Source organism: Humulus lupulus, chromosome 1 (assembly GCF_963169125.1).
Source record: "Humulus lupulus chromosome 1, drHumLupu1.1, whole genome shotgun sequence".
In the NCBI taxonomy this organism is placed as follows: domain Eukaryota; kingdom Viridiplantae; phylum Streptophyta; class Magnoliopsida; order Rosales; family Cannabaceae; genus Humulus; species Humulus lupulus.
This window is the reverse complement of record NC_084793.1, coordinates 24712283-24784371: the sequence shown is the minus strand read 5'-3', so window position 1 is coordinate 24784371 and position 72089 is coordinate 24712283. Positions and strand designations below refer to the sequence as shown.

The following is a 72089-nucleotide window of genomic DNA, read 5'->3' as shown; positions in this document are numbered from 1 at the left end:
CTATTTCTTAGTGGTCCCAATGATAGGAGGCATCTTTTATATACTGAAATTACAAAACTAAATATTTAAAACAAAGAAAGAAAATAATAATTAAAGCAAGTACTTACGACACAGTGATGTGAGATTTTCGCATCTTTAGCATGTATGCGGAGGGTCCTTGGAAACATGAACGACCGTCTCTGATACCATTTGTAAGAGTGCCTTAATCTATTACTTTATAAAAGCGTCGCTCAACTCATATTTATTAGAAAATACTATTTTAGAGAAAAAGATCAGTGGGGCTTTGATAAATCATACAATTTTGGCCCATCAATTTGAAAATAAAAAAATATTGTGTCTTTAGAAAATAAAATAAAATAATAAGTCCCACTGACAAAATTTAAAACATAAACCATAACATAAGTTCTTAATTATTTATTGGTGTTCATCTTGATTGTTAATTGCTCATAGGACACCCCGCGTCATACATGCCTAGACGTCGAAACCTCCCACATCACTAGGCATCACTACTACAAAAATTACACGATAAGTCGGTTAAAAACCGACTTATGAATGTTCATAAGTCGGTTGGGAACTGACTTCCCATGCAGTGACTTATGATGTAAAAACATGGTAGGTCGGTTGGCGACAAATCGACCTCTAGTGTAAGACATGGTAGGTCGGTTGGAAACCGACCTCTGGTGGAAGACATGGTAGATCGGTTGCACACCGACCTCTGGTGTAAGACATAGTAGGTCGGTTGCAAACTGACCTCTGGTGTAAGACATGGTAGGTCGGTTGCACACCGACCTCTGGTGTAAGACATGGTAGGTCGGTTGCAAACCGACCTACCATGTCTTACACCAGAGGTCGGTTTGGCGCCAACTGACCTCTGGTGTAAATCATGGTAGGTCGGTTGCACACCGACCTCTGGTGTAAAACATGATAAGTCAGGTCACAACCGACTTATGGTGTAGACATCTATTGTTAGTTTTAGTAGAATCGACTTATGGTGTTTTTTTTATTAAAAAGTGTATTATGCCAAAAAAAAAATTCATGCTTTTTTATACAAACAAACTGAACAAAACAAAACAGATATCACAGTGATATAAAATACTAGAATTTGAACTAAGTATCCAAAATAACGAGTCTTAAGTTAATTACAAAATGACTCATATAAGCATTGTAAACTTAGACAACAAAAGTGTGTATATCTTCAAGAAAGTCTAGGTTAACATTGTAAGTATATCTCATTAAAAGTCTAAGTTAACAAAAGTGAGTGGACCTATGTAGTACTCATCAAATCCATGACGCATTGTGCACATTCTTCTGATGAGTCTGTTTTTAGCATAGTTTTTAACATGTGTTTAGGGTAAGTTTGAGTCATTTTGGTGGAGTGTTATGCGGTATTATGCTTGTTTTGGTATGTTTGCAGGAAATAGGAGAAGAAAACGTGAAGTTTGGTAAATGACTGAAAAATCAGCTGATCTTGGGAAATTTATGCTAAAAGTTGATAAGAAGAAAGTTGAAGATTCATTTGCGGAGAAAATTGTTCGTTTTGGAGTTCGGGAACAAGTTTTTGGAAAAATTAAAGGGGCCGCGGCGCTTGAATGAAGAGCTGCGGCGCAAGGAAAAAGCAGAGAAGGCTAATTTTCTAGAGTTTTTAAGGGTCGCGGCGCATGAGGGAAGCGCCGCGGCGCTCGCTGAAGTCAGAGAGGAGGATGTGCATGTCCATAGAGGCGCGCCGCGGCGCGTGTGTCTGTACGTGGCCTGCAGAAGGGGCATAATTGTTAGATATTTTAGGGTTCTTTTTAAATACGTTTTAAGAGTTAATTAGGGTATTCTATTCATTATTAGAGGTGTAGAGAAGTCATTAGAGACAGAGGAGAACATTGAAGACCTAGAGTTTGATTTCTTATTTTCTTCTGTATTCTCTTTTATGGAGTTTATGTTTATATTTAATTTGATTGATTTCATTATGTCTACTTTGAACTAATCTTGTTATTAGGGTTTTAGTGGATTCTTCTTGAAACTTTTGATCTCTTAATGAAATTTTCTTGAATTTCTTTCTTCTGCTGTGGATTATTTGTCGTATGCTTAATGCTTGTGAATGCTTGATCATCATTTATATGTTTATATGATTTTAACCTATACTCTGAAAAGAGAAGGATAATTATGTTATAGGTAAATAATCACAATTTTATATTAGACGAAAGTACTTTTATAAATTGTGTAGTTTAGGGATTATGTGTTTAAAGCCTGCAATATATTGATTTACCACACAGATGTAGGAAATAGTATATTGTAGAGAATTATAGATCTTAACAAGACTATAATATATAATTGTAATCTGCTACCACAATAGAATTAAGAAATATTGAGAATTGGTTAGAAATCATAAGTGGATGGTTGATGAAACTAAAGCCCTAACTTTTACATCTTTTGAATTAAATCAAATTTCATCTCTGCGTTTCTTTAAGTGCTTAATAGCTTTCTTAATTTTTAGTAATAATTATTTTATTTATAAATCTGAAATTATTAATTAAATCAATTAGAATTAGAGGTTAATTATTGGTAATTAATAGTAGTCTTCGTGGGATCGACACTCTATTTATCATCTATATTACTTGAATCGATTGCGTGCACTTGCGTATCATATTTTCACGATCAAGTTTTTGGCGCCGTTGCCGGGGGACAATGTTTAGGTTAAGTTTGGGGGAATAGATTTATTGTTGTTTGTCGTGTCTGTGTTGTTTTGTTTTGGTTTTAGTTGTGTTTTGTTTAGTGTGTTAGTTGAATCAAGTTACCAATGATTAGCCAATGATAATATGATTGAGTGATGAACTGTGTAAGTTGAATGGGAATAAAACTAAAAAAAAATAAAAAATCGTGTGCTTGGTTGAATATTTTGTTCTATTTTTCTTAAACACTTAAATAATTGAGAGCTTAATCATGATTTTGATAAATTTTATGTGATGGAATAAAATTTATGCTTGCTAAGTTTGAAATAGGAAGGGAAGATTGGATTGGTTTATCCTAGAACTTGTTTGCTTGCTTTTTGAGGCGAAATCTTAGATCATGCATGCTTAGAAAAATGATTTAGGCAATTTTTTTTTTGGACCGTTTGAGCCTTTCAAGCCAACCTTGATATGTTTAATCCTTAGTTACCCATTGTTGAGCCTAAATTGACCCTTTTATTGATTGACATTTGCTTTGAGCTAATAACTTGAAAACCTAACTATTATTTTGTCTTTCCCTTGCGTGTACCATGAACATATGAATGATAATTGAGATTGATTTGTAATAGGGGGGTTATGTATGACAAGTTGTGTCAACAATGGAAAAAAATACATTTTGAGAGAAAGAAGAGCAAAGTAGAAAAAGAAAACAAGAAAAAGAAAGAAAAAAAAAATTCAATGATAAGATAACATTACACTCCAAATTGTATTATCAAGGAATAAGTTTGGGGGAGTGTAATGTTATATATGAAAAGAAAGAAAAAAAAAGAAAATTTTTGTTTATGCAATTTCTCTCGGAATGATAAGATATTGGGAACAGTGGGATTGTACTTGTGATTTGTATTCAATGTAGAGTTGGTTGGTTAGTGTTCATGGTATATGTTGAGCTTAAATGACTTTCTCATCCACCTTTGCCTAAGCCATTTAGTTATAAGCTTGAAAAGACCTATTGATTTCTGAGCATGTTTTGTCTACATTAGTGGAGATTAGCAAGTGTAGCAAGCTTATGGGATATTATTTGGTTGTTGGATTGAAATGGAAACTTAGTAAGCATAAAGGAATTCAATTACATATTATTTGTTAATCATGATTTTGAGAGCTGTTATTTTTCTCGTTTAATTGAATGGAATGAATGTTTCAACTGAAATTCTGGATTGCAAGTTGAGTTCCTTGAAGATTATATAAGTGAGTTATTTGTCATAGCTTGAGGCTTAGTATTGTTGTTGGCTTGATTCAAAATGTGTGTGTGTGTTTTTGTTATTCGTTGAGTTGTTTGTTTTGGTTTACTCGAGGACAAGTAAAAGTCAAGTTTGGGGGAATTTGATGAGTTTGTTTTTAGCATAGTTTTTAACATGTGTTTAGGGTAAGTTTGAGTCATTTTGGTGGAGTGTTATGCGGTATTATGCTTGTTTTGGTATGTTTGCAGGAAATAGGAGAAGAAAACGTGAAGTTTGGTAAATGACTGAAAAATCAGCTGATATTGGGAAATTTATGCTAAAAGTTGATAAGAAGAAAGTTGAAGATTCATTTGCGGAGATAATTGTTCGTTTTGGAGTTCAGGAACAAGTTTTTGGAAAAATTAAAAGGGCTGCGGTGCTTGAATGTAGAGCTGCGGCGCAAGGAAAAAGCAGAGAAGGCTAATTTTCTGGAGTTTTTAAGGGCCGCGGCGCATGAGGGAAGCGCTGCGGCGCTCGCTGAAGTCAGAGAGGAGGTTGTGCATGTCCATAGAGGCGCGCCGCGGCGCTTGAATGTTAGGGCCGCGGCGCGTGTGTCTATACGTGGCCTGCAGAAGGGGCATAATTGTTAGATATTTTAGGGTTCTTTTTAAATACGTTTTAAGAGTTAATTAGGGTATTCTATTCATTATTAGAGGTGTAGAGAAGTCATTAGAGACAGAGGAGAACATTGAAGACCTAGAGTTTGATTTCTTATTTTCTTCTGTATTCTCTTTTATGGAGTTTATGTTTATATTTAATTTGATTGATTTCATTATGTCTACTTTGAACTAATCTTGTTATTAGGGTTTTAGTGGATTCTTCTTGAAACTTTTGATCTCTTAATGAAATTTTATTGAATTTCTTTCTTCTGCTGTGGATTATTTGTCGTATGCTTAATGCTTGTGAATGCTTGATCATCATTTATATGTTTATATGATTTTAACCTATACTCTGAAAAGAGAAGGATAATTATGTTATAGGTAAATAATCACAATTTTATATTAGACGAAAGTACTTTTATAAATTGTGTAGTTTAGGGATTATGTGTTTAAAGCCTGCAATATATTGATTTACCACACAGATGTAGGAAATAGTATATTGTAGAGAATTATAGATCCTAACAAGACTATAATATATAATTGTAATCTGCTACCACAATAGAATTAAGAAATATTGAGAATTTGTTAGAAATCATAAGTGGATGGTTGATGAAACTAAAGCCCTAACTTTTACATCTTTTGAATTAAATCAAATTTCATCTATGCGTTTCTTTAAGTGCTTAATAGCTTTCTTAATTTTTAGTAATAATTAATTTATTTATAAATCTGAAATTATTAATTAAATCGATTAGAATTAGAGGTTAATTATTGGTAATTAATAGTAGTCTTCGTGGGATCGACACTCTATTTATCATCTATATTACTTGAATCGATTGCGTGCACTTGCGTATCATATTTTCACAATCATCTTCACGTACTTCATTGATCTCATCCTTTGTGTAAGAGTTCTTCCCGCCACACTAAAACAACATTCATTGCATGAGTTGAATTAATATACTTAATATTAAGGTAAAGGTAGAACTTTAATAATGAATATTTTCACTTACGTTACTAGTTAGCCATCGCATTGAAAACTCATTTGTCACGAAATCTTTCATCATCCTCATAACATAGAATCCACATTGTACTGATTGTAATGGTTGACAAGGACACTTAACAGTTCTCCACGCGACATCCTTAGTTTTCGCATTATTTGTGCGTAAATGTTGAAAGACACTAAACATTTAGATGTTGTTAATTTTTAAATGAATTTAAGAGTATGTAGTTAATTGGTTAGATTTTTACCGAGAAATGAGAGATTTGATTTCATCTGGTGGAAAATTGTGAAGAGAATCCAGGAAATAGCACAATTGGTGATCAAAATCAATTATTATAATCCAATGCTTTCTAACAAAAACACAAAAACAAATCATTATTAATATTATATATATTCACTAACAAAATACTAAAAGTAAAAAACTTACCCCTTATGATATGGCAACAACCACATCTGACCCGGATTTGAATCAATCATACGCTTTGATACCCATTCAACTCGTTCTTCTTCAGTGGATCCAACATTTGATAACCAAATTGGCTCAACAAAACGAAAAAAGTGACTGATATCTCTTTTCACTAATTGGAAGTATAAAATTCTACATAAAAAAAATATATATCTTTGTTAAATTTATAAAATACGTCATCTACAAACTTATGATTATTTTAAAAATATTTGATACCTGATATATAACGATACACATGATGCTCCAATCTCTTCCATTAAGCCAACGTGGACTATATCTTCTTGTGAGATGTATAAATCATTTTCATGGCCTAATATCTCGAAATCCATCGGAACTTTGACCATGAAACTTGACTCCACATACTTCACGGTAGTTAATAGACACTTAATAAATCGAGGAACCCCACTAGGAATCTTGAAGAGTATCGGGGCACTAGCTTTACTTGACACTACTTCATTTTGACTAGGATGTCTTTGGGAAGGATGAGACTTCTCTTGTGTCGTTGGGGCATTAGGTATTGGTGAACTATTCCTTTTTTGCTTCTTTGACTTCTTAGGTAGCTTCAACATGAAAGTAACACATGTTAGTCATGAAAAATAATTTAATCACTAAATATAGTTGTTTCTCAATATCTTACCAAATCTGAATCGTAAGGAATGATCATATGAGATGGCCACTCAACATAGTGGCCAACAACTTGACGTCCTAAAGAAATCGCATCCCTAATAGGAAACATAAGTTTAGCATCTTCATTACAACACTCATCCACTTGCACACGATAGTTACCCTTTCTTAATTCAACACAATGAATTTTTCCGCTCGTTGCCATTATTCGTCCAATAGCAACAGTATCACCATTTTCTGACAATAATCTAGACTTCTGATTATCCTACAGGTTCAAGATGAGGACAAAATAATATTTATGTTATAATAGATATTTTCTTCAATATTAATATGAATAGGTGAAGAATAAAATACCTTTGAAGAAACTAAAGACTCATTTACCACCTCCATTGGCGTAGGGATCACACTTGTTGGTGAAACTATCATAGGCAAACTCACTTCACTTCCTTTTAATGATGAAATTTGGTTTGCTAATTCTGTAAACTTTGTCAAAAACAACTCTCGTTCTTGTTCTCGTTCTTCTCTTTCTCGTCTTCGTTCTACTTCAAAATGTTCAGCTTGACTACGTATTCTTTGCTCAAAGGATTGCTCTAACTTTTTAAAGTCATCTAAGTATTTTTGAGTTTGGTGTTGTTGAAATTGAAATTGATATTGTTGAAGTCCACTAAAACCTCCTGCTGGCTTCAAAAAGTAGTCTCTTTGTGTAACGCCACGACTTTGGCCTCTTACTCTACCAGGATGCTCCTTTTTTCTTAACACTTGTGTCAATATATCGTTTGTCCCAACTTCTACAAGTGTTCCCTCATTTATCTTATCTAGAAGGTCATCCTGCAATATTTAATTTCATAAATTTAGTAATGAAATATAATTAAGGATAAAAAAAATCCAAGTTAGTTTACAACATACAATGGCATCTCCTATAAGCTTGTCACACTCATTTACATAATTTCCTGATGCATCTTTCCTTGCCTCCTTCCAAAGTATAGATCGATCTATTGGCTCATCTGTGCCTAATTTAGTTTGCTACAACAAAATAAAACTCAATTAGTTATTTATTAAACCATTACAAAAATTAAAATCAATAGTAAAAGCTCACTTACAAGGTCAATTTCTATTTCTTTATAACTGATGGACCCAAAACGGGTATGTTTAAAAATTTATAAATCGCAAGCGCACGAATCGTTCATATAGAATAATGATCGTGTAAGCAAGGATGTCGAACCCAAAGGAGTTGTCTAAAATCGAAAATAAAACTATTTTAAACTAAAATTAATAAATTCTAACCTAGTTCCAAAGATTGATGAGATTTTTGTATAATAAAAATAAAATAAAAGATAATAATAAAGAAATTAAAGACAATATATATAACTAAATTAATAGAAATCAAGATGGTAAAATAAAATTATTAAGGATTAGAATCCACAAAATATAAGTTTAATAATATTTATAAGTACTCTCAAATTTTAGTAATAGTAGAAATTAATCAAACCATCACTTATCCAAACTAGATATTCTATTTAAGCACAAATTTTTATAAAAATATAGGATTTATCTTCACTTTTTAAAATTATAATTTCAAAGCATTTAGTGTAAATCAATCTAATGAAATAACAAATAAATCAATGAACATTATTTATAAGGCAAAACATAATATTTTTGTTCTAAGCATGGATGTATACAATTTAATGACACATCTTACACAAAGAATATTATGTTTTTGCACTAATGAAGAACAAAGTTTAAATATGTGCTAACAATCCAAAATACATGATATTTAAGATGAAAGAAGATATTTGAAGAAAAAAATTCCATAAAATTTGTTGCACAAAATGGGAAATCAACATACAAAATAAACACTATCTAATTACAAATTGTTTCATCATCACCTTAATAATCTTAAAAAGATTAGAAACTCATAACTAGAATAGCAAATACACACTAAAAATTACAAACATAAATAGGAAAATTTGGAGGAGAAACCCCCAAATTTTTCCTCTAAAAATACATAGAAAGTAACCAAAAAGAAGAAGAAGATGAAGAGAATTGAGAGGTTTTGAATGTGTAGAAATTATGGTATAGTAACCTCCCTTAAAATGGACCCCAAACTCCCTTATTTATAGCCAAAAAATGGGAATTAAAATAATCAATTTAAAATAATTAAATTAATTATAATATGGCAAATATGGGTAAATTATAGGGTGTAATAATAATGTTTTGGGGTAAAATATGTAGAAAATGTGGTAAAAATGTGGTATTTTTAGACAAATGGACAAAGTTGAAATTGTTGGGCTCCATGAGAGAAAAGGCTGCTGGGCGTGGGTATGGTTGATGTTGAGCTGGCAGGTGGCATTTGGAGAAATGGCAGGGGAGTAGGCGTTTGTGGCTGAATGTTGTGTTGATGGCATGAGCTTGGGTGACTTTGGGCCCAAATGAGGTGAAGGGGTTGGCTGGAGAATGCTTTGGAAAGCAGCAGGCATGGGCAGCTGAAATGAGCTTCAGTTGGGAGGAGAATGGGCCTGATCCGTGGGCCTGGAGTGCACGGGCTGAGCTGGAGCATGGGCTTGTTATGGCATTTTAAAAATGCCATTTTTCTTTCTTTTTTTTTCAGCTTTAAATCTTTTCTTTTCTTTTCTTTTCAAAGCCCAAAAATACAATAAATTCCCTACAAAATAAACATAAAATAAATCATAATAAAATATTTTCCACTATAAAATAAATCAATTTAATTCTTTGAAAATATTAATTATAACTTAATTTATATTTAACATTTAATTTCAATAATACAACATTTTTGTTTTACCACAAACTAAACAACAACAATTAAAATAATTAACTACAATAGTTTACAACAAAATAACTATAAAAACACACAAAAATCTATAAAATTAAAATAAACCTAATAAATTCAAAATTACATAAAAACTTAATAAATCAATTGAAAACTCGAGAATTAAGCAACAATTAACACATAAAAAGTGGTAAAATAACTATATTTTGTAGAGTTATCAATAATTGCGTCGTGATGAACGATGAGGATACTCCAAAGCAGCACGCCTCTCTTTTTGTTTTTTACTAAATTCCTAATTCAATTGGTATAATTTAACTTTTCAATAAATTAATATATGAATAAAAAAAATTGAAACTTGGTATTGTACACTTACTTGAAATTCTTTACTTTTTCTTTTGGTGACGAAGTTTTTCCATTCCTCCTCAGGAATGCTATATCTTTTTGGAGGCACATCTAATGCAGTGGGATTTGCTTCCAATAAATCTAGGTTGTTAAGGTAAGGAGCTACAAATCTTCTGGTCAAAAATGTTTTGAATGCCCTCCACTTGATGCCTACTGAACTTAACACTTCCTTTCTCATTCCCTCATTAAGATGAAAAGCTAGCTACAAAGTTTAACAATACAAGTTAGTGTAAATAATAATATACAAGTTTAAAAGATTACCTTCAGTCTATGAACCTTACATTTACATCTTTCCAAACATTCTCCAAAGTTGCAGCAGGAACATCATGCCAATTATCATATGTAATTGACACCATTGACTTTGCTTGCATCCCCAAATAGCATTGTAACGCTCTCTCCGGAGTTCCAATTGATTGCCCTCTCTTGTTAAACCTTAAATTTATCTTTATTCCTTTGATTTTGGCAGCAATTATTTTTGCCAATCGCACTATCCCCTTAGTTTGCCTACTTTTCTTCTTCTTTGTTGTAGGGTCTTCATTACCAGCCTCTTCTACATCGATACCTTCGTCTGCATTGTCTTCAAGTACCTCTTCGAGATGCTCTTCAGGATGGTCCATGATCCTATTAAGAAAAAACAAGTATAAAGATTAGTAAACAAACTAAACAAATGATAAGAATATTTTAAATACAAAGCCACTATGTTTGGTCTAGTGGTTATGGAGGTTGGGAAGGGTGAGACCTAGGTTCGAAGGTTCGAACCTAGGATCTTGATAACTCTACAAAATAGAGTTATTTTACCACTTTTTATGTGCTAATTGTTGCTTAATTCTTGAGTTTTTAATTGATTTATTAAGTTTTTAAGTAATTTTGAATTTATTATGTTTATTTTAATTTTATAGATTTTTGTGTATTTTTATAGTTATATTATTGTAAAATGTTATAGTTTAATTATTTAAAATTAATATTGTTAAGTTAGGAGTAAAAAGATGCAATGTTGAGCTTAAATGTTAGGTAAATTAAGTTTTAATTAATATTTTCATGAAACTTTTATTGTATAATTTATTATTGAAAATATTTGATTTTAATTTAATTTATGTTTATGTTTATTTTGTAGGGAAATTTATGGCACTTTTGCTCTTGAAAAGAAAGAAAAATAAAGGAAAAGAAATGGCATTTTCAAGGAAAGAAATGAAAAAATGGGATAGCAGCCACCAGCCCACTTGCCAGGCCCATTCCGAAACCTGCCACTTCAGCCCGCCTGCTACAGCCCAACACAGAAGACTCCTAACAGCCTTCCTGCGCCAGCTGCCTCCCAAAGCCACTCCCTGCCCACCGAAGCAATCCCCAGCCGCGGGACTTCCATCATCCACCTGTTCCCTTGCCTCCATCTGCTGCAAACAAATGCTCCTCTCCAGCCATTTGCCATCAGCCGTGACCCAAGAATCAGCCCAGGCCCGTGCTCCACTCAGCCCTCCAGCAGCTTCTCCTCACCGTGGGCCTGCTTGCTTCCGGCCCATCACCCCATCACGCCTCCAGCACCCATTTCCTCCCAGCTCACCAACGCCAGGCCTGCCAGCCACCAGCCCCCTTGCACCCCAAGTGCCACAAAGCTGCCATTTTCCCATTTTTGAGCCCAACAAAAGCCTAAATGTCCCCTATGTCCAAAAATACCAATTTTTACCCAAACTTTTCTACACATTTTTACCCCAAAACATCATCATTACACCCTATAATTTACCCATATTTGACATATTATAATTAATTAAATTAATTTAATCAATTTAATTAATTTAAATTGATTATTTTAATATCTCATTTTGGCTATAAATATGGAGTTTTGAAGACCATTTAGGGGGTCCAATTGGAGAGAAGAGGTTACTATACCATAATTTCTACACATTTCAAAACCTCTCCATTCTCTTCATCTTCTTCTTCTTTTTGGTTATTTTTCTATGTATTTTTAGAGGAACAATTTGGGGGTTTCTCCTCCAAATTTTCCTATCTATGTTTGTAATTTTTTTGTTTGTATTTTCTATTCTAGTTATGAGTTTCTAATCTTTTTAAGATTATTAAGGTGATGATGAAACAATTTGTAACTAGATAGTATTTATTTTGTATGTTGATTTCCCATTTTGTGCAACAAAGTTTATAGAATTTTCTTCTTCAAATATCTTCTTTCATCTTAAATATCATGTATTTTGGATTGTTAGCACATATTTACACTTTGTTCTTCATTAGTGCAAAAATATAATACTATTTGTGTAAGATGTGTCATTAAATTGTACACATCCATGCTTAGAACAAAAATATTATGTTTTGCCTTATAAATAATGTTCATTGATTTATTTGTTATTTCATTAGATTGATTTACACTAAATGCTTTGAAATTATAATTTTGAAAAATGAAGAAAAATCTTATCTTTTTAGAAGTAATTTGTGCTTAAAATTATAAATCTATTTGGAAAATGATAGTTTGATTTATTTTAACTATTACTAAAACTTGGGAATCAATGTACTTATAAATATTATTGAACTTATATTTTGTGGATTCTAATATTTAATAATCTTATTTTACTATCTTGATTTCTACTTTTAATTTAGTTATATATAGTCTTTAATTTCTTTATTATTATCTTTTATTTTATTTTTATTATACAAAAATCACATCAATCTTTGGAACTAAGTTAGAATTTATTAATTTTGGTTTAAAATAGTTTTCTTTTCGATTTTAGACAACTTCTTTGGGTTCGACCTCGTGCTTACATGAACACTATTCTATAAATACAATTCATGCGCTTGCGAGTATAAATATTTAAAACATACCCGTTTTGGGTCCATCAGATCTCTTGTTATTGAAGTTTTTAGTCTCAATTAGGCACCAAGTGTGCCAACGATAAAAGAAAATATATTTTAAATACCAACTTACAATCCAAATTCCATCACAATCTCTTCGAACATATGGTTCAACTATTGATTCGATTCCCTCAAATTCATTGATATCTCCAATTTCTTTCTCAAAAGTTTGAAGTTCGCCAATCTCATAATCATCATCATCATCACCTATGAATTTTGGTTGTGATGCAAGTACAATTGACCATCTTGAATCTGATGGATCTTGAATATAGAATACTTGTTTTGCTTGACTTGCTAATATAAATGATTCTTCTTTATGGCCTATTTTATTGAGATCCACTAAAGTACATCCTAACTCATCTGATATAACATACTTGTCTTCTACCCAATTGCATTTGAACATTGCCATCCTAAAATCACGATAATCAAGCTCCCATATTTCTTCAATGACTCCATAAAATTTCATATCTCCATAAAATGGTTTCTTATCGCGAGCTGAAGCAAATTGAAGAGTTTTTGCAACAATACATACACCACTATTTTGTGTCACTCTAATATCATCACGAGCTTTTGTACTAAATCTATAACCATTCACAACAAATCCATCATGTTTAATTGCCATTGTAGTCGGACCTAATGAAATCCATCTTAAGTTTTTAGATACTTTATGAAACTCCATACTCAATTCAGATTGAATCTGCATAATGTAAAATAAATTATAGATTTTGATATAGTTATTTTTAAAAACTAAGTATACTTATAATGAAGTAATTAGAATAGGCTACACTATCACGAAATCATTGATGAAAAGTCCGATGGTGGTAATCTTGAATCCACTTTCTTGATTTATTTCGATTCTCACGATGAAGATATTCCAAGTGTTCTCTGAAATTAAGAATATTGTTATTATGACAATAAATCATTGCTTAGATATCATTTCACATAATATTAATACTTACTCTATGTAAGCTTGAACTTCAATTGTATTCTCTAGAACATTTCGATGAGCAACATCTCCGTCTTCTTTTTTTATTAAGGTGAGCCTTCCATTGTTGATGCCTCTTCCAATAACATCTTCACTCATTGTCTTTCTGGGAATACCAATCGCTTTTGCATCAGTAATATACTCAGTACAAAATTAAACTGCTTCTTCTGCTATGTAAGCCTCAACTATACAACCCTCTGGACGATTTCGATTTCTAACATAACCTTTGTAAACTTTCATCAATTTTTCAAATGGATACATCCAACGAAAACATACAGGCCCACGTAGTTTTACTTCTCTAACAAGATGCACTGCCAAATGAACCATGATATCAAAAAAAGATGGAGGAAAGTATTGCTCAAATAAGCACAAGGTCTTCGCAATTTCTATTTCAATCTTGTCCAACTTAGATACATCAACAACCTTACAACATATGGCATTAAAAAACAAACACATTCGTATTATAGCATTTCTAACATGTTGGTCTAGTGATCCCCGAATAACAATTGGAAGTAACTGTTGCATCAATACATGACAATCATGAGATTTAAGACCGATTAGTCTACAATCTTTCAAAGATACTAAATTACGAATATTTGATGAATACCCATCTGGAACCTTAACATTTGCCAAAGTTTCACAAAGTTTATGTTTCCCGTCTTTCTTCAAGGTGTAACAAGCAGGAGGTAAATAAGTTCTTCTTTCACCTGTTTCAGGTGCTAAATCTTTTTTTTGATTCAGACATTAACACAAGGTCCTTACGAGCAGAGATACTATCCTTAGTTTTCCCAGGAATATTAAGTAAGGTTCCGATCAAACTATCACATATGTTTTTCTCAATGTGCATGACGTCAAGATTATGTCTTACTAACAAGTGTCTCCAATATTCCAATTCAAAGAAAATTGACTTCTTCTTCCAACATGTAGTATTCTTTGAATCTTCCGCTAGTTGATCTTTCTTATTGCGCTTTCGTTTGATGTTTGTTTTACATTTGCCTTTCTTTTTCCCCTTTGTCTCTACACTTTCATCGACCTTTTCCACAGGCTTACCAAATTTATTTTCTATCAAACGAATCTCTTCGTAGACAGCTTCTCCAGTCATTGGTATAGGCGCTTCTCGCAACTCTTGCTCACCATTAAATGCTAATTTTTGCTTCCGGTAATAATGCTTTTCTGGTAGAAACCTTCTATGACTCATATAACACATCTTCCTACAATGTTCTAATCTTGTGGCGCTTGTCTTTTCACCGCATATCGGACATCCTTTATATCCTTTCACAAAACATCCTGATAAATTACCATAAGCAGGAAAATCATTGATTGTCCATAAGAGTACACCTCTAAGTATAAAATTTTATTTTTTAAAAGAATCATAACAATCAATTCCGTTCCACAACACCTTCAAATCATCTATCAAAGGTGCTAAATAGATATCTATATCATTTCCAGGTTGCTTGGGACCTGATATCAATAAAGTTAACATTGTGAATCTTCTTTTCATACACAACCAAGGAGGAAGATTGTAAATACATAGAATCACTGGCCAACAACTGTAAAATGAGCTCATATTGCTGAATGGATTGATGCCATCAGCAGAAAGACCAAGTCGAAGATTTCTAGGATCCTTTCTTATTTGAGGCCATAGTTCATCCACTTCTTTCCAAGCTGGGGAATCAGCTGGATGGCGCAATTTGTCATCTTTGATCCTTCCATCCTCATGCCATCGCAGACTTTCGGCATGTTCGGGATTTCGAAACAAACGTATAAACCTAGGTATTGGTGGCAAATACCACAATACTTTTGCCAGAATCCCTTTCTTACATTCTTTGTTGTTCTTATTTTTTTTCCATCTAGATGTTTTGCATATGGGGCACTTAGTTGCACTCTCATATTGATTTCGATATAGAACACAATTATTTGGACAAGCGTGAATCTTGCTATACTTCATTCCTAATGTGCACAATGTTTTTTTCGCTTCATAAATCGAGGAAGGCAACTCATTGTCTTTTGGTAAAATTTCTTTTAATAAAGTTAATAACTTTGTGAAACTTGTGTCACTCCAACTACTACCAGCTTTCAAGTTGTATAGTTTTACTAAAACAACTAATTTTGACAAAGGTGCCCCGGAGAATATTGGTTTCTCTGCATCTTCTAAGAATTTCAAAAATTCTTCAGGCTTATCAACAAAACGTTCATCTGCATCTCTCACCATCTCTATAGGGTCATCAAATACTTGATCAAATTGCTTTCTTTCATTGGGAACATTATTGTTAGAGTCATCTTCTTCTCCATGCCAAATCCACTTGACATATGTTTAGTCCATTCCGTTAAAGTATAGATGACTCTTTATCTCCATTATGTCTAATTTTTTCAAATTTGAACATTTTCTACATGGACAATGAACTCTTGAAGGATCCATTGTATTTTCTAAGGCAAACTTAATAAAGTTGTCAACTCCCTCTTCATACTCTTTTGAAAGTCTGTCCTTTGTTATCCAACTCTTGTCCATTTCCTAGAAAAATTTCGACAGAGGTTTCCCTAAAATTGGACTAAAATCCTCCTACATGTAGAAAATTCCCATAACAAATTTTTAGCGTTGTCATATTCCTATTAATATACTATTTTTTTAACATAAATTTTGACAGAGCTTCCCTATACCAACCAAAGAAGAACTATGCAAGCACAATATATTTTAAATATAAGAAAATAAAACATAATTCTAGATGAATTCGGGCAACATTTCCCTTATAATAGTGACCTAACCATATTTCTACAAAGAATCAAACAATTCAAACAACACACAATAAGTTTCTTCCTTATATCTTCACAGCACACAAATAAATTTCTCATAACCTACTTCACTAAAACACACAAGTTCTCAACATTCCATTGTCACCGCAACACACAAATTTAATCTCAAAACCTACTTCACTATGGATGAATATTTAAGATATTCAAACTCCTCTAAATAAGATAACATACTTATCTCTGGCAATTAACAATAACCAAGAAAAATAATTAACTGGAGCCTGCAGGAACATTAAAATTAATTATACATTAGTTCAGCATCGTCAAATTATATATATATATATAATCTATTATATAGAAAAAGAAAGTCAAGCATGAACATGTTTTGTATTAGTGTCACTATAAGAAAATAGAGTTTTAGCTACTAAGCTTTTAGCTACCAAATATAATTGGTAGCAATTAATCATATTTTCCTACCAAATTATAGTAGCAAAATAATTTAGTTGATAAATAAAGAAAAATATGACCAAATATTTCTACTACCAATATATTGTAGGCCATTTTTAAAATAATAAACATAATAAAAATATTATATATTATTCTCACACACCACGTTGTATCATGTGTATAAATTGGAGAGGATCCTTGAAGGAAAAACATAATTCCGAACCTATTTTGTGGTGATTTTTCTCTTAGATTCTGAGTACGAAATTCATGTGGAATGGTTTGGTTGCGTCCATAGCATTGTGGACTAAAGTGGAGAGAAGAAGGAACCACAAGAAACCAGCCACAATAGGTCAGTACAAATTCGTGAACTTCCTTCGTAGTTTACGGTACCGATTATTTTTCATTTATGTTCTTAAGCATGGGAGTGAATTTGTGGGCTGTTTTGTATGGATTTAATTAGTGTTAGGGGACTAAAAGCATACATTAAGGGGTTGGGATAGTTTAATATATGTGATCTTAAGATTTGAGATGGTTTGGTGGTGATTAAAGATTGAGAATGGTGGCTGGCCATGTATGGAGGTGCCACTTTGAGTGGTCACGGATGGAGGCCGATGGTGGTGGTTGTGGTGGCCGAATGGTGGTTAGAAGTGAAACCATGGCTGCCTAGGTGAGGAACCATGGAGTTGAGTTAGCCATATTTATTTATTTCTTTCTTTGCAATCAACGTGACCACTACTATATCTATATCACACTATAATATACATGCATATATATATAAATATATATGTATATATGACCAAATATTTCTAATACCAATATATTGTAGGCCATTTTTAAAATAATAAACATAATAAAAATATTATATATTATTCTCACACACCACGTTGTAGCATGTGTATAAATTGTAGAGTATTCTTGAAGGAAAAACGTAATTTTGAACCTATTTTGCTGGAATTTTTCTCTTAGATTCTGAGTACGAAATTCATGTGGAATGGTTTGGTTGCGTCCATAGCATTGTGGACTAAAGTGTAGAGAAGAAGGAACCACAAGAAACCAGCCACAATAGGTCGGTACAAATTCGTGAACTTCCTTCGTAGTTTACGGTACCAATTATTTTTTATTTATGTTCTTAAGCATGGGAGTGAATTTGTGGGCTGTTTTGTATGGATTTAATTAGTGTTGGGGGACTAAAAACATACATTAAGGGGTTGTGATAGTTTAATATATGTGGTCTTAAGATTTGAGATGGTTTGGTGGTGATTAAAGATTGAGAATGGTGGCTGGCCATGTATGGAGGTGCCACTTTGAGTGGTCACGGATGGAGGCCGATGGTGGTTAGAAGTGAAACCATGGCTGCCTAGGTGAGGAACCATGGAGTTGAGTTAGCCATATTTATTTATTTCTTTCTTTGCAATCAACGTGACCACTACTATATCTATATCACACTATAATATAAATGCACATATATATATATAATTAGTTTCACTCAAGATAAAATCGAAGAATGAAAGGGAAGGTCTAAACAAACTTCTTTTAGTAACAGATTGTTTCAAGTTGTAAAAATAAATATATTGACAAACAATATGATACTTTATGATAACATGAAATCGGAAGATAAATATTCAGGAATAGGAAAGCACAGTGAATCATGAAATCAAGTCGTTCCCTTGAAATATATATATATATATTTACATATGAATAAATATGGGGTGATTGAGGAAGAGGCTAACCTGACTGAAGACTGCTGGTGAACAACGAAGGAGGCTGCCGGACGGAGCTGAGGTGAAGGTTGCTGTTGTGACCGGAGTTGAGGAAGGAGAGGGTTGGGTTCCTGGCGGAATGAAGAAGAAAGAAAAACGCGGGGTGTATGGTGAAGAAGAAGAATAATACGCGGGATACTTCAAATTTATTTGGGCTTTTATTTTCAATGCCCTAATTTTAATATGGTAAGTCGGTCCTTTAGCAACTGACCTATGATGCAACATGATAAGTCTGTTCTAGAACTGACCTATGATGTAAAAATTAAACATATATGTAATATTAATAAGTATATATATTTTAATACTTATTTCACACCTAAATAAATTATATATATGTATTGTTTAAATAAATTAATATATTTTAAAATTCCAATAATCTAAAAAGAAATATAGCATATTTAATAATATATATTTATAATTACATGGTAGGTCTGTTCTCACACAACCGATCTACCATGTCACATGAGAAGTCATTTCCCTCACAACCAACTTACCATGTTATTTAAAAAAATTATTAAAAAGACACTCTCAATTGTTTTATAAGTTTTTTATTTTAAATTACAAATACTATTAAATAAAAATATTTTCTTATTTATAAAAATTAAATTAAAATTTATAATTATTAATAATTTATTTATTTATATTTCAAAAATTATAATATATATAATATTAGTAAGTATATTTTTTAATACTGATTTTATACCCAGATAAATTATGTATATGTATTGTTTAAATAAATTAATATATTTTAAAATTTCAACAATATAAAACAAATTAGAGTATCTTTAATAATGTAATTTTATAATTTCATGGTAGGTCGGTTCTACACAACCGACCTACCATGTCACATGAGAAGTCATTTCCCACACAACTGACCTACCATGTCATCTAAAAAATTATTAAATAGATACTCTAAATTATTTTATAAAGTTTTTGTATTTTAAATTATAAATACTATTAAATTAAAATATTTTCTTGTTTATAAAATGAAATAATTTTTTTTAATTATAGATAATTTATTAATTTATTTATCTTTTAGAAATTATAATATATGTAATTTTAATAGTATATATTTTTTATACTTATTTCATACCCAAATAAATTATATATATGTATTGTTTAAATAAATTAATATATTTTAAAATTTCAATAATATAAAATAAATTAAAGTATCTTTAATAATGTAATTTTATAATTTCATGGTAGGTCGGTTCTACACAACCCACCTACCATGTCATCTAAAACATTATTAAATAGATACTCTAAATTATTTTATAAAGCTTTTGTATTTTAAATTATAAATACTATTAAATTAAAATATTTTCATGTTTATAAAAAATTAAATTAATTTGTTTTAATTACAAATAATTTATTAATTTATTTATATTTCAAAAATGATAATCTATGCATGTAATATTAATAAGTATATTTTTTTTATATAGATATATATATTTATAGCTTATTACATATAGATATATATATATTTATAGTTTAAATAAATTAATATATTTTAAAATTCTTATAATGAGACATGATAAGTCGGTTCACATAGTAGCGACATACCATGTCAACAAGGTAGAACATGGTAGGTCGGTCCACATAGAACTGACCTACCATGACAACATGGTAGGTCAGTTTTGCATGAACCGACCTATTATGTCTTCTATAAGCACGGGAGGTCGGTTCACACAGAATCGACCTACCATGTCTACATAGTAGGTTGGTTCTCGCGCAACCGACCTCCCATGCTTACCTTGGACATACATGATAGATCGGTTCTGTGTAAACCGACTTATGAACATGTGTTAAGTCGGTTTAAAGAGAACCGACCTCTCATGTCCGATGACTGATGTCCAAATTGTAGTAGTGCATGCCAAGGAGAAAGCATATTGCCTACCTGAAAGGGGGAAAAAGTAAGGGAGTGAGCTAAAAGCACAGTAAAAAAATACAAACAAATACAACAATATTCAAGAAAACACACGAAGACTATATTCGTCTCGTAAACTCATGGCAAACCATATCGTAACCCTATCATATTCATTCATTTTCGTATCAAATTCATACTCATAAATCATAATCATAAAATCTCGTATTAAACAAAATGAGAACCCTTAAGTTCTCTTTGTTTTTATATAGGCCCTAGTGGCCAAATCCTAGCTAATGGAAAAGGTAAGTCTCAAATTCTAATTTCCTTAATTTTTGTCTTGGAATCAATTAGAACAATGGTGATAATTAAAGGAAATTGTGTCAACCAAGCAAAAAGGAAACTAATCACAAGTCTTGCCCCATTCACACGCACACACTTCTCACTCACTCTCCCTATACACGGCTAGCACACACACACACACACCATCAATTCTTTCCAAGTTTACTTACCAAAAAATGACTCAAGACAACCAATAAAAATCCTATCCTCGTCATTTACTTTTAAACTTATTTTCTCTCTTTATTTTTCTAATAAATAAAATATGTCAAAAAGAGGAAATATGACAGTTGCACTCTCTAAATCTTACCCATTCACACTACATGCCAACTCTCCCCTTCTCATACATTCTATACTTGTGTGAACACAAGTATTCTAGAATTTTATTTTCCTTTTAATATTTTAATTCCTTCAAATAATAAAATAATTAATTTAAAAAAAATAATTCACTTAATACATAGGAAAACCAATGCATGCTCACCATGCATACCATGCACATGCACATACACAAGTGCTCAAGTGCATCTCTACCAACATGCACGTTGGTGCACACAATCAAATCTCAAAAATTCACAAATTAAAACAATTAACAATTTTTTAATTCACACAATTTATACCAAACAATTCAAACAAATAAAAATAAATTCCTAACATTTAACAATTAATAATAAAAGCACACAAATTAATTAAATAAAAAAATTGGTGCACTACATAAAGCCCTATAAAGGAAAATTAGTTCATATGCATGCCTATTGTAACGCCCTGGATAGCCAATATCGTTACACTGTGTGTTTATAAAAGTGCAAGACTTGCTAATCAAGTCATTTAATTTGAAACGTGTTACTGAAACTACAGTTGAACTAGGGTTAAAAGATTTTGGTCTCAAAAGCTACGCTTCATATAGTCAAACATTTTCTTTTACATGGGATCCCAAAAGTAGTAAAGTTAAAAGACAATCTACAATATTATAGGATTAAAATACAGTTATTAGCCACTCTAAGGCAAAACAGACAATTAAGCTTTTCTCGTCCTGTTCCACTCCTCGGCTGTGGTGACCGAACAGCTGATTATGTACATTCAACCCCGAAGCTCTCCATCTCAGGACTGGTCCAGCTTGCCCTTGCCCTTGCCTTTACCTGCACCACGTAGCACCCGTGAGCCAAGACCCAGCAGGAAAACACAATAGCAGAGCATAATCATTAAGCAAACAACCAGATAACTCATACAGTATAAACATGTACTCAATAGTTCAAACATTCATGTTGTTCAAGTATTCAGTATACCAAGTATATCATTTCATATCAACAATTAATTCACATATGATAACAAGGGTTAACGCCCTTAGGCCGCACCCTCTATTTATCCCACTGACTCCGGCCCGCTTAAACCGAGCTCAGTGAATATTAAGCTGTCCTCAGCTACCAGTGGCCGATCCACGCCTTGTGCGCAAGTATTATTTACGGCACCCTTAGGCTGTTTATCACATGTCCCATGGCATAACACCATCTATGACATCATGCAAATATAGGGAACTCTTAGTCCCATCACAAACACATAACCGGGTGCAGTTTTCTTACCTTAAGATTTCACTAGCTTTGTTCAATTCGATCCTCAAGCACGATCTCGTCCGAGCCCTAGCATACACCTAGTCACAGCCATAGATTAGAATCATCACCAAACCTCAAATCCAAAACCTAGCCTCGGGACCAATCCTGAGCCCTCGAGAAGCCCTAATTCCACCAAACGGGGTGGTGGAATCAAACCCCAAGTCCCTGGGCAAAAACCCTAAGAAATAACTCAAAAACCCCTTTCTGGAAACAGGGTAGCGCTACAGTGCCCAAAGGAGAGCGCTATAGCGCTACAAGCAGAGCTAAAAAGCTCTGGAACTTTAGGGCCTAGCGCTATAGCGCCCAGTGACTAGCGCTACAATGCTAGTCACAGCACAACCCAACACAGATTTTTCTCCTTCGAACTTTCCCGAGCCAAACCATTCCAAAACTCAACCAAACTTCAAAACAAGCCTCCCAACATCCCCAACTCATCCCATAAGTCCCAACCATAAGAAATTCAATCACATGCACCCCAAAACACAAAATTCACCATGGCTGAACCTAGAGCTCAAAACTCAACTGAAATCATAGAACTTAAACCAGAGTTTCTTACCTTTGACGGATGAGCTCAACCTAGGTTATCTTCCACACTTGCTTAGCCTTCACCTCCTCAAAGCTTCAGCCTCAATTCCCTAGAATTCCCACCAAAACTCAGCTCAAAATCCATATTAATACCAAGAACCAGAAACTGAGAAGCAACCTTAAACCTTACCTCAAATGGATGGACTACTCTTGCTAACTCCTCAAGCCAAACCAAGGACCCTAGCCTCAAGCTCCTGCCTAGACTCTCCCTGAGTTACAGCTCCAAATTCCTCCAAGAAATGAGGAAGAAACTTAAACCAAAGGGGAGAAGAATGACTCATGTTTTCCTTCTTTCTTTTTCTTCTTCTTTTCTTTCAGCTTCCTTCAGATTCTAGACTTTCCACTAAGGCATAAAGCAAACTTAACTCTTATCCCTTATAAGCCAAATGACCATAATACCCTCCCATTAAATTTAAGCCCTTAATCCTTCCAAGGGCATTCTGGTCATTTATTCCCAATTCTCGCTAATTCCTCGAGTGTCTATAATATTTACTGCTTACTTCCCGACACCTAACTAATCACCAACTATATTCCTCAATATCAAAATAAACTCCAATATATTCTCTAAATCCCCAGAATTACCCCCATGCTCACCCCGAGTCGAGTATAAATCCCCGCCGTGACTTTTTCGCTAAACCGCTCACTAAGATCGCCTCGAGTCACAGATTACAAATATATCCACATAATAATGTGGTATCAACAATTTATCACAAATATATACAATTATGCCCTCAACGGGCCAAAATTACGAATATGCCCTTCTAACCTAGTTAGGGCCTACATGCATACTAATACACATAGTCATGCATCGCGGATATTCAAATAATCATATAACATGCTTTTAATCATCAAATCACATATAATCCAGTTATGCCCTCCTGATGCACTAATCAAGGCCCTTAAGCCTTATTAGCAAATTTGGGTTGTTACACCCATAACATTCATCAAATAATAATAATAAAACATAGAAAGAAGAAGTCAAAGAAAAAGAGAAGAAAAACTATTGTAGAAGTCTCTAATCTTGATCTCCAAGTGCTTCAATGTGTTTATCTCGTTCTATCGACTGCCAAAATGTCCTCAAAATCACACATAATTACGTTTCTATAGTAGCCCTAGCAATTCTATGTGAAAAGACTTTCTTGCCCTTGATCAAATCAGATTTCTTGCATTGTACGGACCGATAGCGTTGAGGCGCTAATGTTTCTTCTCTTGGAGTCTTGCTCTCTGACTTCGATAGCGCTGTAGTGCTATATACTAGCGTTGGGCGGTAATTCTTCATATTTCCTCTCTGTTTGTAATAGCGTTGCAACGCTAATAACAAGCGTTGGGGGCGCTAATTCTATTTCTCTAAGTTCTTCAATTTGACTTCGAAAATGGTCCAATTTTTCTAAAACACTTGTAAACTCCTGATAACACTACAAAATAGAGTTATTTTACCACTCTTTGTGTGCTAATTGTTGCTTAATTCTTGAATTTTTAATTGATTTATTAAGTTTTTAAGTAATTTTGAATTTATTAGGTTTATTTTAATTTTAAAGATTTTTGTGTGTTTTTATAGTTATTTTGTTGTAAAATATTGTAGTTAATTATTTGAATTATTGTTGTTTAATTTGAGGTAAAAAAATGTTGTATTATTGAACTTAAATGTGAAATATAAATTAAGTTATAATTAATATTTTCAAATAATTAAATTGATTTATTTTATAGTTGAAAATATTTTATTATGATTTATTTTATATTTATTTTGTAGGAAATTTATGACACTTGCTCTTGAAAATAAGAGAAAAGAAAAGAAAGGTGGTAGTTTTGAAAGAAAATAACAAGAAAAAATGGCATTTTTCTTAGGCCCAAGGAGGCCTGCCCAGCCGGCCCACCAGAAGCCCCTGCCAGGCCCATGCCTTCAGTCCCCTTCCCAGCAAGCACCCTCCAATGCCTTACTCCAGCTCATTCAGCAAACCACACGAAGCCACCAGATGCCCAAGCCTTCATCCACACGCCAGCACCATCCTTGCCACCACCCAAGGCTTCACGTGCCCCAGCCGTGCCTTCTCAAAGTTCTCCCTCCAGCCAACTTTTGACCCAGCACAGAAGCTAGCCAGGCCCATTCCGTCTAAGCCCAATCAATGCCAGCTTCGATCCAGCTCCACCAACTTCTTCATCTCTTCAGCCAGCACCAAATGCTTCCCTTTCCACCCAGCTGCCACCTGAAGGCCAGCACTTCTCTCCAGCCGAAGTCAACCCATGCATGCCACCAATATTTTGAGCCCAACAAAATCACTTTTGTACAATTGTCCCCTTTGCCAAAAATACCATTTTTTACCCAAACTTTTCTACACATTTTACCCCAAAACATCATCATGACACCCTATAATTTACTCCTATTTGCCATATTATAATTAATTGAATTAATTTAATCAATTTAAATTGATTATTTTAATACACTTTTTTTTGCTATAAATAAGGGAGTTTAGGTGTCAATTTTAAAAGGGGGAGGTTACCATACCACAAATTCTACACATTTCAAAACCTCTCTATTCTCTTCATCTTCTTCTTCTTTTTGGTTATTTTTCTATGTATTTTTAGAGGATCAATTTGGGGGTTTCATCCTCCAAATTTTCCTATTTATGTTTGTAATTTTTTTGTTTGTATTTTCTATTCTAGTTATGAGTTTCTAATATTTTTAAGATTATTAAGGTGATGATGAAACAATATGTAACTAGATAGTATTTATTTTGTATGTTGATTTCCCATTTTGTGCAACAAAATTTATGGAATTTTCTTCTTCAAATATATTCTTTCATCTTAAATATCATGTATTTTGGATTGTTAGCACATATTTACACTTTGTTCTTCATTAGTGCAAAAACATAATATCATTTGTGTAAGATGTGTCATTAAATTGTACACATCCATGCTTAGAACAAAAATATTATGTTTTACCTTATAAATAATGTTAATTGATTTATTTGTTACTTCATTAGATTGATTTACACTAAATGCTTTGAAATGATAATTTTGAAAAGTGAAGAAAAATCTTATCTTTTTAGAAGTAATTTGTGCTTAAAATTATAAATCTATTTGGAAAATGATAGTTTGATTTATTTTAACTATCACTAAAACTTAGGAATCAATTTACTTATAAATATTATTGAACTTATATTTTGTGGATTCTAATCCTTAATAATCTTATTTTATCATCTTGTTTACAATTATTAATTTAGTAATATATATTGTTTTTAATTTCTATATTATTGTCTTTTATTTTATTTTCATTATTAAAAAATCTCTTAAATCTTTGGAGCTAGGTTAGAATTTGTTAATTTTGGTTTAAAATAGTTTTCTTTTCAATTTTAGACAACTCCTTTGGGTTTGACATCCTTGCTTACACGATCACTATTCTATATGAACGATTCGTGCGCTTGCGATTTATAAGTATTTAAAACATATCCGTTTTTGGTCCATCAACTCCCCCATGAACTATGATCACTTCAAAATCACCAATTTTATCCTTTTTCGAACTTGTTTATTCTCCTTTCACTCCAACTCATATCATTTACCATTTAATCTCGAAACACGAAACAAACAAACATAAAATTGCACAAAATAATCCTAAATAACTAAAACATAACTTAAAACAATCTCTAAATTGAACCTAAAATGATCCTAACAACCCTTGGTTAGATTTAATGGAAGGGACCAATGATCGCACCAAATTAATTACGTAGATATTATTGTTGTCAAATTTTTTACATAGGCATTTTAAATGCTACAAAATACTTCAATCTAGGTACCATGTTGGAAATGTTATTTTGTAAATAATTATAAAAAAAAATGTAACACTAAAAAATATATATTTTTCATAAATTATTTTAAAAAAATATTTTTTAATGGAATATGCTTTCTTTATATATGTATTTTTAAATGAATAGTCATTTTACTAAAATGAGGATAAAACATTACATGGGAATGACTATTTCAATGTATGATAAAAGAAAATTTGTGGCAAATATTTGTAAGTAGTGTAAAAAGTTGTACTTAAGTCGTAAAAGTATTTTTTTTATTGGCAAAAGTCACTTTGTTACTATTTTAGTGCAATCATTAATCAACTTGGGTTAAGTTAATTCAAAAAATAAAATTTTGCGACAAAAGTAAGTAAGTAATTTAAGAGATTAAACTTAAGTTACTATTTTTTTTTTTATTTTGCTTATTTTAATTACTAAATATTTTATTTATAATTTACCAAAAAATATATATATCACTTATAAATTAAATAATTTATGATTGTTTTAACTAATAAATATTTTATTTAAGATTATAACTTTTATAAATATAAATTTTAGAATAAATAATATTTTTGCCCCTGTACTTTGGACACTACTAAATTGTGCCCCTAAAATATACAAGCATTTAAATTTCCCCCTTGAATTATTTCATCTACAGAATAACACCCCTTCTGTTATGATCCGTTCAATTCCACTGTTTAATTAGTGAGGTGGCATTGTAGTTGGGGCTAAAATGGTAAATGAAATTTTTTGGGAGGGAAAATGAAATCTCGTTTTGGGGATAAAGACATTAACAGGTGAAAAGCTTGAGGGGTAAATAGAGTGTCGAAAAGCCCAGATTCCTTGAGAAGAAAACGTTGGTTGTGGTGAGAGGAATAGGGATGAAGTGATAGAAGAACGGTGGGGGAGGTTGTAACGTCCCAAATTTCCTAATAAGGCTCAGGGCCTTGATTAGGAGGCTAGGATGACAAACTATGAAATTATGTGATATTATGTGCAATTATGTAATTACATGCATGATTATGTGAGTTATATTATTATATGATGATAATTGCATGCATGTGGGCCTACTTCTTATTAGAAAGGTATTTTTGTAATTTTGGCCATTGAGAGTGTAATTGTATATTTATGTCCATGTATGTGATATATGGATGAGACCACATAATTATGTGGATATGTTTGAGTTATTCAGCATAAGACGACCCTATGATGCAAGTTAGCGGTTTAGTCATAACAGGTAGGGGTGAGCATCTAAACCGGAAAACCACGGCGACCGACCGCACCACACTACACCGCAAACCGCGGTGTCAAAAGTGGAATGGTTCGGTATGGTTTGTATCTTAACTAAACCGCGTGGTGCGGTGCGGTGCGCGGTTTGGCGGTGTGAAATTTTGGTTAGCACCACACCGCACCGCACCGCACCGTATACTTATAAATATGTTAGAAAAAAATTAAACTTTACATATATACTATATTTTAGTAACCCAATCTAAAACTAGGAGCCCACTTAAATTAGGAGTCCACTTAAATTAGGGCATAACATTATTTTCTAACACATCATACACGATAACAACTCATTCCTCTCTCATCTCATTTGCGCCTCCTCCCTATCACCTCTCTATTTCACACATATTTTTTTAACACACTTACACCATGGAATACCACCCAAACCACACCGCAAAAAATGGTTTGGTTTGGTGCAACGAAATCACACCGCACGGTGTGTTCTAGCTACTGCACCGCACTTGTGGCGTGGTGTATTAAAAAGTGTTCAAACCGCCCAAACCACATTGTGCACACCCCTAATAATAGGATTAATTACTGGGCTTGGGGTGAGCCTAGGGGTAATTTGATGCTTAGTACATTACCGGGAATGAGCGGGTAATGGGATATGATTTATTAATTAATTGAGGAAATTGGGAATAACGGGATTTGGAGGATGTTAATTATGATTAACGGGATAGGTGGGAAATGACCATTTTTCCCTTATTGAGGAATTAAAATGGCCCTAAGGGCATTTTGGTCATTTTGACCATTAGATAAGCTCAGCCAAAAGATGGCTGTAGAAGGGTTAAGGTGGAAAAAACAGAGGGCTCATTTTCTCTCTCTCGATCATCACTCACTCTTTCTCGGGTTGGGATTTTCAAAAAAATTTGAGGTTTCAATCTTGAGGATTCAAGCTTGAAAGTTTAGGATTGTGTTCAACAACTGGAAGGGGTTTAATTCAAAATTGAGGTAAGGCTTTCAGTTTAAATTTCTGAGTTCTTGCTCTATTTTGAGGTTATTTGAGAGCTTGAGGTTTTGATCTTAGGATTGGATGTTTGGTGTGGTTTTAAGTAAGCTTGGGTTTTGTTGTTTGAATGGGGGTAAGGTTGTGGTGATGATTAATTGTAATTTTGGGATTCGTTTGATGAGTTTTGATTGAGGTTTAGATTGAGAAAAATGTAATGGAGTTGGGTTCGTGGGGTCAAGTTGCGACCAAGTTCATGCAAGTCGGAGCTTGAAGGTGTTCTGGAGCCTCCCCTTGGCTCTGTCAAGCAGGCGCGCCGCGACCCACAGGGTCGAGTCGCGGCTCGCCTCTGGCACCTAGGCAGGGGATCTCTCTGACTTGGAGGCGCGCCGTGACCCACCTGTCCTCCTTGTACCAGGATGGCTTTTAATGGGTTTTAAGCGTGGGTTTCCAATACTCAAGGCTCAGGATCGAATCTACTAACCATTTTAGTAGGATTCGAGGTCCTGGGAGCTAGGTTTCAAGCCATGAACCTTTTATTATTCAGTTTAATGATGGAATTTTATATTTGGTTATGATTAGGTGACTGCTAAGGGACCTAAGGACATGATCATTCTCAAGGGTCGTTCTTCATTTATTTTACGCTCAAGTCTAAGGTAAGAAAACTGCACCCAGTATGTGATGCATGTGATACATATGATACATATGGTTATGGCATGTCATAAATGTTGAATATGGAATATATCAGAGCTTGAGTCTCTGTAATTGTGCATGATTATGATTATGCTTGTGATTATTGGTTAAGCATGCTGAATGCCTTATATTTGGATGTTTAAATGTGCATGATTATAATTATGTTGATGAGGCATGTTGAGTGCTCTATTTATGGACATTGGTTACATTGTAAATGCATAACAACTTTGCTTACTTGTGAATGGCACTGACTTATTAGTCAGGGAACAACATTGGTGTTTAGTATTGGTCATGAAGCTGAGACTTATCAATCAAGATCAGCGGTAGTACTGAGCACTGGTCGTATGGTATTGGCTTATGAGTCAAGAGCGGTATTAGTGTATTTAACGCAGGCTGAAATGATTAGATCTAATCAACATGAGCATTAAATGCTTGACCGACCTATTGGTCAAAGAAAACTAAAGCGATGGTCTAGTCTAATGGCTAGTAACTTAGAGTCAGGGCAAAAAATGTTCAGGTGACTGAAACGTCACATAGCTTAGGGCGCAAAACCCCATAGAGTGACAAACAACATCATGTTAACAATCTCAATATCACCAACACCACATAAACATCCGATAACATCTAAAACATGATAGAAAAATAAGATTAAGATGTTAGAATATAAAGATCAATAATTTAAAATAAAAACTAAAAAGATTAACAAATATTAATATTGAATAAAAACCCGAGATGCTTGTGTTATCGTTAACACACAAATCAATCAAAATTTGAGATATGAATTGGAACTGATTAAAAATTGAAATTGAAAGAGTTTAGAGAGAAGAAGAGACAAAAAAAAAAGAGAAATTAGAGTAGAAGAAAATATGAGATTAATATAGAATGTTTAGAGTATATATAGATTCACAAAGAGATATTTATATATATTTAAATAATAAAATCTTATAAATATCTCAGTTAAATTTTAAAAAACTACAGTTATTATTATTATAAAGTGTATGGTAATTTATTAATGTAACTACATTTTAAAAAAATTAATTAATATGGCAAATAGGAAATAGGAGAAAACGTACTTAAAAAAATGTGTGAAGAGTTTTTAATTTGAGATATTTATAGATATTTAGATAGTTTAGATATTATGATTTTTTTTAATTATTAACTAATAGTTTTATAGATATTTGGATAGTGTAGATATTATATATATTTTTTAATTATGCACTAATAATCATAAATTTGAAAAAGAATAATTAAACAATAAAAAAAATTTAGAAAACAGAAAGGGTGGTTTGTTTTTTTTTTTAAATAATTATTATGGTAAATAGGAAATAGGAGAAAACGCACCTAAAAAAGCGTGTGAAGAGTTTTTAATTTTAGATATTTAGACAGTAACGGCTAATATTTCAATAGTATGATTTTTTTATATAAATTTAAAAAATAATTATATGTGAAAAATTTAGAAAATTGAAAGAGTGGTTTGTTTTTTTTTTAAAATAATTAATGTGGTAAATAGGAAATAGGAGAAAACGTACCTAAAAAAATGTGTGAAAAGTTTTTAATTTTAGATATTTAGATAGTCACTACTAATATTTCAATAATATGATTTTTTATATAAATTTTAAAAATAATTATATATATTAGTACTCGTGATTTACCTATAAATTTATTAGTGTAACTACATTTAAAAAAAATTTAATTAATATGGTAAATAGGAAATAGGAGAAAACGTACCTAAAAAAACGTATGAAGTGTTTTTAATTTGAGATATTTATAGATATTTAGATAGTTTAGATATTATAGTTTTTTCTTTTTTAATTATTAACTAATAATCATAAATTTTGAAAAATAAGAATTAAGGAATGTGAAAATTTTAGAAAATGGAAAGAGTGGTTTGTTTTTTTTAAAATAATTAATATGGTAAATAGGAAATAAGAGAAAACATACCTAAAAAAATGTGTGAAGGGTTTTTAATTTTAGATATTTATAGATATTTAGATAGTAACTACTAATATTTCAATAGTTTGATTTTTTATATAAATTTAAAAAATAATTATATGTGAAAAATTTAGAAAATTGAAAGAGTGGTTTGTTTTTTTTTTTTAAATAATTAATATGGTAAATAGGAAATAGGAGAAAATGTACCTAAAAAAACGTGTGAAGAGTTTTTAATTTTAGATATTTAGATAGTAACTACTAATATTTCAATAGTATGATTTTTTTATATAAATTTAAAAAATAATTATATATATTAATACTCGTGATTTACTTATAAATAATTACATAAATTTCAGGTAGATATTTAATAGATGATTATAATAAGTTTGATAATAATAATTATAACAAATTGGCATTTAAAATTAATAATAATAAATATTTTTTTAGAAATAATATTTAATAGATGATTCTAATCAGTTTGATAATAATAATTATAACACTTTGATATTTAAAATTAATAATAATAAATATTTTCTTAGAAATAAGAATATCATACGTAATTATATTAAAAACTCTTGTATACATATATAATTTATACTACTGTGTAACTAAATTTAAACTAATATTTAAAATTAATAATAATAAATATTTTTTTTAGAAATAAGACTATTGTACGTAATTATATTAAAAACTATTGTATACATATATAATTTATACTAATGTATAACTAAATAATGTGTAACTAAATTAACTTTTTTAAAAAGTAAACGTGTTAGTGTGGATTGTATAATATTTTTTTAAACAAAAAAGAAAATACGTTTTTTTTAAAAAAAAGAAGGGAATATACTCATTTGGTACCCTATGTTTCTGCAAAGTATCATTTTGGTACCCTCTTGTAGAGTCCAAGAACTTTACTTAGCTAATTGTTAGTAGTATTATAGTATGTTTAGTGTTATCTTTGTTACTATGGATTTTTGGTTCAGACCGGGAATTATTTGGACACTCATAGTAGTACTTATAGATTTTCTAAGTTTAATCTATAGTTTAAGAATATTAAGTATGACCTAAGGTTTGATTAATGTGACTGATATTAAGGATTATATTATTATATTATAAGGTTTAGACATCAACCAATGGGATTTTAAGCACATGTTATGAATGGTAATTAAGGATTAAGTATTTTTGAGGATTAAATTAAATAAGGGTAAAGTTTGAATGTTATAGGGTCAGTCAGCAGCCTTGAGTACGTTGAGGGCTTAGTCAAGGCTGTTTACTCCATTCAAACTTAGCTAAAAATGTGTAAATTCGTGTTTAAATATTCAGCGTATGCCGATATATCGCAGCTATAGGGGGCGATATATCGCAGCACGTAGATACGGAAAACACGAATCGATGCACGGTCGCCTCGGGAACAAAGGTCCAGGCAATATATCGCCTATAGGGGGCGATATATCGCCTCCACCAGCATGAATTCAAATACTTTTGAATTCTTTTCCCTTCAGCCATTCAAACTCCTTCAACAGTCCAGCATCTTTTGAACGAGTCTTCAGCCTCTGCTGAACGATTATTCAAATGATTTTCACTTAAAAAGCCATTATTTTTATTCAAGTAAAATCAAGATATTTTCATTCCCAAACTCTATAAATAGGACCTAGTACCCAGCCATTATTCACCATTTGCTCTAAGTTCAGAGGCTGCTAATGTTAAGTGAGTGTGAGAGTGTAAACACTTGGTTTGGGGAAAAACTATAAGCTTAAACATCATAAGCTTATCAAACACTTTGGGAAGTGAATGCTATAGTATTTCGGTGGATGTTAGATTGATCTTGCAATCTTTGAGGTAAACCCAAAACTCTAGTTCCTTTCTGTATTTTATGTTATTTCCTTTCTCAAAACCTTCTACTCAGTCCCCTAACCTTATTCTTATTTTGGTTAGGGAATCCAAGCTTTTAAGCATATAAGTCGGTAAGTATGTTTTCTATGGTTTAGTCTTTCCATCTCTTTCATTTCATCTCCTTTCTTTAGACTTACTCTTTCTTATGGTTTTAGGAGTGTTCCAACAGTCCCAACTCAGTCCATAATCTCGGTAACTTTGGTAAGGAAAATAGGCTAGAATTAATATGTTATGTGCTTATGTTATCTATATGTTTTATGTTATTAATGTGTTATGTTTTGTTATGAATATGTTATTGATGTGTATGTTGTAGGCTTGGGCTTATGCCCTATTTGACTAACAAGACCCCAAAAAGATTGTGGGCATAAGCCTATTTAGCTGGTAGGACCCCACTAATCTCATGGGCATAAGCTTGTTTAGTCTATGGGACCCCAAGTAATAATGGCCATTATAATAAGTGAATTATGTGTTATGATATGTCTTTATGTTTTCTTATGAAATTATGTATATGACTATGTGTTAGGTTTTCCTTGCTGGGCATTAGGCTCACTCCTTTCTGTTTATGTGCAGGAGAATAAGCTTAGAGGCGGTAAGATTCGTGACGCTTGGAGGATGTGTATCGATGATGAATGGAGTCAAGGGGCCGAGCGTTATTCGATTCGAGGATGTAGTCTCACTTCTTATGTTTTTAATGGTTTTACATGTATTTTCCGCATTATTATGTAATGTCTTTTATTTTAAATCATCTTTTGTTTTTAAAGACAATGGGATCCCATAATCCTCCTTAGTATTCTGTTTATTTGTAAATAACTCTTATTTTGCAAGTTACTCAATAAATTATGGTATTTTCGTAAAAATGTAAGTTTTATGTATAGTTTCGATAATGGTCCAATTAGTCTAGATTAGTGGGTCGTTACACCTCTGTTTTCAATAATGCTCATATGGTACCCTGTATTTTAAAATCGTACATATTTGGTACCCTAAACTCAGATTTGATAGATAAAATTTTGTCAATTTAATCAAACTGCTGTCAATTATGTAAGTTACAAATTTAAATTTAATTACATAATTACATATAACTGATGACAGTTTGATCATATTGACAAAATTTTATCTATCAAATATGAGTTTAAGGTACTAAATATGTACGATTTTAAAATACAGGGTATCATATGAGCATTATTGAAAACAGAGAGTACCAAAATGATATTTTGCAAAAACACAGAGTACCAAATGAGTATATTCCCAAAAAAGAAAGAGAAGATGTTAGGTGTAGTAAGATAGATAATCATGTTATTATATTATATATAACATGAGATATTTATATATAATATTATTAATTTAAAGAAAATAGAAAGAGTGTTTTAAATAGATTTTAGAGTGTCACATAATCTCTTTGAAGCTCTTATATATATATAGATTCTAAAAAAAAAATTTCGTGTTTGTTTAACGCCAAAATCGTGACAACCACTAAGCGGTGGTTGTAGTATAATTGGGCGGTCGATCCACAAGGAGGTAACCTAAACTCAAAAGATTAGTAGAAAATAACACAAAAAATAGTAACAATAAATAAATAAAAAGATGGGAATGAAAAGAAGTTTGAGATTTTGGTATTGTCTTTTTTATAAAGTGATAAAATGAGATAAGTGAAATAAAAGTAATATGTAATCAATAATTTGAGAAAAAGGAAAGGTTTCAAGAATCATCCATATGCTTGTTTAGTTACTTGGTTACTTGATTTATAAAAATACACAAGTAAATAGTTCACATTCCAACATTTACTTGGAAAATCTAACATTAAAGTCCATATTCTTCTCTAACAAAAGTTCATTTGAGTTATAAAGTTCTTTACTTTAAAAGCATAATGTTAATCTTATGAAAAATTTAAAAATGACAAAATACCCAAAGACAATAATGCAATAGAAGATTAGACATAAAATTATGTATCAATATTACTTTTACTAATTAGAAGTACATAGAAAGAGCATGACTAATCCTATATACTATTAGCATAAGTAAATAAAGATAAAAAAATAAAAATGGAGATGAAAGAACATAAATAACTCAAAATTTTTACATTAAGAACATAGTAAATCAAAGTAGCAAAATAACATCACTAGCATATTGAATCATCCCTAACCTTCTTAGGAAGATTAGACCATTATGCTCATGATTCTCACAAAAATCTAAGAAGAAAGTGAGTAGAAATTTTGCTATAGTTTCTTTACTCTCAAATTACATACATATTGTGAAGAAAGAGTCCCTATTTATAGAAGGAGAAAATGACTAAAAAGAAATTAAACAACAAAATGAGGTTTACAAAATAAATATGAAATATTAATAATAAAATATGATTTTGAAAAATCAAATCTTATTATTAATATTACCCTAGCTATATTGGTGTATGGTCAAAATGTTATTTTTTAAAATATCACAAAAATATGAGCTTTAAAGCTCAAAATGACAATTTTACAAGGTCCAATACACACAAAATATGGGTTGAAGGTGGCTGGTGGTAGATGTGGGTTTTGACCCATTCCCAGCCAATGGGAAACTGCCACGTAGGCAGCTGGCTGGGCTTGGAGGAGCTTCAGATGGGCCTGCGGATTGGGGTATTTATGCATTGGGCTGGCTTTTCGTTGGGCTTCAGCTACGGGCCGCTGGAGGAAACTTGGCCTGCTCGGGTCTTTGGCAGGAGCTATTTGGTGAGGCGATGGGCTGTTGGGAATGGGCTGGTCACGTTGCTTTGGAGGAGAGGATGCAGATAGGTGGCGTGAGACGAGTGGCTGGCAGGCTGGCAGCGTCAGGCGCCTTGTAGGCTCGGCGGCTCGGCTCGACTTCAATGGCTAGGGAGGAAATTGGGCTTGGGCTTGGGCTTCTCCTTTAGTTGGGCTTTAATCTTAAGAATACTATTTTCTCTTCTCTTTTTGTCAATTTTAACTATTTCTTTCTTCTATCTTTTTATTATTGTCCAAATGCAAATTATTTCCTTAAAATTAAACATAAATTAAATCAAAAATTAATATTTTCAATTCAAACAAATATTACAATAAATTCATGAAAATATTGATTAAAACTTAATTTATTTTACACTTTAAAACCAATAAATTTGTATTTTTGAGCACTAATTAGTGTTTCACATCAACCTCCGCATATTTTGTTACTGTGGGAATGCCCATTGAAATTACAATCTAGAAAACATTTATTTACTATAATGAAAACAAATCACAAATCAAAAGAATACCATTAGTAATATTGTATTGTCACAAGCTTAATAAAATATCAAAAGAGAGAAAAATACAATTATTAATATTGATGATTGATGATAATAATTATAATATTTTGTAAAACTATTTATTTTTGAATAACAAAATATAATTATAATATAATAAGAAAAATAGGTACATAGAGAATCGAAAACTATTACGTAATTTTATGTATGATTCATTTAAATTTTGAATTTGAAATATGAAACAATAAAAAGTTTATCATGAATTGGAAAATCTTCAAGATAAATGTGAATTTATATATGGTTGATTTGTTATAACAGTTATTAGAAATTTAGTTATTAATAAATATTAAAAAAAGAGTTATGAAAGACGCATTCTGTTATTGATGATTTTAGATATTTTATTTTTTTAATTATTTAATAAGCATAAATTAAATAAAATAGAATAAAAATGTAGAAAAATTAGAAATAAATTAAAGATTTTGACTTGAATTCTCCTTTTATTTAAAAAAAAATTGTGTGACATTTTCCAATTTTAACATTGTCATTTAATATATATCTCACGATGAACTTTATAGGTATTATTTATGTTTTTGCCAAATAAAATTGCTTCAATTGTCTTATCACATTATTGTCAAGGTAATGGCAGTATCCATATTTTGATTTGTTGATTATTTGAACTTAGGAACAAATGGAACTTGAGTAGCTTAATTCTATAAAGCCAAGTTTTAAGGGTTTTTTTATGGATATATATTTCATCATTAAAAGACTAAAAATAGTGGGAACACACAAGAAGGAGAAAAATGACACACAAAAATATTGAAATTGTTTCACAGTAAGAAAATAAATGAAACGAAAAGAAAGGAAAGAAAAACAACTAATTGAACAAAAGAATTGTTAAGACTCACCACCACAATGTGAGATAGGGGAAGAAAGAATCAAAACCAGAATTAGAGAAAGAAAATTCAATTGTAATTGAACAAAAGAGTTGTCAAGACTCACCACTACAATGTGAGATAGGGGAAGAAAGAATCAAAACCAGATTAGAGAAAGAAAATTCAATTTAAACCTCACAGTGGTAGTGAAGAAACACAATAAGATCTCCTATAAACATGCTTCCATATATAACAAATGAAAACAAATCAATAATGCTCTTATTTTAATAATAATAAAATTGATAATAAATTATACCATTGTAATTGAACTAATAAATTTTGTCATTAATTTATTTAATTAATTATGAGTTGTTACTCTAAACGATTGTTGTATATAGGTAATTAATTAGATAGGTTTTAAAAACTTGTTGTTAATGTTTTTTAATTAATTATCAAATGTTACCATAATCGATTGTATATAAGTAATTAATTAAATATTAGATATTTTTAATAATATTAATATATAGAAAGATTTTTTTAATAATATAATATATAGTAACTAAAATATTTATAATGCACATTAATATTTTATTTTTACGATTGTATATAGGTAGTTAATGAGATATTTTTAATAATATAATATAGAGTAACTAAAATGATTATAATGCATATTAATATATATTTTTTAATTAATTATATTTTATTAGTAATTTTTAGAGAAATCACCGCATATACGTTATTTTTGTTAGAATTTTATATGGACTAATATAATTACAAACATGATTCCATTATCACAATCATTTTCTAGAGTGCCTACGAATAGTTAAAGATCATAATGAGATGGTTAATATTAATCTAATTGCAATTGAGGCACATGGTAGCACCCTAAAGACTATAGGTTGGCCCATTAAATCATAGTCCACCATATCTGATAATATAAGCCCAATAGGCCCAATATACCCCTTAGGGTAAGAAGGCATATGAGACATATATATTGAACATATATGTTGTTGGGAAACATACAGAGGCATATGGTTTGGTAAGGGTTGCTCTCCATAAGATCTCTCTTGTATTGCTTTTCTGATATTGGTTTGTGTAGATCGTGAGAGATTCAAGGATGAACATTGGAGACTCAATGTCAGGCATGTTTCATCTATATATATTCAATTCAATGCTCTAAATAAAATGCGTTCCTGGATTGTTGTATGAACATGTAATATTGTTTGAATCTGATTTATGGATTTAATGCTCATAATATTGTTTTATATTTAGCAATTTTACCTTTTTTTTTTCATTTATACGGTATTTGTCTTTTATTCCCATTTTTATATTTGTTCTTTTTAACATTTATGTTAATACTTTATTTTTATTTCATTTTTACGATTTCAAAACAGCTTCAGAATACTCTTCTTCGTTCTCCTCTTCTCTTCTCTGCATGCATAACCAAACCCAAATTTCTAAACCCTTGCTTCCACTTATCTGCAGATCCATTCCACTTATCTGCAGGTCCATTCTTTTTCTCGCCAAAACCACACGGTGATTGCAGCTCATTTTGTCGGCAAAACTCTATTGGATTCGGTCCATATCAAAGCTCCGAACCATAACTATCACCGACTGGTTTTGGTCCAAATCCAAGCTCCAAAGCTGCTCCAGATCAAGAAATTGCTCTCAACTCTAAAGGATGCTTCTGAAGAAAATCGCTTGGCTAGGTAACCCACTGCACTTATATTTTTCTGTTTGTTTCCTAAGATAAAGATTGCTAGCCGTGTATTTGAGTTTGATTTCTGCTTTTTTTTTTCTTTCTCAAAATCACATTTTCTCTTTAGTTTTGGAAATGAGTTTGATTGAATTTGGGTGCTAACTCGTACAAATTGGTTAAGACATTTTGTCGAGCATTATGTATATGATTTGTAGTAGACTCGTACAAATTGGAATAGGGACTTTGAGTAATATTTTAATCACTGCAAGTGCAAGTTGTGTGAGGAGTTTGAATTTTGAATGAATTTTTGTTGGTGTACCGGTCTTGCATCTTCAATAGACTTAGATTTTTTGGTTAATTTTTATCTCTATAAGAATTTTTGCTGGAAATTTACATTTTTATTGTTTATTTATTTCTAGGCTATAGTCAGATTATTGAATCACGAAATAATAATTTAGGCTATGAGCTCTAGGTGAAGTTTTGTTAAAGCCATTGTATTGGTATGTATAATCATGATCTTGAGAATTATTAAGAATAAAACATAAGATAAATTCAACATCCAGAATTATATACATACTAAATAAAAGACATGTGTTACTATGCTTTGAAAGGCTAGAAAGGAAGATCATTTCTCACAGTATGTAAAACTTGATGAAACCAAAAACTATAATACAATTGTAATCTGCCAATAGAACACCTGAACAACAATCTAGAAAACACTCTTCAGTGCAAAAGTTAAATTTAGATGTTCTTTGAGTTTCACTGCTATCTGAAAAATGATGCATTTTTTTTATCCCTTTTCTTTCATTGTTATGAAAAAGCGAAATGGATAAAATAACATGAAAATAGTACAGGAACAAAAATATTAAAATAAATGTTACATATACGCATCATTACCTTCCTCTTCTTTAGAACAATGTTAAGTGTGTCATCTAGCTATCTCTTCTTGTGTTTCCTTGTCTTGTCCAGGGCACCATCGGTCACTGCAACAATTAATATGAAACTTATATGAGTAATAGAAGCTACAAAATTAAGCAGCATATTAAATTAAAATAGCATAGTCAATTTAAGCAACATATTAAATTGAGCAGTATAGGGTAAATTATTATTTCTATGTGATTATTGGTTCAGAAATTTCTTTGTCTGACATAGTCAATTTAAGTCTTTTGGTATAATATTTTCACCTCAATACTTATTGTTAATGTTAAATAGTGTTCATATTTATTTGGGGACTTTACTATCTGAGCTCTCTGTTACCAGAAAGGCCAAGTAGTTCATATGAATATAATTATGTTGTCAGCTTTTATCTTTCTTTGTGGCCTGCACTTTTAGTCTTGCTTATTTATCTCTAGCTCAAATAGATTTGACTAAAACTCAGCCCACTTCAGATCCCTCTGAAGATCTTCTCTTTGTCCCTCTATTATATAAACATTTGTAACGGCTGTAGTGTAGATATTTTTCTTCATTAAGATATGCTACAAAACCCTTGGATGTATGTCAATACCGCTTATAATAAGATACCAATTGATAACCAACCATTTTTTTAATGCTTACTTAACTTGTGCTCAATGTTAGATAGACTTAATAGTTCAAATGTTGATGTATTTTAATCCATTTTTGGTTAATGTATCTGTTTTTCTCAGATTGTTGCTCCTTTTAGGAGTCATGGTTCATACACGGTTTTCGTCCGCATCTCCTGCATCCCAAACAAATATTCAAACTTCTAAATCAAATATGAAATCTGCAGTTGCTTCTGTTAGTGAAGCAAGAGTGAAGAAAAGGCTCTATAATTGCAAACATGAAGCTAGGAAAGCAAAAAGAACCAAAAAAAGCCAATTAATTATTGAAGAACCTTGTGAATCTGCTCCTAAGGTATTTTTTCAATTCTTTTCACTTTAGCAATGATTCTTGAGTTTCTTATGTTTTACTGTTCTGCGTTTATTGTTAAGTAGGTATTATTAGGTTGCTTAGGTTGGTTGTTTATTGGTTGCTTTCTATGTTGCTATATATTTTCAATGGTTTCTAAATTAATTGATTTGTGATTATATTGTTTAAATGTTGTCTATGAATTTCTTAGGATTGTTAAATATGTTGTTTTTTATGTTGTTGATTAGTATTATGAGGTGGTTAGGTCTTTTGAAAGTTTCTTAATCATGCCTTAATTTAATTTTATATCTTGCGATTGGCTTTGATAATACACACATATATATATATAGTTTTATTGATATATAGTCTCATAGTCTAGTATAATAAGACACTGAAAGCGAATGGTGAATGGAGATAGAGGAGTTGCTGAACTAACTGTAATGCGACTGAGAGATACTTATTTACATATTGTTTATAGGGTTGATTCAAAGTTTATAGGGTTGCTTTATTTGTTGCTAGAAAGGGTTGCTAGGTAGGGTTGTTGTATTCTTTCAAGGGTTGCTTAAATGGTTGCTGTTTGTGTTGCTTAATTAGTTGTTGTGTGTTGCTTTTCTATGACGTTTGAATTTTACAGGGTTGCTTTATTAGTTTTATATGTTGTTAATGCATATTATGGGTTGATTAACAGTTTCAACGGTTGCGTAATTGGTTGTTCTTTGTGTGCTTAATAGGTTGATGTGTTTTGCTTAAGAAGTTGTTTGGGTTGCTTTTGTAGTTTTAATGGTTAATTAACACGTTTTTTTATGGATTGCTGATTGTGGCTTAATTTATTAATATTTGTATTTTTCTATATAATATTGTGTGTTCTTTTGCTATGTTTTATAGGGTATGGATTTCTTAATTCATCCGGATAATCGCTATTCTTCAAAAATTGCTTCTACAATAAAATATTCTCAGATTCAAGCTATCCATGAAAAGCTTTCAACGAAGCAAGTTAGTGACTTTGGTGATTCATGTTTTGGTCATTTCCTAACTTTGCCAGAGTTCACAATGCAACATCAACTTATCCACAATCTATTGCTAAGAGAGTTGCAACAACCCAACAAACTAGAGATTTTGGTTGGTGTAAATGGCATGAAACTTCATTGCATGGTTGATTATGTGTTGTTGTACTCCTAGTTGAGAAAAAAGATTGCTGCATTGAGTTGAATTCAATTGTGAGACACAAATGGTATTTTGTGATATTTGTTTCCCTTTTCTTCAACTCTATGTAGAACTTCAATTGTGAGTCATCAACTATTTTTAAAGGAGGGTATCCATCTTTAACTTGATACTGTATTGTCAAAAATGTAGATTCAAGTTGCAGCTTCAATTCATTGCATATCATACCAATCAAGTTGTTGTAGTTGCAGTCATTTCTAATTACTATTCCACAAACATCAAAGTTGATATAGTTTTTGTTTTGATCCCATTGCCCATTGTGTTGGAGTAAAACTGCAATGCTATCCATTTCCTGCAAGCAAGATATACCTTGTAAATAACATATAAGCAACTTATTAAACAACTTACAATCTACCTTGATGATAAACCCTTAAGCACCCATTAAGCAACATTTTCATCAACTTTATTAACACATTAAACAACAAATTAGAGAGCTATTCAACAACCTCTATAACCCCTTAAGCAAATAAACAAACTCTTACGTAAACTCTTCAAATCATTATTAGTAACATAAGCAAACAATAATAAACATGTACGATATTTATAGCAATCTTTTAAACACCCAATTAAGCTACCAATTGTTCTAAGCAAAGTACAAATAAATATTTACCTCATTTCAATCACTCATCTTTAAATCCAAAGATATTGACAATTGCTTGTTCTCACACCTTCTTCAAAATAATCGTTTTATGAATATTTTTACATCAACCTAAATATTTACAGCAACCCATTCAGATTCAACCAAATCAATCAAGAAAATATAAAGAAAATAGAGAATATATTACGCAAGCTTGTCAGCAACCTTCATTTAACTTAAAGAAACTAGTTAGCAGCATAATCAGCAATCCAGAAATTCAGTTTGACCTCATTTCATAAAATTGACAATAGCTCTCTTATCCTACTCACTTCCAATCGATTGTTTGCAGCAACCTAAATATTTACAGCAACCCATTCAGATTCAATCAAATCAATCAAGAAAATATAAAGAAAATAGAGAATATCTTAAGCAAGCTTGTCAGCAACCTTCATTAAACTTAAAGAAACTAGTCAGCAACATAATCAGCAACCCAAAAATTCAGTTTTACCTCATTTCATAAAATTGACAATAGCTCTCTTATCCTACTCACTTCCATTTGCAGCAACCTAAATATTTACAACAACCCATTCAGATTCAACCAAATCAATCAAGAAAATATAAAAAAAATAGAGAATATCTTAAGCAAGCTTGTTAGCAACCTTCATTAAACTTAAAAGAACTAGTCAGCAACATAATCAGCAACCCAGAAATTCAGTTTTACCTCATTTCATAAAATTGACAATAGCTCTCTTATCCTACTCACTGCCAATCTCTTGTTTGCAGCAACCTAAATATTTACAGCAATATGTACTAGATTCAGAGCAACTCATAAGCAACTTATTCAATATTCAGAGCAACCTTTGAAACACCAAACAACAAAAAATAGAGCAAGAAAAGTAATAAGAACTTACCTGAAAGTTGCAATGATTTGAGTGGTTGGGTTTGTTTTCGAACTCACAATTCAATAGGATTTCAACCTAATTGCAGATTTTGATGAGATTTTGTTGGTTTTTCAATTTTTTGTTGCGGATTTGAGTGTTTTGGATTTGACGGGAGGAGATTTCTGGTTGATTTGTTGAAGTTATACAGTTCGGCAATGGCTGGTAGAGAAGAAAAGATGAGATCATGAAGATGGGAGAGATGGAGATTGTGTAGAAGGAAGAGTGGGAGACCCACTTGCAAACCGTAATATTGAATACAATCTAAAATACATATATATTAATGAATTAAATATATAAGAACCGTATTTTTGCAAAAAAAGTTCATGATATATGTAGTTGCAAAAAAATCCCTAATTTTTAATTATTAAATAGTTAAGAAGTAGAGTTAGAATTAATTAATATTATTATATTTATTAATAAAAATGAATTAAAAAATAGATTGCAGGGGAAAATAAATAAAGTATTTTGAAGAAATTTTAGAATGTCACATAATCTCTTTACAAATCTCTTTTTTATATATATATATATACTAGATACAAGCAACGTGCAGTATGCATGTTTGCTTAATTTTATTTATAGAATTTATTAATTATTTTTATTAAATTTATATTAATGTCATATAAATTTTAAATAAATATCATATTTTAATTAAATAATTTATTTATTTTTGTTTAAGTTTATGTTTGTTCTAGTTTTTTAATTTGAGAGTGACAACAAGAGATTATATATTATATGTTTAATATAATATTAAATATTATACGTGAATTTTAAATTTAAGTTTCTTGCTAGTTTTTTTTTTTAAATAATTTGTTGCTAATTGACAGTAGATTATATTATATATTTAATATGATATTATTCTAATAAGTGAGTTTAAGTTTAAATCAATTTTATTTAAATTATAAAATGTATGATTTTATTATTTTTAAATAATTATCATTGTAAAATATCTCAAAAATATCTTATTTTAATTTTTTTAATTATTTATTATTTTAAAATAATTATTATTGTAAAATATCTGAAAATATCCTATTTTAATTTATTTAATTATTTATTATTTTTAAATAATTATCATTGTAAAATATCTCAAAAATATCATATTTTAATTATTTATTTTATTTTATTTAAATTTAAAGGTTTACAAACTACCGTTAAATATAAAAATATTCTGTTTAATATAAGAATATTCTGTTAAAGTTAACATTAAAAAAAATAAAAAACCGTTAAAACCAATAATTTCCGTTATCTACACACTTATTATATAGAAGAGATATATATATATATACTAGATACAAGCAACGTGCAATATAAACGTTTGCTTAGTTTTATTTATCAAATTTATTAATTATTTTGATTAAATTTATATTAATGTCATATAAATTTTGAAATAAATGTCATATTTTAATTAAATAATTTATTTATTTTTGTTTAAGTTTATGTTTGTTGTAGTTTTTGAATTTGGGAGTGACAACAAGAGATTAAATATTATATATTTAATGTAATATTAAATATTATACGTGGATTTTAAATTTAAGTTTCTTGCTAGATTTAAATTATATTATATGTTTAATATGATATTATTCAAATAAGTGAGTTTAAGTTTAATTAAATTTTATTTAAGTTATAAAACGTATGATTTTATTATTTTTAAATAATTATCATTGTAAAATATATCAAAAATATTATATTTTAATTTATTTAATTATTTATTATTTTTAAATAATTATCATTGTAAAATATCTGAAAAATATCCTATTTTAATTTGTTTAATTATTTTTAAATAATTATGATTGTAAAATATCTCAAAAATATTCTATTTTAATTTATTTAAGTTTAAGTGTTTACACACTATCGTTAAATATAAGAATATTATGTTAAATATAAGAATATTCCGTTAAAGTTAACATTAAAAAAATAAAAAATCGTTAAAACAAAAAATTTACATTATCTACCCACTTATTATATAGAAAAGATATAGATATATATAGATAGATTCCATTTGCTACGAAACTCCCTATTCTTTTATAATTAATCCACATATAACTCCAATAAAATATTTTGAACTTATAAATTTATGGGATTTTTTCATTAATACATAAATATAAAAGTTAGAATTCATTTATACGGTCTTTTAATAATTGATGCAAAATTATATAAAATAAAGTTATTAATTCTAAGTATACGGTTTCTTCTTAAATACTGATATTGTCGACAATTTTGTATCAATTAAAAAATTGAGATACTTTCATTAATATCTTTGTCAAATAATTTTATTTTATTTATACGGTAATTAAAGATTCATTTTATAAATATATAACTCAAAGTTTTTTTTTCTAAAATTATGGTTTGCACTAGACAATTCATCAGAAAAAACTACAATGTCAAGCCACAAAGATTCTCATTAGTCTGTCTCCATTCATTAAATAATATACATGTAAATACTCTCTCTTTCTCTCCATTAAGAAACTTCATGACATACATATCAGATCTTATCATCATGTATATATATATAATATATATTTATATGATTCACATATAGTTTTTGGTACTGTGTGCTACAACTACGTGAATCATTCCAGATTTATTTGACATTAGTATTCAAATATAAGCTTAAATTTATACAAACATCATTTTGTTGTAATTTAGTATATCTTGAATATTATTTCATCTAGTTAGCTAACATATTAAAAATATAAACCATAAAATAATAAACATTAGCTAATATTATTTTACGTTGCTTTAGTTGCAAATAAGATTTTTTATATTGTGTTAGTTTTATATTACGTTGCTTAAAATTTGTATGAGTTTTTTTTAGTTGTTGGACTAGCCATGTGTTGCTTTAGGTTGCATGTGGTTGCATTCGTAATTCATTTGGATAGCTCACATTAAGAGTTGTAGCGGGTTGCACTGGGACTAGCCATGTGTTGCTTTAGGTTGCATGTGGTTGCATTCGTAATTCATTTGGATAACTCACATTAGAAGTTGCAGTGGGTTGCACTTGGACTAGCTATGTGTTGCTTTAGGTTGCATATGGTTGCATTCGTAATTCATATGGATAACTCACATTAGGAGTTGCAGTGAGTTGCACTTGGACTAGCCATGTGTTGCTTTAGGTTGCATGTGGTTGCATTCGTAATTCATTTGGATAACTCACATTAGGAGTTGTAGCGGGTTGCACTGGGACTAGCCATGTGTTGCTTTAGGTTGCATGTGGTTGCATTCGTAATTCATTTGGATAACTCACATTAGAAGTTGCAGTGGGTTGCACTTGGACTAGCCATGTGTTGCTTTAGGTTGCATGTGGTTGCATTCTTAATTCATATGGATAACTCACATTAGGAGTTGCAGTGGGTTGCACTTGGACTAGCCATGTGTTGCTTTAGGTTGCATGTGGTTGCATTCGTAATTCATTTGGATAACTCACATTAGGAGTCGCAGCGGGTTGCACTGGGACTAGCCATGTGTTGCTTTAGGTTGCATGTGGTTGCATTCATAATTCATTTGGATAACTCACATTAGAAGTTCAGTGGGTTGCACTTGGACTAGCCATGTGTTGCTTTAGGTTGCATATGGTTGCATTCGTAATTCATATGGATAACTCACATTAGGAGTTGCAGTGAGTTGCAGTGGGTTGCACTTGGACTAGCCATGTGTTGCTTTAGGTTGCATGTGGTTGCATTCGTAATTCATTTGGATAACTCACATTAGGAGTTGCAGCGGGTTGCACTGGGACTAGCCATGTGTTGCTTTAGGTTGCATGTGGTTGCATTCGTAATTCATTTGGATAACTCACATTAGGTTGCATTCGTAATTCATATGGATAACTCACATTAGGAGTTGCAGTGAGTTGCACTTGGACTAGCCATGTATTGCTTTAGGTTGCATGTGGTTGCATTCGTAATTCATTTGGATAACTCACATTAGGAGTTGCAGCGGGTTGCACTGGGACTAGCCATATGTTGCTTTAGGTTGCATGTGGTTGCATTCGTAATTCATTTGGATAACTCACATTAGAAGTTGCAGTGGGTTGCATTTGGACTAGCCATGTGTTGCTTTAGGTTGCATATGGTTGCATTCGTAATTCGTTTGGATAACTCACAGTAGGAGTTGCAGTGGGTTGCACTTGGACTAGCCATGTGTTGCTTTAGGTTGCATGTGGTTGACTTCTTAATTCATATGGATAACTCACATTAGGAGTTGCAGTGGGTTGCACTTGGACTAGCCATGTATTGCTTTAGGTTGCATGTGGCTGCATTCGTAATTCATTTGGATAACTTACATTAGGAGTTGCAACGGGTTGCACTGGGACTAGCCATGTGTTGCTTTAGGTTGCATGTGGTTGCATTCGTAATTCATTTGGATAACTCACATTAGAAGTTGCAGTGGTTGCACTTGGACTAGCCATGTGTTGCTTTAGTTTGCATGGGGTTGCATTTGTAATTCATATGGATAACTCACATTAGGAGTTGTAGTAGGTTGCACTTGGACTAGCCATGTGTTGCTTTAGGTTGCATGTGGTTGCATTCGTAATTCATTTGGATAACTCACATTAGGAGTTGCAGTGGGTTGCACTTGGACTAGCCATGTGTTGCTTTAGGTTGCATGTGGTTGCATTCTTAATTCATATGGATAACTCACATTAGGAGTTGCAGTGGGTTGCACTTGGACTAGCCATGTGTTGCTTTAGGTTGCATGTGATTGCATTCGTAATTCATTTGGATAACTCACATTAGGAGTTGCAGTGGGTTGCACTTGGACTAGCCATGTGTTGCTTTAGGTTGCATATGGTTGCATTCGTAATTCATATGGATAACTTACATTAGGAGTTGCAGTGGGTTGCACTTGGACTAGCCATGTGTTGCTTTAGGTTGCATGTGGTTGCATTCGTAATTTATTTGGATAACTCACATTAGGAGTTGCACTTGGACTAGCCATGTGTTGCTTTAGGTTGCATAGAGTTGCATTCGTAATTCATATGGATAACTCACATTAGGAGTTGCAGTAGGTTGCACTTGGACTAGCCATGTGTTGCTTTAGGTTGCATGTGGTTGCATTCGTAATTCATTTCGATAACTCACATTAGGAGTTGCAGTGGATTGCACTTGGACTAGCCATGTGTTGCTTTAGGTTGCATGTGGTTGCATTCTTAATTCATATGGATAACTCACATTAGGAGTTGCAGTGAGTTGCAGTGGGTTGCACTTGGACTAGCCATGCGTTGTTTTAGGTTACATGTGGTTGCATTCGTAATTCATTTGGATAACTCACATGAGGAGTTGCAGTGGTTTGCACTTGGACTAGCCATGTGTTGCATAAGGTTGCATGTGGTTGCATTCGTAATTCATATGGATAACTCACATTAAGAGTTGCAGTGGGTTGTAGTGGGCTTCTATTTGAGTTTCATTAGCCTTTATTTAATTATATGAACAAATATTGACAAACAAACTTGCAAACAAACTTAAAATGAAGCATTAAAATTAACTCAGGCATTTCAACGAACAGCGTGTGGTCACAACAAAATGAACAAACGAATATTACATACATATATCCATATATGTTATGTAACAATATCATTATGTATATATATGTTCATATCAATTGGTTATTCTCTCAACTGAAGATGGAAATGGACCTATCAATTCGTTGTTGCTCAAACTTCAAATACTCAGATAAACTAATGAGTCAAACCAACTTGGAAAGATTCCATTTAAGAAATTGTTGTCCATTATAAAAGTTTGAAGCTTCACCATTTCTTAGATTTTAGGTGGAACTAAACCAAAGAAAAAAAATTAAACATATTCAAGGAGGCAAAGAACTTTCAGACTATTAAGCCTTAACAGGGTGGTAAAGAAAGAATCAATTAAAAATCTCTGTGACAAAGTTTGATTTGGAATAGCAAACTGTTGGAACCTTTTAAATGAATTATTAAAAAGTGATACATTAGAGTTGTGTGTGATATGGGAAAAGTCCCACATGGATTTGGAACACTCTTCATAGAGTGTATATATATTGCAAATGCAATGACTTGGGGTGTGCCCCAAGGGGTACCCAGTTTTGTGCGAATGGGTGAGGACTCACACACTTGACCACCACACGCGCGCGCCGCCGTCCGTCCGACCGAGCCGAGCTGGGTGGTGTGGTGTCGTTTTTAAGTTTTATTTTTTTTAACAAGGTATCTAAACGTTTATCCCTTTTTTATTTAAATTTTAAACGTTCACTTTAATAAAACAAAAAACGGTTTTTATTTTAATTAAGATAAACGTTTTAGCCATTTAATCCTCCTCTGATTTATTAGAAAAACGTTTTTAGACGTTTTGGGGATTTTTCTGTGTATAAGTAAGATAGAACCATTTTGGAAATAAGAGATACAAACAGAGAGCTCCCTTTGTTCTTACTGGGTTCTACGAGAATTTTCTGAGAGCAATTTTTTATAAAGGGTGTACAAGAACAATCCTCTCGGTGCAGGGAGGATTCGTACAGAGGTTGTTTTATCCTGGGGATGGCGTGGTTGATAGACTGCCGTGCACACTTGGGGCAGAGCCGCGAAACGTCTTAAAGAGAGCGACTTTGTCCGCGACTCAGCCAGAAAATATTGTTCGGTAATTTCGTTCCATTTTATTTTGCTTTTGTGGAATATCAATTTTAAGACGTTCTGTTCTGCTATGGCTGCGACCGATGAATTTTCTGGTTCTACCTCTGTTGATATTAACAAGCCATTTCACTTTGAGGGTTTGCACTTTAAGCGTTGGAAACAGAAGATGCTTTTTTATCTGACCATGAAGAAGGTGGCGTTTGTGCTCACTGCTCTGAAGCCGGTTGTCCCTGAAGCCTCGACCGACAAGGACAATCAGACTGAACGTGAGAAGCAACAGAAGGACTTGGACTCCTGGGTGGAAAACGATTTCCTATGTAAGAATTTTATTCTCAACGGTTTATCTGATGATCTTTATGACTATTATAACTTAGACAAGTCAGCAAAGGAGATTTGGGAGGCGCTGCAAAAGAAATATGATACAGAGGAGGCGGGGACTAAAAAATACGCTGTTAGTCGCTACCTGAAGTATCAGATGGTTGATGATAAATCTGTGGAGGCCCAATCTCACGAAATTCAGAAAATTGCTCATGAGATTATCTCAGAAGATATGGCCCTTGATGAACAGTTTCAAGTTGCTGTTTTAATTGACAAATTACCTCCTTCTTGGAAGGACTTTAAAAATGTTCTCAGGCATAAGACTAAGGAATTTTCCTTAGAAAGTTTGATCACCCGCCTTCGTATCGAGGAGGAAGCAAGGAAACAAGACCAGAAAGAAGAGGTGCTTGTTGTCTCTAACAGCATCCCTAAGAAGCCCACACCTGCGGTTCTGAAGCCAAATGGCAAAACCTTTAAGAATCAGAACCGCAACTCGAATTCAAATTCCAACCGCAACAACCAGCACAATCCTCGAAACATCAATCAGAATTTGAACCATAACAGGAACCAACATGGAAGGCAGCAGCCTCCACCTAAACAGAATGACTCTGGACAATTCCTTTGTTACGTTTGTAACAAGCCAGGTCATATGGCACGTAAGTGTAGGAACAAGCCAAGCACTGCTCCGCAGGCTAACTTGACTGAAGAAGCTTTTATAGCTATGATTTCTGAGATCAACCTTATTGGTGGATCAGATGGGTGGTGGGTAGACACTGGCGCTTCTCGCCATGTCTGCTATGATCGAGCTATGTTTAAAACATACACTGTTGCTGATGATAAGAAAGTGCTGTTGGGAGATTCCCACACCACTATTGTTGCTGGGATGGGAAATGTGGAGCTTAAGTTTACCTCAGGAAAGACTTTATTACTGAAAGATGTAATGCATACTCCTGAGATGAGAAAGAATCTGGTTTCTGGTTTTCTGCTTAATAAGGCTGGGTTTACTCAAACTATTGGGGCTGATTTGTACACCATCACTAAGAATGGTATTTTTGTTGGGAAGGGTTATGCTACTGATGGTATGTTTAAGTTAAATGTTGAATCCAATAAAGTTTCTCCTTCTGCTTATATGTTGTGTGATTTTAATGGTTGGCATGCTAGACTTTGTCATGTGAATAAGCGCATTATTAAGAACATGAGTAACATAGGACTGATTCCTAAAGTGTCAGAAAACGATTTTGAAAAATGTGATTTTTGTAGTCAAGCAAAAATAACTAAGACTCCTCATAAGTCTGTTACTAGAGAATCTGAGCCACTAGATTTAATTCATTCAGATATTTGTGAACTTGACGGAACGTTAACTAGGAATGGTAAACGTTATTTTATCACTTTTATTGATGATTGTTCTGACTTTACTTATGTGTACTTGATGAAAAATAAAAGTGATGCGCTTGACATGTTCAAATTATTTGTGACTGAAATTGAGAATCAATTCAATAAGAAAATTAAAAGGTTTCGTAGTGATAGAGGAACTGAATATGATTCAAACATGTTTATTGAGTTTTATAATTCACATGGCATTGTACACGAAACCACTGCACCATATTCACCTGAAATGAACGGTAAAGCTGAAAGGAAGAATCGAACTTTTACTAAATCTGTTGTGGCTATTTTATTGAATTCTGGTGCTGCATCTCTTTGGTGGGGTGAAATTCTTTTGACTGTTTGTTATGTGCTTAATAGAGTTCCTAAGTCTAAAAGTAAAGTTTCACCTTATGAGATCTTGAAAAATAGGCAGCCTAACCTGTCTTATTTTAGAACTTGGGGTTGTCTGGCTTATGTTCGTATTCCTGATCCTAAGAGAATTAAACTAGCAAGTAGAGCCTATGAATGTGTATTTATCGGATATGCAATGAATAGTAAGGCATATAGGTTCTATGATTTAAATGCGCATGTTATTGTGGAATCAAATGATGCTGATTTTTATGAACATAGATTCCCTTTTAAATTGAGAAATAGTGGGGGCGCATCTACTAGCAACATTCCTGTGATTAGGAATAATGAACATATTGAGGATAGAGAATCAGAACCTAGGAGAAGTAAGAGAACTAGAGTTGCTAAAGATTATGGTTCTGATTTCTATGTCTATACATTAGAGGAGGATCCTGCTAACCTCCAAGAAGCCTTGTGCTCTCTAGATGCTGACCTCTGGCAAGAAGCAATAAATGATGAGATGGAGTCTCTTGAGTCTAACAAAATGTGGCACTTAGTTGATTTACCTCCTGGTTGTAAGCCTATAGGTTGTAAGTGGATCTTGAAAAAGAAATTGAAACCCGATGGTACTGTTGAAAAATACAAAGCTCGTTTGGTAGCCAAGGGTTTTAGGCAGAGAGAAAACATAGATTTCTTTGACACCTTTTCACCTGTTACGAGAATAACATCCATTAGAGTTTTGATTTCCCTAGCTGCAATTCACAATCTAGTTGTTCACCAAATGGATGTTAAGACTGCTTTTTTGAATGGTGAATTAGAAGAAGAAATCTATATGGATCAACCGGAAGGGTTTGTGATCCATGGCCAACATAAGGTTTGCAAGTTAGATAAATCTCTGTATGGTCTTAAGCAGGCACCTAAGCAATGGCATGAGAAATTTGACAATTTAGTTATCTCACATGGATTTAAAGTAAATGAAAGTGACAAATGCATCTTTTATAAATCTGATAATGACATTTGCACTATTGTATGTCTATATGTGGATGACTTGCTCATATTTGGTTCGAATATCCATGCTGTGAATGTTGTGAAATCTCTGTTGTGTGCTAACTTTGATATGAAGGACCTCGGAGAAGCGAATGTAATCCTTGGTATTAAGATTACTAGGTCAGAAAAGGGAATTTCTTTGGATCAATCTCACTATATTGAGAAGATTCTAAAGAAATACAATTACTTTGATTGTAAACTTGCTTGCACACCATATGATCCAAGTGTAAAGTTATTTAAGAACATTGGTGACGGTGTAAGACAATCTGAATATGCGAGCATCATTGGCAGTCTTCGATATGCCACTGATTGTACTAGACCCGACATTGCCTATGTCGTGGGATTATTGTGTAGGTTTACTAGCAGACCTAGTATAGAGCATTGGCATGCTATTGAAAGGGTCATGAGATACCTAAAGAGAACCATGAACCTTGGATTACATTATCAGAAGTTTCCAGCTGTTCTCGAAGGTTATAGTGATGCAGATTGGAACTCTCTGTCTGATGACTCCAAAGCAACAAGTGGCTATATCTTTAGTATAGCTGGTGGAGCTGTCTCCTGGAAATCTAAGAAACAGACTATTTTGGCACAGTCCACCATGGAGTCTGAAATGATAGCACTAGCTACAGCTAGTGAAGAAGCAGGTTGGCTGAGAAGCCTGCTAGCTGAGATCCCTTTATGGGAAAAACCGATACCAGCTGTGTTGATCCACTGCGATAGTACCGCGGCTATTGCAAAAATTCAGAACCGTTATTACAATGGTAAGAGACGACAGATACGTCGTAAGCATAGTACTGTTAGAGAGTTTCTCTCAACAGGAGCTATTAGAGTGGATCATGTACGCACTGATGATAACCTAGCAGATCCTTTGACGAAAGGATTAGCTAGAGAGAAAGTCCTTAAAACATCGAAGGGAATGGGACTATTGCCTTTAGAATGATGAATCACTCATGATGGTAACCCAACCTAAAGACTGGAGATCCCAAGAACTAGGTTCAATGGGTAATAACAAGTTGTGAAGTGATATGAGTTGAATCATGCTATTTCCATTAAAGCAAATAGAAGCATGAATTCCTGAAGCGATGAGAGGATGAGTTAATAGAAACTCTTAATGAGATCTATACTCTATGTGGAGTGGAGTACCGAGCTACAGGAGTACTCTTGATAGACTCACCTATGTGAATGTGGAAGTGGGGCCGCTTCCTATGGAATTTGGGCAAAATTTCTAGAGCATTCACTATACTGGGATAGACGTGCATGGCCATTAACGCACGGGCTTTTTTGATTACACCCTTGAAAGGTTGGTGCGTGGTACAATGTTAGAAATAGAGTTCAAGACTACGTGTCACTCTAGTATAATCTAAATCGTATTCACTACGCAAATGTTCAAATCGAAAGATATATTTGTTTATGCACAATCTTATAGATTCTGAAATTGCTCGAGAAAATATTTTTAAAAATTCAAGTGGGGGATTGTTGGAACCTTTTAAATGAATTATTAAAAAGTGATACATTAGAGTTGTGTGTGATATGGGAAAAGTCCCACATGGATTTGGAACACTCTTCATAGAGTGTATATATATTGCAAATGCAATGACTTGGGGTGTGCCCCAAGGGGTACCCAGTTTTGTGCGAATGGGTGAGGACTCACACACTTGACCACCACACGCGCCGCCGCCGCCGTCCGTCCGACCGAGCTGGCTGGGTGGTGTGGTGTGGTGTGGTGTCGTTTTTAAGTTTTATTTTTTTTAACATTTAAATTTTAAACATTCACTTTAATAAAACAAAAAACGGTTTTTATTTTAATTAAGATAAACGTTTTAGCCATTTAATCCTCCTCTGATTTATTAGAAAAACGTTTTTAGACGTTTTGGGGATTTTTCTGTGTATAAGTAAGATAAAACCATTTTGGAAATAAGAGATACAAACAGAGAGCTCCCTTTGTTCTTACTGGGTTCTGGGTTCTACGAGAATTTTCTGAGAGCAATTTTTTATAAAGGGTGTACAAGAACGATCCTCTCGGTGCAGGGAAGATTCGTACAGAGGCTGTTTTATCCTGGAGACGGCGTGGTTGATAGACTGCCGTGCACACTTGGGGCAGAGCCGCGAAACGTCTTAAAGAGAGCGACTTTGTCCGCGACTCAGCCAGAAAATATTGTTCGGTAATTTCGTTCCATTTTATTTTGCTTTTGTGGAATATCACAAACCCATTTAAATCACTAACCTTAATTGACTTATCTATGATCTTTCCATACTAAAAAAAATGGGTTAGAGACAAATATGAGCCTTGACCCGACTTTCTACTGCGGAAGTGAAGCTCAACATCAACGTTGATGATGGAGGACCAAGTAATGTGTGTGGCGGCGATCTGGCTTCTCCAAAGTCAGGTGGTGGTGATGGTTGCTGTAGAGAAAATAAGAGAGAGTTTGCGTGGGTGGCGGGGTTCTTGGGTCTCCAAAGTGCAGCGGCCATGGGTGGTTGCCGACGAGAAAGATGAACTGGTTTTGGCAAGGAAAGTGAAAGAAAAAGAGAAGTAGAAAATGGGTCTGGTTTTGGCAAGGAAGCGGAGGAATGAGAAGTCGTATAAATGGATTAAAGAATTAATGTTAACCCAAAAATGGGAAACAAAAAAACTACCGTAAAAATGTAAAAGAAGTTGAAATTACGGTATCCCTAAATTAATACCACACGATCCTAGCGAACATTAAATATCCAAAGTGGACAGCTACAACAAAAATGTAATAATTAAATATATATATGCCAACTCAAAAAAAAAAAAATTGGCGAAATTATCAATGTAGCACAAAAAATAGACATAAAAGCAACATTAATTAGTTTAGAAAATTTCTCAATTAAATATCCTATTATTAATTCTTATCCAAATATAGAAAAGTTAGTATCGTAATCCAAAATTTGACATTAAATGGATTTCATATAAATTCGTAACCACAAAAACACAGTTGTTTCCGGTAGCGTCATGGGAGTGGGGTATGGTCTCTCTTTGGCATTACCTTCAACAAACTACTCCACCTGTCTCACTTCTCCAACCTTCTAGACTCTTTGATCACTCTCTCCCTGCTTCCGACGACTCCTTTTTCTCCACCCTCCCACTCCCATGGCCTCCCTCGTCTCGCATTTCACCATTGAACAACCTCTCCAACTCCAATGGCGACTACTCTCTTCTCTGCCTCGCATTCTTCTATGTCACCATGGCACCTCAACAACAAGAGCCATGCTACTTCTTCAACCAAAAATCGTTTTTGCAACAATACCCAATTCTCTTTTTCTCCATCTTCCAAACCCTGTTCAAGAAAACCTCTCAGATTCTCAATTAAAGCCGAGACAGACAACAAACCCACTTCTTCTTCTACTACTGCTGTTTCTGAGATGGAAAGCAGCGAAAGCAGTACTGATATCAAGAAGAGTGAAGAAGTTGAGAGTGGTAAAGAAGAGGCTAAAACTAGAGGTGAAGAAGAGCAAGAGAAGGATTGGAAAACGGACGAGGAGTTCAAGAAGTTCATGGGGAATCCTTCCATTGAAGCGGCCATAAAGTTGGAGAAGAAAAGGGCGGATAGGAAGCTCAAGGAGCTTGACAGGGAAAACAGTGGTAACCCACTTGTAGCTTTCTTTAACAGAATTGTACGTGATAGCTTGAATAAAGAGAAAGAGAGATTGGAGCAAGCTGAGGGGACCTTTAAAGCTCTTGACCTCAACAAGGTACTTGCTTTAGCTCCAAGTATTTTTCTTTCAAAAGGGTATTAGCTAAATATTAATGATTCAGTCGTTTGATTATTTTAGGAATTATTTGTACTATTTGTTTTATAAAGCTTGGTTAGGTTGGATTGTATTAGATTCAGAAATATGAGAATAGTAAAGTCTATTCCTGACAAAAACAAAAAAGATTAAGAAATATGAAAAAGAAATTTTTTATTGAAGAACTAATGAGATGATCATTTGAAAATAATAAATTAGGAGAAAAAAAACGGATCGAAAGGTGTAATTTTTTTCTTCACAATTGATATACACAAATATTGGATTGGAACTAAGTTATGTCATGTTAGGTGAATTAATTAGGCTGTTGGATTAATATTTTTAATGTTCACTCTAAAGATATAGCAAAATCAATCCAATCTTACTTTGAAACATGACATTTAAGCTTTATAGCTTGTTGCTTCATAACATTACCATTTTATATTGATAATTTGTTGCGGTAAATATATGTAAAGAACAAAACCATGTGCTGTTCCTTTACTATGTTTAACTTGATATTGCAGTTGAAGAGCTGTTTTGGGTTTGATACATTTTTTGCTACTGATGTTCGGAGATTTGGAGATGGGGGCATTTTTATTGGGAATTTGAGGAAACCCATTGAAGAGGTCATTCCTAAATTGGAGAAAAAGCTCTCTGAGGCAGCTGGAAGGGATGTAGTTGTGTGGTTCATGGAGGAAAAAGCAAATGACATCACAAAACAGGTACTCATACACTCACTTATGTTTCTAAGTTTTGCTCTACTTCTTATGTTGTATTCGTCCTCAAATATCATAGATGTATCTGTTTTTGTTCTTTCTTGCTTTCCTCCTTTTATTAGTGAAGATTCTCATTTCTTGTTCTCGTGTTTACTTAGGCATGTGTAGTTCAGCCCAAAGCAGAAATTGATCTTCAGTTTGAGTTAACCAAGCTCAGTACTCCTTGGGGTTACATTAGTGCAATAGCCTTATGTGTTACAACTTTTGGGACAATAGCTTTGATGAGTGGCTTTTTCCTGAAACCTGATGCTACATGGGATGACTACATTTCAGATGTTGTGCCTCTCTTTGGTGGCTTCATTTCCATTTTGGGAGTTTCTGAGGTATGTTATTATTATTATCTCCTATGCTTTGATGAGATATGTTTTGCCTTCTAACAAGTTTGTCTTATGCAGATAGCTACAAGATTAACAGCAGCTCGTTATGGTGTAAAACTGAGCCCATCTTTTCTTGTACCATCGAATTGGACAGGGTGTTTGGGAGTGATGAATAACTATGAATCACTGCTACCAAACAAGAAAGCTCTTTTTGATATTCCAGTGGCACGCACTGCTAGTGCATATTTGACATCACTGGCGCTTGCTGTTGCAGCTTTTGTGGCCGATGGCAGTTTCAATGGGGGTGATAATGCATTGTATGCCACTTATCAAACTATGAAAGAATTCATATATTACCGAAAGCCTCATACTTCATTTACTTTGCTGTTGAGTATAGCTTAGCTAGGCCATCATTTGAACTCCTCTTGTTCTTCTTCTCTTCTCTTGCAGATACATAAGGCCTCAGTTCTTCTATAACAACCCATTGCTTTCATTTATCCAATTTGTTGTCGGGCCTTACACAGATGACCTTGGAAATGTATTACCATACGCAGTAGAAGGTGTTGGAGTTCCTGTGGATCCCCTGGCCTTTGCTGGACTTTTAGGTTAGTACTTAAAAAGTATGGACTTAGCATAACCCATCTATAATGATCAGTCATGAAATGCCTCTCCTGACCATTTTTATGCAGGAATGGTGGTGACATCTCTTAACCTGTTGCCTTGTGGAAGGCTCGAAGGAGGTCGCATAGCGCAGGCCATGTTCGGAAGAAGTACAGCCACGCTGCTCTCTTTTGCTACCTCGCTTCTGCTCGGCATTGGAGGGTTGAGTGGAAGTGTTCTCTGCTTGGCTTGGGGTCTATTTGCAACGTTTTTTCGAGGTGGTGAAGAGCTACCCGCCAAAGACGAAATCACACCCTTGGAAGATGACAGGTACGCTTGGGGATTGGTGCTTGGCCTCATCTGTTTCCTCACTCTTTTCCCTAATGGAGGGGGCACATTCTCAAGCTCCTTCTTCAGTGGACCCTTTTTCAGGGGTGATATGTAGATACTTTAATTTGTATAGAGTATATAGAACCAGCCAATGTTTTCAATATTCAAGTGTATAATAGTTTCTGTATTTATCTATAATACACTCATCTATTGTATAGTTTTCCTTTGCATGACTAATTTGTAAAGGTGAAAGAAAGCCATTTGATCTTAAAAAAGAAAAGACCAACGGCATATGAATATGTTTGCAAATGAAAGTACAAGATGAATAATCAAATACTGTTTAAATTTAGCAAAAAACTGAGTTAATGCTTATTTAATTCAATATTTATAAATTGTAATAATTTAATATTTATTGAGAATATACAAATATTTATTTTTCATGTTTTTAATTGTCCAAATTATAAGAATAAAATTTATAGTAATCAATAAATCATATTAATTAGTTATAATATTAAAATATGAAATTTATTATAATATCAAATATAACATATTGTAATACTTTTTGACACTCCATTAAAGTTGCATCTAGTGATTAACTAGAATTAATTTGTGACTAAGATAATGTTTGATCGAAAAAAAAAAAGAATGAAATGGAAAAAAATCAAATTTTATTCAATTTTTGTGGTTTGGTTTCAATTGAAGACGTTATAAACTAATTCCAATTTTTTCTCTATTTTAGTGAAACACAAGAAGTCATTATTTTGTTAATGGCTCTAAATTTCATTCTATTCAATCTCTAATTTTATTATCATTCATATTTTATAGTGACTGTATTCATTGCTGACAACTAAACTAAAACGTACCCTAAAATCTAAAGCAAGTCAAAGTATTACAAATAATGCATATGGGGCACTAGCATTACTCTCACAATAATATATATTTGGATTTGCAACCTTAAATATCTATCATCAAAATCCCAGCCTTATTAGAAAGACATGGGACATGATGTTTTTGTTATATTATTGTTGTTGGAATGATATCATTACACTTTCCATATAAACCATTTGACTTTGTTGGGGTCAAAGATAAGAAGAGGCCATTATCATTGGAGTGTCAAAAAAATTACAATCTTGGGGGTAACAAGCAATCCCATGAATAATCACTTCTAATATTATTAAAATATAAAATATACTTTGATACATAAATGAGTAGATTGTTTGACATTTCAACAATCACTTTCAATGTTATTAAAATACAAAATAAATGAGTAGAGTGTTTCCCATATGGATTTTTAGTAAGGAGGAATAATATCGCTACTATTGGTACCCAACATTATAATCAAAACTCATACAATCTAATTTAATAATAAAATCGAGTATCATTCACCAATATTGTATCATTCACCAATATTGTATCATTCACTTTATGTTTTGTTGTTCACTGTAGGTTGCCTAATAGCAACATTCTTGGTAGATATAAACATTCTCTCATTTATACTAAATTATTATTATTCGAATAAATGAGAGTATAAAATAGTGTCTAAACCAGGCGTGATTAGCATCCCAAAGAAAAACTCTGTTTTCTCTACTGAAAAACCCATAGCCAGAGGCCATGAAACTCAGAGTGAGATCCCATTGAGATCCAAAGAGACCCTCAGAATCGAGGTCTTTGATGCTTCTTCTCTTCTCCAATTCAAGGACGTCATTGCTCAGTCAATTTCATCATCATCATCATCTTCTTCTTTCTCTCCGCCTCTTCCTCAACTGGAACGACGAGCTCTTCGCTTCTTCTCCTCACGATTCGCTTCACTCCCTAGGTATCGTTTCTGGTGACCTGATTCTCTATTCCGTTGTCCCTGAATCTCCATTTCCTAATTCGGAGTTTACTGTGATGATGGAGAACCGAAGCAATATCGATGGTGGGCCGACTCCCCTGAATGAGAAGTTTCTGGTGAATAATCTCGATTCTACTCTTGATGGTAATGAATCCGATATGGTTAATGGGGAGGGTTCAAATTTCTATATGTGTGAAGGGGAAGAGGGTTTTGGGATTGAAAGTTTGGAAACTGAGAGCAAGTATGTAGGTAGCGTGGGGAGTAAGTTTCATGATCACAAACTAATGGTGATTGCAGTTCATTCAGTTCTTTTAGAATCTGGGCTTCTTAGGTTCGACTCGGTTTCGGGTACTCGGGTTGATAAATTTTCTGGTCTCGACAATTGGAAGCCTTTCATGGCATTTTCACCTCAGTTTCACTATACCCTGCCTGAGATTCTGAGCAAAAATGAAGATTCTACTTCACATGTGATTGAAACAGTTGTTTTGAAGTTTCAGATCATGGGGCGTTTTGTCATTGTTTTTGGGTCTTTAACTAGTGGTGGTCTAAGATCAGAAACGTACCGGTTATGTTTAGATCAACATAATTTTGTGTCGAGTATTGGTGATTCTGAAAGACAAGTTTACGAGTTCTGGAAAATGGTGAAGGACAAGCTTGTGTCTCCTCTGTTGATTGATCTTTGTGCAGAGGCAGGATTGCCCTCTCCACCATGTTTCATGGGACTCCCGTCTGAGCTTCAAATGAAGATTTTGGAGTTGCTTCCGGCTGCCCAAATCGCTAAAATGGGGTGTGTAAGCAAGGAACTGTACTACGTGTCAAGCAACAATGATTTGTGGAAGAATAAGTTTGAGGAGAAGTTTGGAATTGAGATAGGATTAGAAGTGGAAGTAGTCTCCCATTGGAAGAAGACATTTACTAGTAAGAGAAAGGAGGAAGAGGAGAGGAGAATTGGACTGATTCCATTTTACTTTTCCTTTTTTTGAAGTTCATGACAGTTTCTGTGTTCGTGCTCATCGTCTCACATTTGGAAGATCAGGTGAGCTTTTCTCAGCCAGAGGACCTTTTCATTTTCTGGGCTAAGCTAGTGTGCTCTATATTGCTTTTAGTTTTGGTGTCCATGTTTGTCAATATATAGAAATATAGAAGCCTTTTTTTGGTTGCAAGTTCTTGCTCAAATGAAAGTTTTAGCTAGCAAAGGTTTTACTTTCAATCATTTGTGGATTGTATATATTATGTTGTTATTCTTGCTTAGATAGCAACGTTGGTATAGGTCTAGACTTATTTTAAATGTTTATGTTTGTCTATATAGAAGCGTTTTTGGTTGTAAGTTATTTCTCGAATGGAAGATTTCAAGTAAGCAAAGGTTTTGCTTTCAAACATTGTAGGTAGTTTTCTTGTATGTGTATCTCTGCCATTGTATGACATTAAATTATAGTCCATATTGGTATAAGATCTAAACTGATTTTCTTCTACCATTTGACTTTTTGAATCCAATTTGTTGTGATGGCCAATTTTTGGCTCAAAAAATTCAGCTTCCTTAAATAATATTGAATTCATGTACAGAAACTGTCATTAATTTAATAAATGTTGCATATATTATTGTTTTGACAAAAAACCATATTGTTGCAATACAAAGTAGAATTTTTTCAAATCAAGTCAAATTCATTATTTGTCTAAAAAGTACACGTTTGGTTAGTAACAACAATGTTACACTCACATAGCACAGGAACACAAGAAATATGTACCTAAGGACATATAAGTGTCAAACTCCAAAAAGAACAAATAGTAATTTGAGACAAAATAGAAAGTATCACAATCTTAACATTCTTTTCCGAGTAATGCTACACACAAAATTATATATAATATTTATAAACAATAATTTTTAATTAAATTCAGCTCTGTATATTTTCAACTGTCTATCATGAATAAAAATCTGATGTTCTGTTGAACCGTTTTTTTTTTGTTTTTATTTTTATTATCATTATTAATAAATAAAATAATAATAATAATAATAAAAGAAAAATAAAAGAATCAGTTTGGGGTGAATGAGAAAAAGTGGAAAAAATATCTCCACTATTCTCTCCATTTTCTCACTTCCCATTTTGACCACTCTTCACCCTCTCTATTTTCTTTTTACTTTAACTTAAATATTAAGTCTACATTATTCAAAAAAAAAAAAATATTAAGTCTACAAAAGAGTAGAACAAAATCAGACAGAAAAGAGAAGAGAAGAAAGAGAGGAGAAGAAAAGAGAAAATTGATATTTTGCATCACGAAAGAAACAGAGAAAAAAATCCTCAAGGTTTCACAGGTAAATATCTATCCCTAAATTTGTATTTCTTCTTCTTCCTAAGCCCTTTCTTGCTCCATGATGGAATGCATTCATTCTTTTCTCTTCATCTAAAATTGACGGATGCACTCATCTAAAAAATCTATGGGATGCACTCATTCTACTACAAATCTATGGATGCACTCATCCAAAATTTTATGGAATGCACTCATTCCATTACAAATCTATGGAATGCACTCATTCCGCTACAAATATACTGAATGCACTCATTCTGCTCTAAATCTATAGAATGCATACATTTTGTCCTTAATTTTTTGTTAGACTGTTATGTTGTCAAAGTTATCACAAAATCCTAATTTTGATGAAAAAAAAACCGTTAAACAAAATTAATCGGCTTATCAAAGAAATTGTCTAAAATAAATTTCTTATTGGCTTATTGCCTAATCATAGGCTTTGTAAAGCCAAATTACAAAAGTTGCAACAACTAAAATGCCATATATTCATATGGATATATAACCGTATGTGTATATGATAACATTGGTCAAAGAAAAAATAATAAGAAAGATTATCATGATTCACAAAAAAAAAAAAGAATCGTGATATACATATATGTATACACATATTAAGGAAAGATGAATACGAATATACACATACAAATCTATGAAAAGATTTATACTGTTATAATCTAAAGTCCACCAAAGTTGTGCGTTTTGATAGTGTCCAACAGAAAAACTGTGTTTCTCCAAAGCCCAAATAGAATTGTGGCAAATGTAAAAAGAAAAAAAATAAAAAAAAAACATTTTGCCCAAATATGGTTTCAAGGTTTCAAAGCCCATTGTCTCTATCCAATTTAGACATGGAATACCCATGCATATACACATTCATATACAATATGAATTATATATATATATGTGTGTGTGGGGGAGTATGAATACCTATTTCAAGGAAAATCATGATTATATGCAATAACACTTTAACGGAATATATATACATAAATATATGTATGTGTGTATACAAAGCATGTACAGTGTATTTATTATATGTATATACGTATATGAGTGTTAGAAATGAAACAAATGCAGTAACGTGATGTGGGTTGTTGAACCTTAAATATATAGTCTAAAGTGAACAATATATATAGCAGTCCGTGTTATGCGTATGCATTTCACAATATCATAGCATCATAAATATAAATATTTGACCTGATCTACATATTTAAGAACGTACCACAATGGACAAAATCGAAAATAAATGGAGGTCACAATTAAATTTTCGTCGTCTCCTGAACATAAGAGATTAAAAAAAGAATTTTTTTGATCATTTATGGTATAAAACAATCAAGGAGAATAAACATACTTATTCAAATATGTGCTTCACTTGTGTTTCTCAAATTTAGAGAACTTTGAATAATACATTATGTTGAGTATGGTGGAACGTTTAAATAAGTAAAAGATGATATCTTTAAATCCTAAATTCAAATTAGATTGTAGAATATAAAATAATTATATTATCTTATAAATATCTATACAGTTAGATTTTATCTCAAAATTTTAAATTCAAAGTTAAAAATAAAATTTGAATTTTAAAATAATGATATTATCTGATATAAAATTTTTAGATTATTCCCCACAAATTTTGGAATAATCATTTAAAATATTGGTCAAATAATATCTTTATATATAAAAATAAATTATTGATAAAAAATATATATATAAAGAGATTTCAAGACATAAAATTGTCACAAAAATGACCAAATTATAAAACCATATGAAATGGTATGAAATTTCCAGATCCCAAATGAGCTCATTAAATCATTTGAAATGGTAAAATACATTTTAAATGGTATCTCAAAGAGGTCATTTACCTCACTAAAATCCCAAAAAGAGGTCTTTTACCTCAAAAATTCAAAAGTGCACTAAAGTAAATACAAAACCATATAAAATGGTATTTTTTTTTATAAAAAAAAAAAGTCTTTCGCCTCAAAATTCAAAAAAAAAAAAAAAATTTCAAAGCATCTCTAAAATAAGAGTACCCAAATTTCAAAGTAAGGTTGTCAATCTCAAAATTTCTAAAATATCAAATGTCTGAACTACGTTTGACTTGATTCCTCTAAAAGATACGTAGGCAACTTAGTCGCTAAAATTAAGTGCAGTCACATGAACCACAAATTCCTAAAAAAAATTCTCAAATATCAAACACAATTCTCAAAATTCCATAAAAGGTCCTTCACCACGGAATTTATTTTTCTACACTTCCAAAACACTAAATAATTCTATGATATGGTCATCTACCGGAGTTTTATAAATCTCTAAAAATACCATGAATTCCTACGAATGGTCATTTACCGGAATTTTTCTACTCATTTTCCAAAATATCCATCTAGAACTACAAGTGACTTGATCATTCATAAAGAAGGTATGTAGGCAGCTCAGTCAGTCAAATTTACTGAGTGCAGTTGCAATTCCAAATTCCTCAAAATTTTCCCAAAATTACACAAGTACTTAATATCATCATAATTGGAATTAAAAGGTTTTCCTTTAAAGAAAAAGGGTAGTAATCTTATAATCTTGGATGGGTCGAACTCAAATTAATAAACTCTTATGCTATAAAATTGGCATAGGCGAAAATGTGTTTGGCATTAATTTTAACATATTAAATTTTAAAATTTTGTTCAATATGATTTTTGGCACACCCGGTGGGACCCATTCTCCTTTTCATCTCCAACTATGATGGCTATTCTTGAACTTAAAATTTTTTTTGGTGCTAATTGTGTTTATCGTTTTTAGGAAAAATGGCGCCACAAGTGACAATTTACTTCCACAAGTTACCAACGACCTCTTCTAACCAAGGAGAGAAAAAGAATCGCTTCCTGGCGGCATTCTCTATTGATCGGGTACCCATTTCATATAGCGTACCCAAACCTGCAGAGGATAAGAAGAAATCTACACCAGCTAGAAAGGCTGGAAAAGGAAAAGTTGTGAAGGATGTCTCTAAGACTCGGCAAGCCTTGAGAGGCAAAGCTGCGCAAGGCTTCAAAAAGAGGCAAACCCGATCAATGAAGAGATCCATTTCAAAGGTTGGTAAGGCGGAAGAGAAGCCAACAACCAAAGGTTGTTCCATAACCACACAGAAGGAATGGGGGCAGGAGTGTATCATGATCGGTTCCATCCCGATTTTCTTGCCCATTGTCGCTTCGGTGATGGTTATTGCTGCAAAGGAAACTGAAGCAAAGCCGGTTTCACGAACACTAGGCGGCAGGAAGGCAACAAGAGCGGGAAAGGAACAAGAGACAAGAAGGCAATAACAATATCACCCTCGCCAAATCCTCTTGAAACACGGGAATTGATAAGGGATGGGCTGATCAAGCCTGCGATCGTGATACATGCCAGACATCAAGGCCAACAGAGGGTATCCGTTGAGGACAGTGAACACCCATTATTACGTCTAAGACTAAATGAAGGGTGTACAGTGTCTCCTACCCTCTCAAAGAAGGCTAGAAGTGACAATGTAAGATCTCCCAAAGCAAACCCTAATCCGTTCCTAAGACAACATGGTGACTGGGTGTTCCTTCAGGGATATTGACCAAAAAGAGTCACTTCAAATATCGAGCCTACACCCTATACAGGACTCGTAACTCGATCGAGAGCCCGTGTCATGCGTTCAACTCCCGTTCAAGAATCTGTGAACCCCCTTGCTCAGGAAGAGAGGAGTGGCATATCTGAACATTCTCTAAAAGATACTCTTTGTGCCAAACAAAGTAAGGAGGTGTCGGATGATCTCATTACTCAATTCGAAGCACTAACAATTGGCAATGACAAAAATATGCCAGTGTTAGTAACTGGGACAATCATTAGTGAAGAGAAAGTCCTGGAACTTCAAAGACTATTGGGCGAGAGGGATGAAGAAGTAGCCTGACTCTCAACACAATTAGCTCAGCAAGTTAACATGAGACAAAAAGAGAGTGATATCGGGCAAAATTCATCATCTTCAGCACCGCCCGTAGGCAATACACAACTGTCACTGTCTGGTGTGCAACCACAACTAGCCGGTGTTCAACCACAACAAGACTTAAAGGCTTTTATCATGGAGAGTATTCGAGAATACCAAGCTGCGACAAGCATGCCTATTCTGGGATATCATAAGCCATACCCGGCTTACTATGACAAAATCCTGTTTCCACCAAACTACGTCAGACAAAAGTTTGATGGAATTAACGGTTCTCCTCACGAGCATTTGGCATATTTCACTTCTGCATGTGGTGAATCTGCCAAATCAGACGCACTGTTGATTAGACAATTTGTGCAGTAGCTAAAAGAGGCAGCGTTTACCTGGTACACTCAACTACCCCCAGGATCCATAAATACCTGGGATGACATGCAAAAAGCATTTCTGGCCCAGTTTGTGAGTTCAAAAAAGACCATAAGCATCCATGATCTGGTGGAAACGAAGCAACGAGCCAGTGAAAATTCCAATGAATTCATAACGAGATGGAGAAATCTTAATCTTCAATGTCCAGAAAGGTTATCGGAACAAGCTGCGGTTTCAATGTGTGCTAGAAACCTCAACCCTGAGGTGGCTACCTTCGTGAGCAGAGTAGAGCCAAAAACTTTCAACGAGCTTGTCTCAAAGGCGTGCAATGTCGAAATACAAATTGCTCGGCAGAAGGCTGGCAGACCCTGCCCAAGATTCAACAATAAAAAGCCATTGAAGAAGAGTGAATCAATGGCCACTTTTGTCAATACTGGCAATAACAAGGACCAAGGGAAGGCACGAGAGCCACAAAATAAATTGACTCTCGAAGAGAGAAAGGAGGTCAAATACTCATTTGATGATGATGATGTTGACCAAATTTTTGACGAGCTGTTAAAAGCTAAGGCAATAAGACTGCCCGAGCCTAAACGACCCAATGAAGTAAATATGACAAATGACCCAAATTATTGTCGGTATCATCGAATTATGAGCCATCCACTGACGGATTGCTACATCCTCAAAAATATTATCGAAGGCATGATCAAGAGAAAGGAAATCGAAATTGACTCTTCTCTTGGAAAAGCGGCGACAAATACGACTTCCTTAGCGGAAAATGACCAATTACCAAACGATCCTACACAAAAGGACGTAATTTCTGTGGCATTTGAAGTTGATAAGGAAGTTACAATAGTTCAAGCTCACTCAGACATGCCAAAGCCAGGAAATCCAAATGTTCCTACTTTGTATGAGCTCATGACAGAGCCCAATCTAGAAATTTGGGATGATTGGTATGACATTGAAGAGGATTCGGAAAGTACATGGAAAACGTGTACTCGAAAAAAGTCCACAAAAATTAAAAGTCCATCTCGGAATTCATCTGGAAATTCCGGAGTCAAATTTTGGAGTAGACCACAGACAAAGAATCACAAGAATAAGAGAAGGGCTGGAAAGCAAAAAGTTTTTTTAAAAGGAAATGGGATTGAACAACCAAAACGAAATCTAGTAACTCTGGAGGAGTTTTTACCAGAAGAGTTACGGAAAAAGATGGTTGTTGGTGACGACAGTGTATCAGATTGCTGCATGGGTTTACTGGCAGAAGAAGGTCATGAATCTACCTCGTCAGAAAATGAAAAGGAGGTAGATGAAATTACCTTGCAAGATATGCGGCGTAAAATTGTCGCAAAGAAGGAAAAAGAAGCGAAAGAGCTTGAAAAAGCTAAACAAGACCTTCAAAAGCCTTCATCTTTGACCAATAAAGAATTCATTAATGACGGTCGAAGAGACAAAAGCACTGGTGAAAACGAAATGACGCGAGCAAAATATGGCATATTGGCTCATCTAAAGCGCATCCCTGCTCTCTTGAGTGTTCACGATGCATTGCAAATGTCTCATGAGCATAGAAATGCGTTTGCTGTTGCATTGACAAGTCCAGAATTTTATACGGAGAAGATAGAGCCAATAAAACCTACATCACTCGAGACACATACTTCTTGTATGGCATGCATTACCTTTGATGATAAGGATCGTCAGTTGGGAGCCGCCTTGCATAATAGGCCTCTTTACGTGACAGTAACCACAAGTATTTTTACAGTAACCACTAGGTCTCCAACTGAAAAATATCGGAATTTAACTTTCTTGTTGAATGCCCCAGCTACCTGAGCTTGGTAAATTTCGAGCTTTTGTTGAACATCAAGTTGTCTTTCATCTAATGCTTCAAGCTCAGCTAGACGGACATGCACATTTTCATCTGGGGTCGTTAGTTGAGTAGCAATTCTTAATGAAGGTATTTGAACCTCCAAAGGTAAAACTGCTTCAGACCCAAACACCAAGTTATAAGGTGTACAACCAGTCGTAGTTCTTACAGTGGTTCTATAATCCCACAAAGCTTCTGGGAGGCGTTCGTGCCAGTCCCTCTTATTCTTTGTCATTGTCTTCTTCATGATTTTGCATAACACCTTATTAAATGCTTCTGCTTCACCATTTGAAGATGGGTTATAACTAGCTGAAAAACTGTGCATGAATTTGTACTTGTCCATCAATTTGACCATTGCCTTACATTTGAAATAAATGGCATTGTCAGAGATAATTTTTAAAGGAACCCCGTATCGATAAATTACATGAGTCCTTATAAAATCCGCGACATCCTCTGCTCGTACTTCTTTTAACAGTATAGCTTCGGCCCATTTGGAGAAGTAATTTGTAATGGCTAGGGTGTATTTGTGGGCTTTGGAAGAAGGTGGTGTAAAGGAACCAATAACGTCCATTCCCCATGTTTTGAAAGGCCCTGACAGTATAGAAGGATGGAGTGGTTGAGGGGGTTGGTGGATGAGATCTCCATGCAATTGGCATAACTTACAGCATTTGGCAAAATTAATCGTGTCTTGAACCATAGTAGGCCAATAGTAACCCAACCGCTTTAATTGAGCTGACAGTTTTGGGCCAGCTTGGTGCGCACCATATGTACCAGCATGAGTTTCTTGAAGTGCATGTGACGCCTCTTCTTTTGAAAGACATCTTAGCAACATCCCATCAAAAGAACGCATATACAATGTGTCGTTGAGGAAGACAAGAGCTCTTCTTTTTACATCCACTCTTCTTTTCAAGTCTTCTGGCGAGACTCCTTTTTCGATATAGTTAATAATTGGTTGGCGCCAGTCATTGTCGTTTGTATTTTCAAGGACTGTTACCAAATTTATGGTACTTATTTCTTCTTTCCGATCTATGATTTCGGGTAACAAATGGCGTTCTCCTATTGTAATTTGAACATCCCTTTCACTAGGAAGCGTTAGTGATACAGCTAATTTAGCTAAAGCATCAGCTTTGCCATTTTTTGACCTAGGGACATGCTTTAACGTGATATTTTGGAATTGAGCAATCAAATGCTTGACCTTCTCATGATAAGGAATTAAAGCCTCGTGCTTGATTGCAAATTCACCATTAATTTGTTTGATAATCAGAAGAGAATCGCCAAATACTTCCAACGACTGTATTTTCATTTCGAGTGCAATTTCGAGGCCGATAATTAATGCTTCGTATTCTACTACATTATTGGTGCATATAGCTAGAATATGAAAATAGTAAGGTATCAGGCCTCCTGACGGCATCACAAAGACAATGCCAGCGCCTGCCCCACTGTTTCTTGCTGCCCCATCAAAAAAAAAAATTCCATGATGAAGTCTCGAATGTGAAGACTTCTTCGTCTGGAAGATCTTCTCACAACTCCATATTTTCCGGAATTGGGTGTGCTGCTAGAAAATCAGCAAACGCTTGTCCTTTTATTGCTTTTTGCGGGATAAAATTAATTTCAAATTCTGACAAAATCATGGACCATTTGGCCAGTCATCCAGACAATACAGGCTTTGATAAGATATATCTTAAGGGATCAGCTTTTCACACTAAAGTCACAGGGTGTGAGAGTAAATAATGCCGTAATTTTGTGACGGAAAAAATTAGAGCCAAACACACTTTCTCGATTGGAGGGTAATTTTGTTCTGCCCCCACTAAAGTTCTACTTAGGTAGTAAAGAACAACTTCTTTTCCCTCCTCATTGCTCTGCGCCAGCAATGCCCCTAAAGAGCGGTCAAGTGATGTGATATATAATATCAATGGCTTTCCTAAAATTGGAGCTCTCAACACTGGTGGGTGTAACAAGTATTTCTTAATACTTTCAAAAGCATTTTGGCATGCCTCATCCCATATGAATGTGACATTTTTCTGCATCAATCTCGAAAAAGGTTGACATCTGTCGGAAAGATTTGAAATGAACCTTCGAATATATGCAAGTCTTCCTTGTAGGCCACGTAATTGACGTAAGTTACGCGGGGGAGGCATTTCCAAAATCGCTTTTATTTTTGCAGGGTCAATTTCAATTCCTCGATGTCTAACAATAAACCCGAGAAATTTTCCTGATGCTACCCCAAATGCACATTTTAAAGGGTTCATCTTGAGTTGATGTTTTCTAAGTCTATCAAAGACTCGTTTTAAATCATCAAGATGATATTTCCTTTCTTTTGTTTTTACCACTAAATCATGAACATAGCATTCAATAGTATTGTGAAGCATGTCTTCGAAAATCGTGGCCATTGCTCTTTGATAAGTTGCCCCTGCATTCTTGAGTCC

The 72089-nt window shown here is 33.1% G+C and overlaps 2 protein-coding genes and 1 long non-coding RNA gene across 4 annotated transcripts; 2 read left to right on the top strand and 1 right to left on the bottom strand.

The window, feature by feature from the left end:
* Window positions 1–5679: 5679 nt before the first annotated feature.
* On the bottom strand, window positions 5680–6272 carry LOC133818734 (uncharacterized). Of its 2 annotated transcripts, XR_009886102.1 has the most exons (4): window positions 6213–6272; window positions 5958–6128; window positions 5779–5803; window positions 5699–5709 (listed from the first exon to the last, which is right to left on the bottom strand). It is a non-coding gene; the product is annotated as an uncharacterized LOC133818734 (long non-coding RNA). The 2 variants fall into 2 exon arrangements; XR_009886109.1 differs by lacking the exon at window positions 5779–5803 and having other exon boundaries at window positions 5680–5709.
* A 50314-nt stretch (window positions 6273–56586) lies between these two features.
* Window positions 56587–59690, top strand: LOC133789274 (probable zinc metallopeptidase EGY3, chloroplastic). Its single transcript, XM_062227052.1, has 6 exons — window positions 56587–57320; window positions 57878–58075; window positions 58228–58452; window positions 58525–58763; window positions 58897–59051; window positions 59136–59690. Exons 1-6 carry the CDS (start codon window positions 56769–56771, stop codon window positions 59489–59491), a joined length of 1725 nt encoding a protein of 574 aa, XP_062083036.1. The 5' UTR covers window positions 56587–56768; the 3' UTR covers window positions 59492–59690.
* A 1239-nt stretch (window positions 59691–60929) lies between these two features.
* LOC133818663 (F-box protein SKIP22-like) lies at window positions 60930–62637 on the top strand. Its single transcript, XM_062251711.1, has one exon. The coding sequence runs from the start codon at window positions 61048–61050 to the stop codon at window positions 62191–62193; it is 1146 nt and encodes a 381-aa protein (XP_062107695.1). The 5' UTR covers window positions 60930–61047; the 3' UTR covers window positions 62194–62637.
* Window positions 62638–72089: the final 9452 nt, after the last annotated feature.

Excerpts from the sequence above, each read along its gene's own strand:
- LOC133789274 (XM_062227052.1), top strand. The coding sequence starts at position 56,769 with ATGGCGACTACTCTCTTCTCTGCCTCGCATTCTTCTATGTCACCATGG. Across the intron at positions 57,321-57,877 it reads AAGCTCTTGACCTCAACAAG|TTGAAGAGCTGTTTTGGGTT; the intron begins GTACTTGCTTTA and ends TTGATATTGCAG. Across the intron at positions 58,764-58,896 it reads AATGGGGGTGATAATGCATT|ATACATAAGGCCTCAGTTCT; the intron begins GTATGCCACTTA and ends CTTCTCTTGCAG.
- LOC133818663 (XM_062251711.1), top strand. The coding sequence starts at position 61,048 with ATGCTTCTTCTCTTCTCCAATTCAAGGACGTCATTGCTCAGTCAATTT.